The sequence below is a fragment of the Gallinula chloropus genome (assembly GCF_964237585.1).
Source record: "Gallinula chloropus genome assembly, chromosome: 1".
Classification (NCBI taxonomy): domain Eukaryota; kingdom Metazoa; phylum Chordata; class Aves; order Gruiformes; family Rallidae; genus Gallinula; species Gallinula chloropus.
The window spans coordinates 118,197,717-118,269,805 of NC_140085.1; the positions used below are offsets into that span (position 1 = coordinate 118,197,717).

At 43.6% G+C, this 72,089-nt stretch overlaps 2 protein-coding genes across 2 annotated transcripts; one reads left to right on the forward strand and one right to left on the reverse strand.

Annotated features, from left to right (window-relative positions):
* Positions 1 to 661: 661 nt before the first annotated feature.
* Positions 662 to 19,316, forward strand: LOC311205029 (interferon-induced GTP-binding protein Mx-like; the record flags this gene model as incomplete). Its single annotated transcript, XM_084279318.1, has 13 exons — positions 662 to 949; positions 2,482 to 2,677; positions 3,508 to 3,645; positions 4,799 to 4,953; positions 7,011 to 7,149; positions 7,651 to 7,849; positions 8,609 to 8,687; positions 9,679 to 9,801; positions 10,599 to 10,740; positions 12,936 to 13,094; positions 14,338 to 14,414; positions 15,951 to 16,193; positions 18,868 to 19,316. 13 exons carry the CDS (start codon positions 662 to 664, stop codon positions 19,099 to 19,101), a joined length of 2,172 nt encoding a protein of 723 aa, XP_084135444.1. The 3' UTR covers positions 19,102 to 19,316.
* A 1,271-nt stretch (positions 19,317 to 20,587) lies between these two features.
* On the reverse strand, positions 20,588 to 34,257 carry TMPRSS2 (transmembrane serine protease 2; the record flags this gene model as incomplete). The annotated part of the gene is made up of 13 exons (XM_084279329.1): positions 20,588 to 20,680; positions 22,271 to 22,438; positions 23,021 to 23,163; positions 23,984 to 24,079; positions 25,904 to 26,079; positions 27,713 to 27,887; positions 28,589 to 28,632; positions 29,483 to 29,593; positions 30,424 to 30,553; positions 31,431 to 31,550; positions 32,922 to 33,005; positions 33,309 to 33,501; positions 34,243 to 34,257. 13 exons carry the CDS (start codon positions 34,255 to 34,257, stop codon positions 20,588 to 20,590), a joined length of 1,548 nt encoding a protein of 515 aa, XP_084135455.1.
* Positions 34,258 to 72,089: the final 37,832 nt, after the last annotated feature.

The following is a 72,089-nucleotide window of genomic DNA, read 5'->3' on the forward strand; positions in this document are numbered from 1 at the left end:
TACGACAGTTGTGCAATCTGTACTTATTTCTACCACATGGGTCAAGTGCATTAGACTTCATTTGGATCTGTGGAGAACTGTGTGTTGCCCACACAGCTAACTCCCTCAGGTACTGGATACCTCTGTCCAGGTGATCCACTTCCTTGGATGACATACATCATCTTCACTGGAGTGATACCTTTCCTTGATGCTTGACAGAAGTAAACTTCAGAGGCTGAGGGCTCATGTCTTTTTCCCAATCACCTTGTCAATGTCCCTTCCCTAGACATGGATCCCACCTGCTTAGCTTCCCAACCCTTTAATCCCAGGCTACTGGCACCATTCTCCCAGCACTGGAGCAGTCAGGTAACAATGTTCTCACGTGGATGGTGACTGAGATCTTTTCAAATGTCTTGCAGCTCACTCAGGGACAGGGATCAGGTGATTATCTCCAGTTCTTCTTTTGTCTCCTGTTCTTGTGATGGTCCTGGTTCATTGTCATCTCTTACTAAGAAAACTGAGGTTTTCATGTGTTCTTCTGTATAGGAGCAACTGATAGCATCAGTAAATAAAAGTGGTATTTGAATTTATTTTCTATGATCACTGTGGCGAGAGGGAGTCACTCATTGTTCCGCGTTTGATTTCAGGAGCTGTACTATAAAGCGGTTGGAGCAGAGAGGAAATGTTATTTAGTGAAGCATTTACAGACAATCTACACAGCAAGCCAAAAAATCATCAGGCCACGGATAATGAGGGGGCAACATTCAAACAACCTTCTGAACGAAACAACATTCCCATCAAGAAAACTATTTCACCATCACCTTCCCCACAACCATCTTTAACACCTTTCGCAGTACCTCTCCCACCAGACCAAGGTGATGAAGATGTGATGTCAGAAAATGTCAGAAATGAGAGAAAACCTAAACTTGAGCAAAAGCTGAATAGAAAGTATTACAAAAAACAGGACAAGGTAAGGCTGACACCAGAAGAGATCCTCCCCACTCCCACTCTTACTTCATATTACCAAAATTAATTCCCTTGCCTCTTTGAGCACTCTGCACATGCTAGGTCTAAGCAGGGAAGTACTGGTGGGATCGGGGCCAGCCAATCACTTGTGTAACTAAGAAGATAGGTACTTATAATTAATCTGTAGGCATAAAAAAAAAATGCAGGTGTAAAAAATGGGATGGTAGCAGCCTTGCAGTGAATTTCATGCACAACATGTATCTGTTTCATTGGTGACAGCAAATGTTGAACAGAAATCCCAAAATCTGAGAGTTTTTTTACTTGAGGCTCTGCTACCTTCAATAGAAATGTTTAAAAAAAGGTTAGTAATAGCTCATGTTGAATATTTGACATTGTTTTTAAGTCTGTATCATAGTTAATGATGTTCCTTGACAATGGTTAGGATTTACTAGCTAGTAAACTTTGTAATGACGATGGGGGGAGAGGTGCCAATAAGGTTTTAAAATACCTGCCTGTAGACAGTGTGTGCTGTCTCTCTCATCTTGAAAGAAAAATCTGCTGCTTGATTACATCTGATTGATAAAAAATATTTCAGGGGTGTCTTTCTTAGATAAAGCTGATGGTGGGAAACTTCAACTTTCCTTTTCAAAAAATGAGGTATGACTGCACCTGACCTGGTAGGGTCTGTAATATATTGGTGGTCTCAGAATTGCATTTCTAAATGTAGCAGTCAGGCTGGAACCTGGAGAGACAATCTGAGACAAAGGGCCAAGCTGATCTTTATACACTTCAGCTGTGTATATTTAACAGCAGGTGGGCCAGTTTTCTAAGGAGCTGCAAATTGTTCAGTTTGTTTGCATGAAAATGAAAAACCGGTGGTTTTCATCTAGCACATGTATTAAAACAACAATAACAAGCAATAATCAGTCTTTTAAAACAAATCACTCACATTCTTCCCTTACTCTAGCCTAAAATGAGGCAAAGGAAGAAGAGCCATGATGATCTAAAAATATTTTAGCCCCCTGTTAAGGACACTATGGCAGAACACTTTTGGTGCCTACACACAAACTAGAAATTCAAACTTCAAAACAAAAATGCAATAAGCTATTCTGTACTGAATTCTCTTATTACTGGGACTAGTCCGTGTTTGCATACACAGACTTCATTACATCTGTACATGAGTGAAATAAAATGGCAGTTATTAAAAAAAAATCTAGAAAGAACACTTAGTAATGAAGTCTCCTTTTATTCTTTACCTTCTCAGGATAGCTGACAAAGTTTAGTATTTTAGTATTTTTGGTCTTTGGGCCAACCTCAATTGATTCTGTCGTGTTCACAGACACCTGTGTGTAACAAGGAGGTGCAAGAATACACAGTGACATGAAATACAACTGGATGCCAGTGTATAAGGTTTACTAGGGAATGATGAACTGGAAAAGATGCCTACAAAATTTTGTTGGGTTTGGGGATTTTTTTTTTTTTGTGAGAACAACTTGTTTTAAAAATATGGAAGATTAATTCTAAGTTTAATTCTAGCAGGAAGCAGAACATAGCTTGTACAAACAGTTTGAGAAAAAGATCCGACCCTGCATTGATCTTGTCGACAGCCTGAGAAGTCTTGGAGTAGAAAAACATGTGGCTTTGCCTGCTATCACAGTGATTGGAGACCAGAGCTCTGGGAAAAGCTCCGTCCTAGAAGCCCTGTCTGGTGTTTCTCTTCCTAGGGGCAGTGGTAAGAAATCACCTTCTCAAGTTTTCAGTTGTATTTTTTGTTGTTTTTTTTTTTTCCTGGTTTTGGTCTTGGAGTGGTTAACTCCATGACTGACACTATGTCAAAGTTGTGAGACTCCAGAGGCCTTCTCAGCTCTGGTTTCCAGTAGAAGAAATGGATGTGCAGGTGGGGCACTGCAGGGTAACCTCAACAAGGCACATGGTCAGGGTGGTGGAGAGACCAGGAGTAAGAATACCATGTAGCATACTTGGCTCAAAACTGTGGACAGACTGCAAGGTCTCACTCTGTGCTTTTGGGGTGGTTTGGTTTTGTGGGTTTTTTTAGCAAGGTTTTCTTACAGGTATCTTTTTCTTCCTTTTTTTTTTTTTTTTTTGGCAAAAAATGGGCAAAGATCTTTACTTACAAACATATTCATTGCATGTTGGAAGACTAGCTCAAGAGGATTTACTTTCCAGCTCTGTGTGTCTGTGTGTGAATAAGTTCTATGTGAGCTGACAATACCATCTAGCCTTTCAGGCTGGACTTGAGGAAAAGGTTTTCACAGGATGAAGGTGCAGCACTGGACCAGTTCACCCCAGAGGGGTGTGAGTCTCCATCCTTGGAGGTCTGCAAGACAAGATGTGGCTGGACAAGCCATGGCTGACCTCACCTGGTACTGGAGACATTCCTACTCTGAGTGGAAAGTCAGACAAAAGCTCTTTGGCAACGTCTCCTGGAACATTTCTGTGTCTCTGTGTGAAGTATTAGGCATTCCAGTGTATGCTACTCAGTCACTGTATCATGCTTAACAAGTGCTAAAAGAGTTACCTCTGTCTTTGAAACTGCTGCAGGTATAGTTACACGATGCCCCTTGGAACTGAAAATGAAGAGAACACCTGCCACCCAGGCATGGAAAGGGAAAATTTGTTACCGCAACACCAAGAGAGAGCTCCAGAATGCCTCTGAGGTGGAGAAAGCAATAAGAGAAGGTGAGCTGGAACTTATTCCCATCCAGCTTGGCTTGACTTGTGGTAGGGTAGCATAAAATAGCCCTCTCAGTACAGTACTACTCACTACTGCAGCAGTGAGGATGGTCTGTGATGTCCAGTAAAAGCTAACCGTCTGCCTCGTTTCGAGAGGCTGGCAAGTTGTAAACTTGCAAAGCCCTAATTGGTTCCTCTCATCAGTTGAAAAGCACAGATGTGTCTCTGGCTGGAAATCTTACTGTTTTGGAGGAAACTTCAAGAAGGAAGCATGATCTGAAAGGTGTTTTCCAATGTTAATGCTTCTGTGATTCTATGGAGGGTATATAGAGCTTCTGCCAGCTAGTGTAACCACAGCCTCAAGCGTTAGCCTTCCCATGTTACAGCTTTACTTTTAGGATATTTCTTGCAGTGCAAGAAAACATTTTTTCTCACCCAAAAGGTAATAAACACTTGCCATAAATGTGAAAGTTGGATTGTCCTTATTTCCTTGACTAGCGTAGATCTACAACATTTTTATTCATCCTATTGATTTTTTCATTAGATTTTCAATATATTATTTGGATATTTTCAATATATCCTTCCAAAAGTGGCAAGGCAAGCAGCGTAAATGGATTAAGCTAATTGCACAGCTGAAAATCTCTCATGAGAATGACTGTGGGGTTTCCTTGCTCCTTTGTGCTGCTCACAGCCTTAACATTATTGCCTTGTAAGATTTGGGATGAATTGCTTGGTCTCTCAACCTCACTATCAAAGTGGGAAGAATATAGAGTAACACCTATTTATCTTTCAATGCAGCAAATTAATACCTAAAAGATATCTTGGTATTGAGGAAGAATTTCTGCAACTGACCAGTATCTTATCAGATCAATTCCACTGTGGTATATTTACATGTATTTTGCCTGCATATATGAGAATTCATAAGAATATGCTCTATATAATAGTCCCACTCATTCCAAAAGAATGTATCCACATACTGCATAATAATTTCCTTAGATTTCTGCAAATAAATAGATTTAGGTGCATGTCTGGATGTGTAAAAAAACAAGCATAAAAAAACCTTAGGTGGTAATAGATACTTTTCAGTCATTGTGTTCAGCTCCTCTTGGATGCATTGTTTGAAGCTTATATGCATTGCCTTGCTCTTTTCTCCTTGCAGCCCAGGATCTCGTGGCTGGTACTAGAGGTGCTGTTAGTGGAGAACTAATTTCTCTAGAAATTCAGTCCCCAGATGTCCCAGATCTGACACTAATTGATCTTCCTGGAATTGTGAGAGTGGCTGTGGGGGATCAGCCAGAAGACATTGGGGAACAGGTAAAACTCAGTCTCACATGCTAACCTGTGCGCCAGGTCACTTCTGTAGGCTACCTCACATGTGAGCCTTTGCTGTAGGATGCTGGAGTTATTACGTGGGGGTTCTGAGCCAGAAATAAAGCTGCACTAACAAACAGGCCTATTTTTCAGGCAACTAATTGAAGATAGAAACAGTGAGGTCCAGGATCTCCTGTATGCCCAGTCCCTCTGTGCAGGAGGGAGCTGCCCATGCTCGGCATGCAGGAGCCACCTCATGCCTTGCGACAACCTACCCATGGCAGCATGGAATAACCACACCGTATAGACCCTGAACACAATGCTGCCCCGTGTCCCTTGGCTAGACTGCAGTCTGGAAGATATATCACACAATTAGTTTTGTTTTAGTTTTATCATAGATAGATAGATAGATAGATAGATAGATAGATAGATAGATAGATGGATGTGGGTTCTTGTATGCTCTTCCAGAGCAAGGTAGCAAATCGGCCCTCTTGCAAGTTCATTGCTCTCTCATCCCTTACATCTTAATCAGACTCATCTTGGTCTTTCTCATCCCTTAAGGGGTCCCATCAGACCCCTTATGAAGTAAACAGTGTATGCATTAAAGTGCGGGAGATCCCTGTTCTTACTCTGGCTGTTTTCAGAATAAATGCTGGAGAATGCAAATAAAATTGGACAAGGACAGCTGTGAAGGTGATGTGCAGGAGCTGGGTGTATTGTTTCTCCTAAAATACCATTAAATAGGAACTTGGAAAAAGAGTAGCACACAAACTAAACTAGACATATCAACAAAAATGACACAAGATTGGATTGACTAGCTTTTGGTCTCTGGGAGAAGAGTAAATTCACTTCACAATTTGATAGTAATCTTTCTATAGTATTCAGAAGCAAGCAACAGGTGTGACATGACCCACAATTTTCCATCATGCCCAGCTGGCTGCATGCTTCACAGATGGAGGCTGTAGGATCATAGCATGTCAGAAATCAGAATGGATGAGAAATAGAAAAGAGGCATCTTTGCCAAAACTCAGGGGAAAAAAAGTTAACTTACTTTGGTATAAGCACTGCAGAGCTGTGTGAACTTTTTGCAACACATCAAAAACTGAGAACCTCTTTCAGTTTGGCATTGAAACACAGACCAACTAGAGGTCATGCAAGATTTCTTTTTTTTACAAATCCTCTACTGAAATATAAGCCAAATACCTTTGTGCTCCTTTCAGAGATCCAAAAATGGGATTTATCAGCATAATCTAGCTTGCTTGCTTTCTCTAAGTATGTACCTAGATGTCCTGGTTTCAGCTGGGATAGAGTTAATTTAGTTAATTTGCTACCTGTCAGTGGGCATAGCGCTGTGTTTGGGATTTAGGATGAGAGTCATGTTGGTAACACACTGATGTTTTAGTCGTTGCCAAGCTGTCAAGGACTCTTCAGCTTCTTATACTGTCCTACCAATGAGAAGGTGGGGGGCACCCAACAAGCCAGGATGGGACACAGCCAGGACAGGTGACCCAAACTGGCCAAAGGGATATTCCGTACTGTATGATGTCATGCTCAGTATATAACTGGAGGAGTTGGCCAGAAGATAGGTGCTCAGGAACTAGCCAAGCTTCAGCTCTGGGAAGTGAGAAGTTGTGCTGCATCACTTATTTTGTAATATCATAACTCTAAAACACAGCACTATACTAGCTGCTGGGAAGAGAATTAACTCTATCCCTGCAGAAACCAGGACCTGGCATCAGAACTTGTTTTTCTTACATGTGATTATTTATGAAAAATCTTTGATATTACCATAATGACACATTTATGAGAGGTTAAATTTTACATACCATTCAGGACAGGCATGTCAACAGTCTGGTCTCATTCGCTGTAGATGTTTCTATTAATCTTGACATAGAAGAAGAGGTTGCATTTTTCTGCTGAACCATATCCAACCAACCCATTAGCATGTAACACTGTGCTCAGTATATGTCATCAGACAATGGCTTGTTTTGCTAGAAATGGTCACATTTTACATGTAAACATCTGATTTCACTGAACTTCTTTGCTGTATTGCACTGCAGATCAAAATGCTGCTTAGGAAGATTATTGGCTGCAAAGAGACAATCAATTTAGTGGTGGTGCCATGTAATGGGGATATTGCAACAACGGAAGCACTGAAAATGGCTCAAGAGGTGGATCCCAGTGGAGAAAGGACACTAGGTGAGGCATTTTTTAAGCTACAAGTTGTAAAGAAGTACAACTCTTCTTATCCCTGAAGGCCTGATAGTCTGTGTATTACACACCAGATCTGTGATGGAAAAAAAAGAAAAAAGAAAAAACCTAAACCAGCTGAAATAAACTATTGACAAAGCCTGAGATGATCCAGTAGCTCAGAGTCCCTTAATTTTGAGTCATGCTGGCATTCATGTTATGAATGATTGGAAACTGAATTTGTCAGAGTTAATGGCAGAAAAGCTTTGCTGCTGCCTGTTAAAAAAAGTTTGCAAAGCAAAAAAGCATGATGGGAGGCCAGCTGTGGAGCAGATGTTACAGTGCAAAGCCCTGGACATTAGAGTTTTCTAGAAGAGAGAAAACAAGACAGAGGGAAGTTGCTTTACAAAACATGGTACTCCTCGTTCCTGCTCTGGTGGTGGTGTGTCGCACCTCTCCTACCTTAAACTGCTGCACTTGAGTAACTTTTTTCTTTGGGTAACTCCACAGGCATCCTCACAAAACCCGACCTGGTGGACAGAGGAACTGAAGAGTATATCCTTAACATAACACGAAACCGGGTCTTCCACCTGAAAAAAGGTTACATGGTTGTAAAGTGTCGTGGGCAGGAAGACATCAGCAACAAATTGCCCTTGGCCGCTGCAATCCAGCAGGAGAGAAATTTCTTTGAGACTCACAAACATTTCAGGTACTTCTTGCAGAAAGGACCTAATAAAAATCATACTAAAGTCACTTCAAAACTTCCTTTTGACTTGCTGTGATTTAAATTAGGGTTACAAACAGGTACTGTACTTGCTGTTTCTCATTGCCCATGTAGTGTTGCATTCCAGTAAGTCAGAAGAACTTTATAGGCTAAATAAACTTTTAAAATGCATTTTGGATGTTTGTTATATATTCTCCTTAACCCTGGGAGAAATACTGCGAACTACAGAAGTTCATAGTCCTGCAGAATTCAAGTTAAGCATCTGAGCACTTAAAGCCAAGCACTGAAGTATTTCTGTTCACTGGCAAACAGGATGAAACTCAGCATGAGAGCAGGTACTGCCTGTGCTGAGAGCAGAGATTTCCCCGAAAGATGACTCAGCAGAGAATTGGTCATAATATAGATAATGGCAGGTGAAAAGGGTTTTAAATCAGTGTATTTCACACATGCAGAAATACTACAGCAGCACATTAGTCTGCTGCTAGAAATTGCTGTTTCCAGATACTTCTGTTTCCCTTTGCTTAGCCAGTAGCAGTAGCTGTCGAACAATTCTTGCATAAAAGCCATGGTGCCTGGAGAGGAGAGTTCTGCTCTGCTGTCACGTCTGTACTAGCACTCCCCAGAGGGACTTTTCTTTCCTCAATTCGTGTTGTAGAACTAGTGACAATGCAGGAGAGCATCAGGGCTTCCTCCTCACCCTGCACATGCGGTCTAGCCAAAACCACCTCTTCTTCTTCTTTGCAGCATTCTTCTGGAAGAAGGAAAGGCTACTATCCCTGTCCTCGCAGAGAAGCTCACCAGTGAACTTGTGACACATATTATTGTAAGTAACAGAGATGCCATACTAAGCTGTTTGTATCAGTTACTGTCTTAAGAATGAGTTCAGCCCTTCAACCTTGGATTGCAATGGACTGCAATTGGTTGCAACTGGATTGCATCTTGATGTGCATAGATAGTATTTAATTATCCTTCAGTATGGCAATCTGAGAAGAACTTAAACTGAGACTTAGAGGTAAAGAAACTCATGCTCTGTCCTCAGATTTGTCTTTAAACTGAAGATTGACAATAGACAAATCAGTTAACCTACCTGTGACTCCTAACTCCTGCCTTTCCAATGGCAGCCGTTGTATTTCTTTTGTTTGTTGGCTGGGTGATAAGTTACTGCTATGTTGTGTTACTGAAACACAAAATTTTCTATTTAACTGAAAATGTCTTCAAAATCTCAAGTAAGATCTAATTGTTTTGTTATATTACTGTACCTATATGATTAGATAGTAGTTTTAATTTTATATACATGCATCCTTGAGTAATAGATCCTGATCCATTACAGGAAAATGCTGAAGTACAGGGAACCTCTACATTCAGTCCTGAAGGAGAAATAAATAAATATTTAGGTAACCTTATATAAATGGGCAAATAAACAGCCATGTTTAATCAAGTATTTATCAGGAATGGAGAAGTCAGTACCTTCCCCACATCACTACCTCCACGGCGCAGCCTGTGAGGATAGTTTTTGAGTCTCTGTAGGTGAAATGTTGCCCTAGACTGCAGATGTTCGACCTGCCTTGCTGTGGGGCTCAGCATGATTTCTCAGGGAGATCTTAGCCCCCTGCCTTCTCTCACTGAAGGCTGTATTTGCACTTCCATGCTATCCCGCTGTCACATATGGGATACAGGAACAGCAGGCTCTTGGACTCCAAAGAGCAGCAAAGATCATGTGCTGCTTAGGAGTAGGTCACTCAGAGGGATTTTGTTTTCCTTCCAAAACCAGACATATTCAACCTAAATGTCCTTCTTTGCTGTTTACACCCCAGAAAACTTTGCCAACGCTAGAGAGCCAAATACGTGAGATGCTCCAAAAAACATTACAGGATCTACGAAGGTGTAGCAAAGGCAAACCTGAGACAGAGTCTGAGAAGCTGGCTTTCCTCACAGATGTAAGTATCAATATCCCTTTGGTCACAGAGCAGAGCAAGGAGGCAAATGTGGGAGAAAAAGAAAACACCCAAAGTCAGCAAACTGCCAGCATGGACCACCAAGAAGCTTGTGGTACCTGCAACTGAAGGGTTTTGAGAGTAACATAGAAAAACCTCTGGCAGGAATACATCATATCTGCAAAAACAATGCACCACCGGACCTCACGGCCGCTTCTAGCAGTTCTTTTGTGATTATGTGACGTGAGAAATGAACAACTTAGCTGACTGGTCAAAATCAAGTATCTTAGAGAGAGAAAACTTAGACTTCCCTGTGACCAACATTTTGAAGGGTTTCTATTGTTTACAGCACTCCTAAGATCAAATGCATTCTTGGTATCAAAATACGGATGGCAGGGCCATCCAAGTGTCTCATCTTGGGGAGCTAATCCCTCACAGTAAGCTTTTGGCAGACCAGCAGAGGTGCCCATCAGCTTTCGAAGACTTCATGCAAGTCTAGCCAATTAGAACTTGGTAAGTGATTCCAAGAGCCCACAGGAAAACAAAATACCAAGGCAAAACAAAACAAAGAATATGAAGCTTGTTCTCCTCTAGCTGTTCTGGTTTTAAAAGAAAACAAGACAAACCAAACCAAAAGAGCCAGGAGCTTAGAGCATAAAAGATATAAGGAAGGATGTTTTCATTGAAGCATGTCTCTGCTAACATCAAATGACTGCAGATTCACTTAACATATGCAAGTTAATTGAAATGAAAAAATACAACTTTACTACATTGCTTGGTTGTTCTTTAATTCATTGTAGTTGATCAAACGCTTTAATCAAAACATCACTCAGACGATCTATGGGGATGAACTGTTGCTTGGAAAGGAGATAAGACTGTTTTCAGAAATCCGGAGAGAATTCCAAATCTGGGGAGCGACTCTCCTGGAGTGCACTGAAAGGGGTAAGCATCACAAAACATCACTTGCAGCTGATCTGGGAGTCCATTCCCTTGCTTTTTAATCAAGACACAGCATCATCAACACATTATTTTCATGAAAGTGAAAGCTAAGAAACTAGGAGCATTTATCTGTTCTAGTGTTAGGGAAGTTATGCTTTAGTCTTTGGGGACAAAGACCCAGCTTATGTTAAATGCTGTCACTATGGAGAGATCAGTGGATGACTCTCTTCTACCAACAAAGCAATAAAATCAAGACTCTGGACCCTGGCATAGAATTGTTTGCTGATTCTCTGAACCGTTATTCTAAATAACAGCAACAAAACCAACACCAACACTAAATAGCAATAACATCACTTGTTATAATGTTATTACTACTGTTTATATTATGAATGATTATTCTTAATATTTCAGCATTTGGGTCCTTTTTGTTCTACTGTAGTTCTGGTGTGGAGAAAGCAGTTCTGAGTTTGCAATAACCACAAGCTCATAAGAGTACCCCTTTCTGTGCATCACCCACCTTGCTAATTGCTAACTGAACTCAGTTCTAAACTGAGGCGTCAGGTGATACACACAGACTGAACTCTGCTGTACACACAACATCTTTTGCAGCATCTTTTTCACATCTTCCAGAGACCCCATCATTTGCTCTTAGAGACGAAATAGCATCAGCCCCTAGTCAAGCAGCAGCTCTTGAAAGTAGTTCTTTTAGTCTTTGAGGCACATCTATGTCAACATCGCTAGTGACTCTAAAATGATAGGTACAAATAGGCTGCAAAGGTGCTGTCAGCCAGAAACAAATCCACTATATGTAGCCATATATGTGAGGAGAGACAGACATCAGTGTCTCGTATGTCCCATCCATGAAGTACCAAGCCAATAAACAGGATTTTATGGAGAGGAATAAAAGAGTAAAACAATGAAGACATGAAGAAATAGATGTAAAAACAACAGAAAGCACTAACAGAAGGATGCAGCTTCTTCAGAGGACAAGGAGCAACTGAGCTGCAGATGATGCACAAGGCATCACGTGGCAGCTGAAGCACGGTAGGGAATCCTCTAGGTGCTTTCAGATTGTCCTCGTTGATTTAAACTAATATGTTCAACTTCACAATAAGATCAGAGTAGCAGCACACAGCAGCTCTTATGACAGCACAGCACCTGATGACATGCTGCCCCAAAATCATATGTATGTGAAATATTTACATGTGCAGCAGAGTAAGGTCACTTACATAGCTTGAAATCTAGGGGTGGCTCTAGCAAGCTCGTCCTCAATGAAGAGCATTGTGATCAGCCACCGCTAGAATTTCTGCAGATACATCATCATATGTCAGATGATTCTGTTTAACTTCAGCTTTCTTATGATAAATGAAAGTATTAAAAAACAGAGGATGCTTTGGATACTTGAAGCCTTGAAGTTTCTCTTGAAAATATGTTCTTGTGGCCATATTACAGCTCTGTGCCACCTTAACTATACAGGTCTGTTTTCAGGCTCTGGACCAGATACTCCATGCTGTCTTCTTTTGTTTTGTTATTATCCAGCCATGGACTCATATATCTCAATGTTAGAACTGAATCATTCATGGCTTGACTTCTGCTTCTACATGTGCTCTTTATCCACAATTCACAAACTTGACCCCAGAACATGACAGTATCAAAACCTTTCAAAATGCTTAGAAACACATCTTTGCCTGAGCATGTAAACCACTTCAAAGGGATATACCTCATTTCAGATGGCAAATTCATATGATGTCAACAAAGAAATATTTACTGTGATGACTTGCTGTTTTTTCCTTTAAGAACTGTTCAGTGATTTGGCAGCAGGAGTGGGGGGCGGGTGTTTGGTTCTGTTTTTTTTAAAACTCAGAAGTGACTGGTAATGGCCACTTCTGTGGGGGTAGCAATTCCAAGAAAAACCAACGTTTTTGTTCCCCATCATACTATTTGGATTCCTTTCTTCCAGTCAGATGCTTGATCCAATGTGTGACACAGCTCAGTCACTGAGCAACAACGTGTGCTGGCGCAGTTCTGCAGCAGGAGTATTGCTCAGTAGCTGTTCCTATAAAGAGCATTTCAAAGAGGAGAAATAGGCTTCCTTCTTAAACCTGAAATTTATAAATTCATTATTTAGTAGTAAATCAATGTTTAGTGGTAGTAAATGTTTAGTTTAGTAGTAAAGCAATGTTATTTTAATATTGCAGTTAAAAAAAATATACCCAGTAATGCGCTGGAATATGAAAGGCAGTATCGTGGACGGGAGTTCCCAGGCTTTACCAATTACAGGATGTTTGAAGACATTATAAAGGAGCAAATCTTGGAACTGGAGGAGCCGGCTGTCGCGATAATGAACAACGTGATTGGTATGTCTCACAGGCCACATGAGGCTGTCACATGGGAGATGCTGGTGTGCCTGACCATTTTTTTTCTAGGATAAGCCCATGTAAGCAAAAGCTCCAGCCAGGATACGTCACGGTGGGAAAATTACTCTGATTCAACCTGGGAACTTGCTTCTAGAGAAGAGAAGACAGAGGAAAGACCTTATCAACACTTATAAATACTTGAGGGGTGGGTGTCAGGAGGATGAAGTCAGTCTTTTTTCAGTAGTGCCCAGTGACAGGATAAGAGGCAGTGGGCACAAACTTGAATATAAGAAGTTCCACCTAAACATGAGAAGGAACTTCTTCACTGTGAGGGTGGCAGAGCACTGGCACAGGCTGCCCAGAGAGGCTGTGGAGACTCCTTCTCTGGACACATTCAGAACCCACCTGGATGCATTCCTGTGCAGCCTGCTCTAGGTGATTGTGCTCTAACAGAGGGATTGGACTAGCTGATCTCCAGAGGTCCCTTCCAACTCCTGCCACCCTTTTTTGTTTCTTCTCTAGAACCTCCAGTCTCTGCAGATGGTCTCCTGCATTTGTTAATACTTTTCCCAGTGGCTGGTGAAAGGGAGTTAGAAAATCACTATAATAAATAACAGATTAAAGAAATAGTATAGTAGAAAAGTACCTGGTGCCAGCCAAGCAGATCGGTATTCCCGTGCCCAGGGAGTGGCATTCACAAATGTGAACTGGGAACCCAGCTGCTCTGCCAATTCTCTGCATCACACTGTGTGTTTTACACAGTGACCGCTGGGGCTGGGGGAAAGGGTTTGTCTGGTAAAAAGTATGCCATGACCCTCTCTCTCCTGTGTCTGCCTTAGAAGGTAGCTACAGTGTTTGTGCCAGGCTGTGCTGCATGCACCAACTCCTCTTCCTGGGGAGGCCACTCAGTGGGTGAGACCCAGATGTGCTTACATGGCCAAGTGATGGCACATCTGTTCAGACACAGCTGTAAGCACAGAAATACCTTATCAAAATAATCTCAGTGATATTTGATCTCTCATGTGTGAAGTGGCTGCAGGAGGTCTTTAGGGCTCACAGTCTTCAACCTAGAAATCTAAATTCACGCTTGTTTGCATTGGTCTTAAAGGCAGAGTGCATCAGTACAGCTGCTCAGTTATTTCTGGATGAATACAGAAAAAGAGGACTTTTTTTCCTATTAACAATATCTTTAAAACCTCACATGCTTGCCTGGCTATATTTTATCTGTCTGTTCTTTCCTTAGGACTGGTTGAAGAGAAATTCATGAAACTCACTGAAAGACTCTTCGCTGATTTTCACAATCTAAGCAGAGCTGTTAAGGTGAGAGACTACCTACAACCTGATCTGGGAAGGGAAAGACAGAATGCCATTTGTAAATGCAGCTGTCCTTCAGTATCTACCCCATTGCATTACCTTTACACAAGTGTGAAATTTCTTGTCTCTGCGTTTTGTAAAATAAGGAAGAGCTCAAAAATGATAGCATGTTTATAATGGCACTCATGAAAGTGCATTTTGCCTTTTGGTACAACTTTAACAAGATCTAAAACATGGGTTCCTGGCTCATTCTGGTAACCTGGTATAGATGCCTTGAAGAGCTTGTAATTCATTTCAAATGCAGGTCCTGCAGTGATCTGCGAGTGTTTGGGTGGCCTCAGAGTGCTAAACAGTACTTTTCCCTCTTTGAAAGGCAAGCTGGGGGTGCTGCAGCAGACAGGCCAAAAATCATTCAACTATAAGACACTTAAGACTGTTAGCAATTTGGGGGGAGTGCGTGTTTTGCCATGTTAAATGACAGGGACACCACTGAAGGCCTCTTCTCAGAAAGAGCTTTGAGGAAGTAATGAGAAGTGATGCTGGACAGCCAGGAGGCAGAGTTCCCTGACAGAGCACTGCTTAAAATAAAACTCAAAGGCAGATGTGTGTGGAATAGCTGGTTTGCTATTTGACTTGCATGGCCATCCTTGTTGAGTTCCCAGGCCAACCAGACAGCAAGAAAATAAGCTACCTCAACCAAACACAGAGGTGTTTAGGGAAGCAAAACACAGTGAGAGAAGTGAAGAGGTAAGAAGCTCTGGGAGACAGTGAAGATGAGAAAAAGAATCATAGAATCATATAATGCATTAGGTTAGAAGGGCCCTTTAAATATCATCTAGTCTACACACACCCCACACACCCCCACACCCCCGCAGTAAGCAGGAGCACCTTTAACTAGATCATAAAAAAAGATGGGATGCTTTCTTAGGGATGCTAGGAAAGCATTTGAAGGGAAGTTGAGGATGACTGAGGGAACTTTGCTGCCCCGCAGACTTTCAGGTGGAAGTATCAAAAAAACCAGAAAGCCTCAGATTACTACAACAAAAGTAGCAGACAGTGAGGGGTTAGATGGGGTTGGTTTGCTGACAGCAGGTAGGCGGCTGCAGGTTTTGAGAAGGGCGGGAGGGGCAGTGGAGTTCACAGCAGTGCCTGCTGTTACTGCCCACTGCCAGAGGGACGTGCAAGCGAAACGCATGTGAAAACCAACTGCAGGCTGCAGGCTGAACTCATGCCTGGGCATTGCTGCTTATTGTCATCAACCTTGTATTTTCCTTCCGAGTCCAAGCACTGGGGTTTGACTGATTCTACTTGTGTTCAAGGAAGGGACAAAACCCACGTTTTTCCCGCCTTTTCACAGCAGAGTTACCAGATTCCAAAGCATTACTCCCATGGTCCCAAGAACCAGTCTGGGATTAGACAGTGCTGCAACAGGGACTATTGAACACTGTGTCCACTTAGACATCCCCTGGGGACACTGCTAAGCACCAGCACCTTTCCAAAGGAAGCAAATGCGTGAGAACTACTTGTTCTTTTCTTTCCCAGGCCAGAATTGAAGACATTAGAGAGCAGCAAGGAGCGGATGCTGAAAGACACATCCGGACCCAGTTTAAAATGGAAAAAATCATATACTGCCAGGACGACCTTTACATTAACAACCTGAAGTCTGTACATGAAGATAAGCCCACCAAAGCTGGCAGTGCGAATGAGTCGCAGTTTCGCTCGCCTGCGAAGCAAGAGCCCTCCTTTGTCCAAGAGATTGTGATTCACACCAAGGCCTACATGAACGTGAGTTTACAGGCTGCGATACAGCAGTTCTCCTGCGCCCTGAATGCTGTAGCGTATATGCCCCTCGTGCAGGTCTCGCTGTAGTCAACAACTGAGCCTTTCATGCAGTGCAGCTACCAGGCAAGGGTCTAAGTGTCTTGTCCAGGTACACACACAGCATCGGGCCAGTGGTGACAGTGGCAGGAGAGAGCTGTCTGACGGGCTGCGTCAGCGCTGCCGTGGGGAGAAGCAGTTCCACGCTGCGGGATCTGGTGATTAGGAAAGCCTGCAGCCTGCAAACGTGGCAGCTGGCCCCTAAACCACTAGCTACTCCCAGCCTGGCATGGCTCCCTGCTGCGGCTGCCCCTCACTCAGGGAACACACCAGTAGCAAGTGAGTCCTCATTCTTCTCCAGCTGTCAGGGAGAAAAGGGTGACACCCTGCTGCCTCTGCAGCCCCACGCCAGTACAATGCTCTCTTGCTGGATTTCCTGTAGGGACGAGTGACAGGGGGAGGAAAGGACTGTCACTGGAGCATGCACAGCACAAGCTGGAGCTCCACAGCATGGTGGAGAGGATAGGATGGTGACGAGCTCTTGGCCCTGTAGTTGAAAGTTACTGATTACTCAGTCAATGGGAAGTCCCACTCTCCAGCAAAGGCAGCAGCAGTCCCTAGGACTGCTTTCCCCACAGCAAGTTCGTCTCATGGTTTTCAAATAACACTCGTTTGCACAAGCTTAACAGCGTTACATGCATTTGGCACAGCATGTGCAGAGCTTCTGCATTTGGCACAGCATCTGAGAGCTCGGGTCAGCCTCAAGCCCCTCTGCAATATTCCTGCTGGCAGCAGAAAGTGGTGTCAGTACCTTGCAGTCAGATCTTAAACTAATGCTGCAGGAGGAGCAATAAATAAAATGTCAAGTTACAATGGATTCGGCTGGCTGTAGAGATCAGAGTGCATACGCTGTACTGCAGGTAGCTCCGTAGAAGTTAGTTAAGTCTCTGAAGACGAAGGGGATGTTTTAACAAAGGATCCCGTTAAAGACAGACAGCAAAGAGAACACACAGTGTCAGGCTCTGCCTTTGATCTTTGTTTCGTAAAACTCCCCCAGCAAGCAGCAAATTCAATATTAATAATGCAGCAAGGCAGGGCACAGCTCACCTGGAATTTCAATAGGGAGGTTTTGACAGATTCCGGCACTTAAATGTTCAGGCAGCTCAGGCTGACGGGAGAGGAATCAGACCGCAGGAGACAAAGGCAGAGCTGCACAAGCTCGTCCCTCCCGCCTCGCTCTATTGTCTGCTCTAACACAGATGTCTTAGATGCCAGTTCTACATTGCTTTGCAAATGCTCTAAGCTCCATGTTCGGCAATAAGGGGTGCATGGGCATCATATCTCTGTGGGACTGGTGCAAGGGCAAATACACTTTGAGTGAGATGGAAGCTCTGAAGTGCCCCATGGCCTTTGAAAAGGGCATGCATGAATCCGTGCTGCCAGTGGTAGAACTGTCAACATTATGGGTAGAGTTTGGCTCCAGAAACCCCCCCATACTTAAGGCACCTAAGCTCTCTTTCTGCCATGGTCAGTAGTGCCTAGAGAAGAAGTAGGTTTAGGTAGTGCTTTAGCTGACTCAGCTGGATTGCTTGCTGTTGACTAGATCTCTGCAAACCAGAAAGAAAAACTACAGATACTTTTCAACTTGAGCTCAGCCCCATCCTCATACATGAAATATTTGCAGCCACTAAGCTCCAGAGATACTAAAGCCACAAACACCTTAAGCATCTCTGGAAATGGGCTGCCTAAACCCTATATGACCCGCAAATCAAATGTGCCTCTAGCTCATCTTCCCACTGCCATTTTCAAGTCAGGTGCCACAAAAAGAAAGGAAGACGGCACCTCTCAACTGCAGCCAGTCCCTCAGGTGTAAGTGTTCACCTGACACTAGGAGGGCTGGAAGCAGCTGCCTGCCAGCATTGGAGAGGTTTTGAACCTCCTGTCATCCAAGAACCTGTTAGGCCCCCAAACCTTGCAGATGTCTCCAGGGAAAGGGCCCCACAAGCTCTTGAAGGTCAATCTGTTTCAGTCTGCACAGATAACTAAGACAGGACAGTTTGTTACATCAGGGAGAAAAATCATCTCCTTGAGATATCAATAGAAGTAGAGTGAGCACAGTCCAGTCTCACTGTTGCTGAAGAAATTTTGCCTTAATCTTACTCCAAAGCTGTGTTACACTTAAAATCACAACCACGTTGTTAGAATACCATCTAAATACAGGAATTTACCACCTTTGGGAAAAATTAGCCGTTGGCTTTCCCACACTGTAGCAGATCGATAGTGTTCAGAGAAGACAAGTTTTATGCCAGAAATGGCTTACAAGTACTATTCGTCAGGTTTGTCCTCACATAACCCTTACCAGGGACAGATAGCTGGCAGAGCTAAGCAGAGAACAGCCTGCCTTGGGTTTATTTCGCTGGTGGGAAAAAGCAATAGCTGGCATTTCCATAACTCTTCATTTTTAGGTCTTTAGAAACAAAAGAGACTATTGGCAAATGACTTTTGGTTCCTAGAAACACTCACCTCTTGAACAATAACTCAATACATTTTAAGAATGTTCTGTAACCAGATTACCTCTAGTGCCTTCCTTTTTTAGTTCCTTGGGAAACAAATCTTCTGCCCTTTTTTCCCCTTCTCACAGGGAACAAGCAAACGCCTCTCCAACCAGATACCTCTGATCATCCTGTCTTATGCTCTTCATGACTTTGGGAATAACTTGCAGACAGCAATGTTGAATCTTTTGCAAGAAAAGGACAAGTTAGACCACCTTCTTCAGGAGGACAGTGAAGCTGCTAGACGTAGGAGCAGCCTCAGTCAGCGAGTTAATTGTCTCACCAAAGCCTGCCAACACCTGAGAGATTTCAGCTCATTGTAGATTTTGTCATTTTTTCCTGTTCTTGCTTTCTTGCATCATCAAAGAAATTTATAAAAGTCCCCTAAAACTGTTGTGGCAGCATAGACCTCTAATACTCATCTCTAGTGTTCTGTTCTGCTTTGTTTTCCATAGCCAGCTGTACACAAATGTATGCCCTGTTGTAAGGTTGTGATTGTCACTGGTGTAGTTGTGATTAAACAAATGTTATCCCATTTTTAAACATTTACTTTATGGAATCTGTACAAACACTGAAAGAATTATTAAAAATCTGGAGCACTGTGGGTTGTGTGGTTCATAGGTGGTTTTTTTTTTTTTTAATGATGGAGGCTTTCAGCTGTATAACCCACAAACTACAGAAAATCAAATCATCTGACTTTCCTAGATGAAGCTTCCAGCACAACCACAGCAGTCCCCCACTTCCCATTGGGGTTTTGACTTTTCCTGTCATCTCTCCAGCTGTTGCCTCAAAGGTGACTGAGCGAGGTGTTGCTGCTCTTCATTCCCATCCCCGTAGAGTGGGTGCACACACTGGGTATGAAACAGCTCCAGGCTAGAGAATGTTAACTTCAGCTGATCAGTACATCCATCCAAGTACATCCATCCACAGGATGCTGTTGGGTCTTTTTCTCCTTATTCAGTTCTCAGAGTTGTAGAGAAAGCCTAAAAGGCTCTTTCTTTTGGATTCCTGGAGCTTCCTGAAATTCAGAGGCTGACAGGCCACTCAGTAGGATGGCAGGATTTGAATGTCCAAAAGGGATTAAATCACCCAGGATGTTAAACATTAGAAGGGCACCTCAGCAGCTGGCTTGCTGCCTTTCTCCTTCCTGTCCCGAGGGCAAGGAGAACCTTTCCAAAAGCTCTTTCATATCACGGAAGCCAGTGTAAAATATAATACCGCCCGCTGTATTCCTGACACCTTTCATGTGGAGGATTTATTTCAACAGGCAAGGCTGTGCTTTGTGCAGCAAGAGTAATGTCTCCATTCAACTTTTAAAAAAAAAGTGCCTGTACCAGTGTGACATGCAATAATTTCCACGATCCTTAGAAAAGAAGCCTTCTCTTCAGGCTGGAAGTGATAAAAGGTGTTAGAGCCCTGACATGCAACTGCAGCACTACATATCTGATGTCTGTGGCACAGCGCTGGCCCCAGTGGAGCTTACAAGCTTGCTTAATGCTGCTTAGCACTACAGCCAGTTTTCCACATTTCACTATACTGTTTAGCTGCTAGGAACTTACAGTGCTGCAGGTCAGAAGGCATAAAAAAGCATGATACCATAACAACTTTGCTTATTTAATTCCTATTTTGAAAGTCCTTTAAGCTTGTTGACTACTCCAGGGTATCCCCCAAGGCGCACTGGATGCTCATGTGCTATTGAAAACATGTTGTCTCACACCTAGAGAAGAGAGTCAGGTACACACTGCTTCAGGCAGCGCAGAGATGTAATAACAAAACAGGGTGTGACTCCCTCCACCCACTGCCTGTAAGCTAAATTTCCTTACTTATTTCAATTTCACAAGTCAGAGTAATTTCTTCAAACCCAACCATTTGAGGCATCAAACAGTCCTGGACATCCAGGACCTGAAATACCAGAATTAAAACAATTGCTCAGGTCACCCTCTTGCGTAGATTTTCTTTCTTTTTAAATCAGATTCTCAAAGTACTCTGGACACCGTCTCCAGCAACTGATTCCAAAAAATTCCAAGCAAGTAGATACAAACAACTACTAAGGAAAACTGTTCATTAAAAAAAGAAAAAAATATTTATTTGGTGCAGTGTTGACATGCAAGATATTTGCATTTCAGTACCAAAAGAGAAAACGAGTCCAGTAGGGTCAATCTTTTATTCAAAAGATTTATCCTTCTTAACAAAAGTGACTTGGTATGGCTTTTTGATCCTCTGTTCTATGATTATAAATTATTTTCAAAATCCTAGTTGAGGTGGCACTCTGATATGAATTACATTTTGCTACAAACATACATCCAGATACATAAAGAAGAGCTCTAAGAAACTAAAAGCCAAATTTAATGAATGAGGTAGTTCATCTGCTCACGCAGAAACACAGGTTTGCGTTCCTTTGTATAAAAACATCCAGCCTCCTTATGTCTGTCTGTCTGTCTGCCTGCAATCAGGGGTCTGTCGCTTGCAACACAACCTTGCTGCAAAACTTTGCCCTTTGCCTCCCAGAGTAGGAGAGTTCAAGAGTCAAACCCGATGCGCCCAGCCAGGGACCTCGCCATCGGGACACTTAACTCATCGCTTCCTGCTACAGCTCCGGAGCATCCCTCTCCACAGGCTAAATCCAGAAGGACAGCAGGTCTTGCCCTTTTTAGGGTTCAGAGCAGCTTAAGGCAGAACAGCACTTTTAATTATTGAGATTTGTCAGGTTGGTGTCACTTCAAACAACCTGACTTGGCTGACTGCTGTGTCGCGATCCTGAGGATTTTTTAACTACCTGAATGTACAGTAAATTTCTTTTCCGTGCCTCTACCACAGTGCATGAAAACTTGCCTTCATATATACCAAAAAATCATTAATTTCTTTTTAAATTGCCAACCAGCAGCTCAGAGATTCAACGTTCACATTACTTACAATTGAATTTAAAACACTACCAAACTGTCTCAGCATCCTGCTACAAAAATCTTAAATCAAATCGTGATTAAAATTGTCATTATAAGCCTGTACCTGATCATTAAGTTAAAGTTACTCAACTAAGGAGAGACATTTCAGCAAGCAGTTGACAGAATGACTTTCCGCCAGACACCCCAAGAAGAAAGGTGCTCATGGCAATAATCCTTCACTGATTAAGATCAGTCACTGTAGCCAGCACAGAGCCGAGTGTGCAATCCTTCATGCTATTTTTAAAAATAAAATTCAAGAAGGAAAATTTAAAAAAAAAAAAAAAATCTTTTGCAAAGTGAATAAATATCCCAGGCACCCATGGCTTCGTTTATTCTTGCTCTCAGAAACATGGATCGGCAGTTCCAGTGTTGTCATCTGTTTGCCTGTTTAAAAAACAAAACAGAAGCCAAAGGTTCACGTTCTGCTGATGGACCCTCCCAACTGCTTGGATGCTTCTTGACAGAACAGCTTTGTCATCACAGAAGTCACATTTACTTATTTATGTAAATAAAATCAAGTTTGGGGACATTTAAAATTATTAAAAAGCACCCCCAAATATTTTACCTGCATATTTTTATAAATCCAGTCTGTAAACACAGTCATGTTCCCATACACTCCAGGTCTGTTGGGACTAGCACAGCCAGTTCCCCAGCTGGTATCTCCAACCAGCCACCACACAGAGCTGTTGTTAGTAACTAGAGGACCTCCGCTGTCACCCTGCACAAAAGGCAAGCACGTTGTTAGTGACCTGACCACTGGGAAAGACACAACCCATTTCACTTCAGGAATACAGGCTGGGTTTCAAAAAAGCCAGCCATGGTTCCATGGCAGTCACTAAAACAACAGGCGACGGCAATTACAGTATTAAATGATGTCTGCTTGTGATAGGGATGAAAATTGATTGCCCAAAGCGCTGAATGAGACAGACATTATTGAGTTCTGTGTGCACAAGCATAATGCCAGGGTATCCCCGTGATTATGAAGAGCACTCGTTCACTTTCAAGTACCAGATAACAAAACATCCTCCAACCATTAAGAACTGCCTCGCCCTCTTTGGGTATGTGGCCAGAGCTCCAAACTGGCAGTCTTTCAGAAGATTAAATAAAAGCTCTGCCTTTTAAAGTGAAGCACCACAGAAGGAAATAGAAGCCCGACTAAAATGTTACTCATTTAATTTTTATATGGTTCTTTTTTGGTGCACAGGACCTGTTTGTAGTTAATAGATGATTAGAAAAACACCTACTACTAAGGCCACAAAAATAATCAGATTGTCATTAGGTGTTAATTAGGAATAATTACCTGACAGGAATCAATTCCTCCTGCTAGATATCCGGCACAGATCATTGTAGGCAAAATCATGCCACTGTAGACATGGAAAGAATTGCACCTAGAACGGTCTATTAAGGGCACCATAGCAAAATTCAAGCTATTTGATGTTTTACCTAAAGTGGAAACATACACAAAACCACACTTACAAAGACAAAATTAGAACCAGCATTATTAAATTGCTAGCACAAATCCCATCAGCTAGCATTGCTAAAGGTGAAGTAAACTCACTGGAATCACAGGAACGGACATTTAAGTTGTGTGCATCATCACAGAGACACCTGTGACATTAAAATCCCCTTCCAAGAGGTCAGTGAGTTACCCTGCATTGCTGTAAGTGGACTGTAAAGGAAGAGAACATGGTACCTGCCTGCCCACTCCAACCCAAAGCCAACTGTGCAATCTGCAGGGCTATTAAAAGCACATTAAATCTGCAAGAGGTGAAGAGGACCTCCCAACAGTTTCATGGCCCAGCACAAGCAGTCAACAGCTCCCAGACTCAGGGTCTAGCTTCCCCATCACCTCCACCACCACCACCCCCTTCATACTCAGTACCTTCTCATACTGAAAGAAACCCTCCCTCCTTTCCTTCTCACTTTTTAGAAATTTTCTTGCCTCGTGACCCTTTAGCTTGAGGGACAGGCTCTGGCCCTTTCCCACGTCCTCAAAGGTCTTGCTTGACATACAGCTACCCTTAGTCAGGAGAGGCTATACAGGTCTGTGAATTAGAGGCTACTTTGCAGTCTGCTGAATTCAACACATTACAGCTTTGAGCCAGAACGCCTTCTGTAAATATTAAGGGCTGTAAAATGGGTGAAAAAATAGCACACGGGCAGATCTGGATCAAACTGCCCAATCAGCCCATGCAATGGTTATCTGAAAACTGAAGAGGACTGGTTTTTTAGAAGACATAACTATTTCAGAGCCACTCTTTACCTCCTTGGAACTCTGCTCCCCATCCAGATATCCAGCACTGCTGATTGGGCTGGAACATCATCCCTGGATTGGGCAGACAAACTGGCCGCACAGTGTCTACAAAACAAACACAGCAACATCTGTAATCCCAGATGTCCAAACATAATGCAAAATACATGCCTATGCAATACCTCACTATGAGCACCACTTAAATACAAACATGCCAGGTGTTTTCACCATACTATGTCTTCCTTGCAGACAAGCAACACCTTGCAATGCAGGCAGCAGCAGAACACTGAGCATCTGCCCTTTTCCCACATGGCAAATCTTGACCACAAAGAGAGGAACAAGCACAGATAATGGTTCTGGCTCTATCTGTTGAGCTAACTAGAACAATTAACTCTGGCTTTTCTGACCAGTAACGGAGGACAAAGAAGAAAAACTCCCAACTGCCTCTCTTTGTTGTGGGGTGTTGTTTGGGGTTTTTTTGCAAAACGTTGAAAATATTCACAAGCAAGCAGGATTCGATGCCTGTGTTGAAGAAGTGTGAAACTCAAAACCAGACAAGCTCCATGCTCTCGGCAGCAGCAGAGCCCCTCCAGGTTACTGCTAGTACCTTTAACCTGGTGCATTAATGACCTGGACAAGGGGATTGAGCACACCCTCAGTAAGTTTGCAGACAACACCAAATTGTGTGGTTGTGTCAATCTGCAGGAAGGCTCTGCAGAGGGACCTGGACAGGCTGGATCGATGGGTAAGAGGCCAACTTTATGGGGTTCAACAAGGCCAAGTGCCAGGTCCTGCACTTTGGTCACAATAACCCCAGGAAATGCTACAGGCTTGGGGCAGGGTGGCTGGAGAGCTCCCCGCAGGAGAAGGACCTGGGGGTGTTAGTTGACAGCCGGCTGAGCATGAGCCAGCAGTGTGCCCAGATGGCCAAGAAGGTCAACGGCATCTTGGCCTGTATCAGGAAGTGTAACCAGCAGGAGCAGGGAAGTGATTGTCCCATTATGCTCAGCTCTGTCTGGTGAGGCCACACCTGGAGTACTGTGTTCAGTTTTGGGCCCCACTACAAGAAAGACATTGAGATGCTGGAGCATGTCCAGAAAAGGGCAACAAAGCTGGTGAAGGGTCTGGAGCACAAGTCATAAGAGGAAGAGATGAGGAAGCTGGGGCTTTTTAGTCTTAAGAAAAGGAGGCTGAGGGGGAGACCTTATCACTCTCTACCTGCAAGGAGAGTGGAGATAGGTGGGGGTCTGTCTTTCCTCTCAAGTAACAAGTGATAGGATGAGAGGAAATGTTTTCAAACTGTACCAGGGGAGATTTAGGTCAGGAAGAATTTCTTTACTTAAAGGGCAGTCAAGTACTGGAACAGGCTGCCCAGGAAGTGGTGGAGTCACCATCCCTGGAGGTATTTAAAAGGTGTGTAGATGTTGTGCTTGAGGATATGGTCTAGAGGTGGACAAGGCAGGGTTAAACTGTGGTTGGACTTGAAGGTCTCTTCCCACCCAGACAATTCTATGATTCTATGATTTGGTTTTGGGGTTTTTTGTTAAGGGGGGGGGGGGGGGGGTTATTGCGGTTTTGTCTGACGTTTTTCTTTTCTCTTAACTGTTATCTGACATAGATTGGTTTAGAGTTTAGTCAGTTACTCCACCACCACCACCACATTCGGATTCTGCACATGCAGGAGTGACAGTATGAATGCTTCATACAGCATTCTGGAGTTAATGTACGCTATTGAGATTAGTAGGATTTAAATAAATCCAACTTAGAAAATGAGAGAAAATGAGAGAGGAAACATGCTTTTTGTCTCTACCTTCACTGCCTGTACACACATTTTGTGTTCTTTGCTTAAGTATCTACAAGGTTCTTGGAGAAGTTTTAAAAGATGTGCTGATTGCATTTGGATTTTTGCCTCAGGAAAAGTAGAATACATACCTGTAAAACTCAGCGGTGTGTCTAACTTCATAAGGGCAACATCGTTGTCTTTAGAATCTGAATCATAATCCGGGTGGGAAATTATCTGTTGCACTCTGTACCCGTATCCTAAAAGCATCTCATCCTGGTTCAGAATTCCAGCATAAACCCTCCAGCTGTACGGGTCAGAAAAGCGTCTAGAGAGAAAAGGAGGTTCAGAAGGTTTGCTTCTCTTCTCTAGTAACAAGTCACGGATTGTGACCTTCAAAACCCCGTTCAGAAACAGGAGTCAAATGCACGTGCGTCCAAGAACGCACACACATTTCCATACCAGTTCTGAAGAACAAAGTAAACAAATGGCAAAACATCGAACTTCGAGAAAGCTTGACTCTAATTTCCTAAGTATGTATTTGAAAGTCCTTGAAATGCATTAAGTATCCCCTTAGTCACTCAGCACGGCGAATTGCAGTCTGAGGCTGTGACACTGAAGTCTATTGATTTGCAGGGCTAGGGGATCAAGCGGCTATTTCTGAGGTCTCACATGTCAGTGGTATCATTCTCGTGTACTACCCGAAGCATGCAAGGGCAAAAGCAGGCAGAATTAGTACAAACATGATCCAGTAAAGGAACTTGACTATCTCGAAAATGCTGGGGCGCTTTTTTTGTTTGTTTTTGGTGGGGTTTTTTTTAAGCAATAAGCATGTTCACTAGATGTAACTTCAGTAGATCAGTACAGTAAACGTGCTCCAGCATGTTTACAAATGCTCAATAGAAAACTTCCTAGAAGTGTTAACTCCCTTCACGTGAACTGCCAGGGCAGTGCATGCAATTTGTTCCTCCTCCAAAAAAAATAAAAGAAAATCAAGACTGAAACCAGTTTTGTGTTAGCCACGGCCCGGTTGCCATTCCTAACGCTTTTTGCATACTGCAGAGCTCAAATCAGAAAACAAAGGAGGGGTAAGATCATCACATAAAAATAAACATTTGCATTCTTTTCTCAAGGTTAAGGCCAAAGTTATTTCTCCTTGGCTTAGCCTCGGACTGTGAGCCAGCCAACCAACCGTTAACATGTTTTGCAAAGCGGGATTTCCCTCCAACAGAAGCAGCCACCTTTTAAACATGTTCCGCCACTGATCACAAGGTACCAAAACATCCTCAACTGTCCTCCCTTCCTAGGTTAAAAATGTAGGAAGCACCAGCTATTTTTTCTTGTTGTTGCCTACGTAAAGTGTGCCTTGGATAAGTGTAAACCTACATTTAGCAATGACCTGAGCTTTTATTACCCTGTGGCATGAAGATACAAGGAAATAAATGCTATAGGAATCTTTATCATCAGTCAATTTATCATTTCTACAGTTGCACGATATCTGAGAGTTCAGGATTCATTTTTTCTTGTTTTCCCTCAAAGTGTAGGTCTACATCTTCATGGTTACACTGTGCTGTCTGGCATAAGTTTGGTGCTTTGAGTTTACTTCTGAAGTTGGGTAGATATCTGTGACCAACACCATCGTTCAACTTAATTTCCACTTTTAACAAGTTAAATAAGATTATTTTCCTACAGAAAGCAGGCAGACGACCTGTAGAACCTGTAGACCTTCAGAACAACTTGTCCCTCAATACTTGAAAACCATACTGTTACACAGCCCAGATAACTGCACTTTACTCTTGCACTCAAGAGGGTGCGGGGAACGGCATTTACCTCAGTTTTAAAGCAGAAAGTCGTGAGACTCAAGTACATTTGTGCATTTCAGCCTGAAGCAAGAAAACCCCCCCGTTCGACAGGCGAACGAGTGAGCCAGTCGCTCCGGCGCCCACACAAGCCAGACTTACCCTTCCACGCAGTGTGCCGCCGTCACTATCCACTGGGTGGTGATGATGGAGCCCCCGCAGACGTGGGTGCCCTGCACGTGGAGGCTGACCTGCCACGGCCACTGCCCCAGCGTTGCTCCGTAGCCACCCACGATTCTGTTCATAATGTTCCTGCTTTTAGTGGAAACGCCGCACTCTAAGGAGGCAGTTAGACACACAGGCGTTAGTTAGCGGGTGAGCTGATCTGAAAGATAGCTTCTGCAGCTGAGACTTCCCTATCAGAGGGGTGTACAGACCATGCCTCACCTCCTCACTGCTGCTGTTCAGTATGCCACAGCTCAGGACCCTGCCCTGGACACAGAGATCCCAAGTCTCTCAAAGCCTAGACTTGTGTTACCTTGTGAACATCAAGATGAGTGTTTGGTAGCTGCTGCTCACAAGGCATAAAACAATGGTTCATTACACCTTTGAATGTGGTATTCAAGCCACACAGACACACACCTTCATGTTGTGCAACTCAACCGGCAAGAGCCAGGTTATGTTATGGCTGTTATGGCTTCATAACAGCCATCACCATCAGGGAAGGCACTGCCCCCACAGTGGTCGTGTGTTGGAGAGCGGATGCACCGCAGATGTCCCACCATGGCTGCCGGGTGAGGGCTACAGGGCTCCACCACAGTCATTTAAAGGAAGTGGTGGTAGCAAAGACAAGAGAACCTGTGGACCCAGCATCCTCCTTGTCTCCTCTCCCACACTGCACCCTCTCGAAACGTGGGAGCCACAGTTAAACCATTTGCCCAGCAAAAGATGGCAGTGACTTATGCAGATTCTAAAGGATTTCCCACCCAGACTATTTCAAAGCATGAACAAGCAGAAGCTTGAGAAGCAGTCACCTACCTATGCAGCGCAGAGAAACCACATTTCCTGATGCACAGAAATCACTGCAATAAAAAACAAACAAAAAAAACACCGAACAGGTTTTCAGGCACACAGTGCAGGAAACAGTGCACAAATTTCACCCTCCAGCTGCTGCCCACCCTTCCCCACTATGTGCTCTGCCTTCCCCCTCCTCTTCCTGCTGAATGTTCACTCTTTCCTTCGCTCTCTCCAGCTACCCTGCCAGCACCCATCTGGCCTCCACCATTTCTTGCCTTCACCAAAACTTTCATGCAGAAAACTGCAGTCATCAGCAAAAAAGGCTTGCCATCTTATCGAGGAGAAAAATGAAGAACAGCATGAGAAAAAGTTAGGTTGTTTTACAAAGCAATTGCAGAAGAACCCAAACGAGGGGGGCATGGGAAAATTGCAGGTACAGCAGTCTACCAGTTTAGAAACTAGACAATTCAGAGCTGTTAAATGAGAATAAAAAAGTACACTTTCCATGGGGAAAGATCCATCCTGCATGCTGTGTGTGCATTTGACTGAATAAAAGAGCTGTACTGGCTCCTGTGAATGTGTTTCAGCTGGTAGCTGTTGTCACCGTACAGAAACTCCTGTTGATGGCCAAAGAGCCTTAGAAAAGTATCTTTGACACGGCAACCTTCTAGGTAGCACAGAGGGAACAGGATAGGACATCTTCTCTTATAAGAAAGGAGAGGAAGGATGAAAAAGTGACAGCTGTGCTTTTAAATAGAAGGGAGAGCAGCAATCCGATTAAAACCAAAATCTTTTTCCCTCTAACAATCCCCACTGAAAGATGTGCTTGCATCATGCTAAGGACAGAAACTACACCTCCTGCATCAGATAAAAAGTCCCCTAATAAAAGGAAAAGTTTATATTAAACAAAGATACCTGGTATGCAGCTTTTTGTACAAGTCTATGTTCCCAGCACTTGTGTTCAGCTTCATGTAGCTTTTAAAGCCGACTTCAGTTGCCACTCCTCGACTGTAGTAATACGTGTCTCTGCAAAACAGAAAGTCCATTATGAAACCCAGTAGTTTCAGCTTTCAAACAAGCAAAAGCTGTGCCAAGCTAGAGCTTCTGACATGAACAACACTAAAAAAAACCCATATTTTTTTATGAAATGCCAGTGTTGTAGTACGGTGCCAGAGACTCAAGTTCTTTAAACGTGCATCAAGTTCCATAGTTCCATTTCCCATCAGTTACTAGACTAAAATACCAAATTTTAATATAATATGCATAATATTCCTGTGCAATAGGAATCCTCAGTCTCATGAAACGTCACAACAAAGAGACAGTTCTGCTGGTACATTTGCAGAGCATAGCAGAGATCAGGCTTGATAAGTCACAACAGCCACATTCCTGTGGGAGAACGACAGGGGCAGCAAGCGCTGCTGTTCTGCCAGGCTTTCTAGCTGAGGACTAGCTCTGGGTAGTTGCTTCTGGGATGCCTGGCCAGAGCTGGAACTACTGGGGTCACTGCTGGGTTCAGAGACCATAATTCCAAGTGCCATGATGCGGCGTGGGCACCCACAAGTTCTGCCTATGCAGGCAACAAATTCACTCCATTACTCCACACACAAGGGAAGACAGCGTTTGCCAACTGTATCAGAGACAGGCAGCATCAGGTATTTCAACTGCAGGAGAATTTAGGCTACAGCATTACATGGGAAGAACACAGGTCAGCAGTCCAGGCCATGAATGTTCACAGTGATCTACCACAAGAGCACCAACTGCTTGTTGTTTCAGATGCACATTCTTAAACACATCAAGAGGGAAACTTTAATCTTTCTGTGTATGCCCAAAGTCTGACAAAGGTGAGTTAGACTTACGCAGTGTAGCCCATGTCTTTACACGCAGTCCTCCCGTAAACGTCATTCCAGTCATCTAGACAAACAGGATACCAGGATTTGCTGACTGGTGAATAAACTTGCAGGATAAAGTTTGGTCCGAAAAGTCTAACTGCCAGAAAAGGAAGAAGGAAAAACAACAACAAAAAAGGAATCAAGAACACCACATGCTATAGCACTGCTAGCACTCTACTTAAAGGTATTGTTACACACAGTGTTTTCTTGTATGTGTAAACTGCCATTAACTTAATTCTGAGTAGATGTCAAGTAGACAGAAATACTGCAATGCTTTAATTCTTTTCTGTATGGCAGTTTAAAAGATGTACTATTTTAAAATGCAAGATAGTGTTGATCTTTTCATTTCAGGTTTTATGTTCAAAATTCTCTTCCATTTTCCACTGCTGAGGAAGACTGCAAGAACAAATCTTTTCTTATCTTTGGAATGGATAAGTCAATGGTGGCATGGATACATCACCTTACACCTTCAGCTCTGCACTAAATCTTCCCTTGGCAACTTCTGTTAGAAGCACTGATCAGATGAGGCTTTCTTGCACAAAGAAGTTATGAAATAGTTGAGAACAAGTACTGGGATAACAAGGAATGTGAAATATGTGGGGAAAGACAAACCTTATTAAAAAGCCCACAAGATCTGTGTTATCACATGAAGTTCTACTCAGAAGTCAATGGCAACTGTTCGTTCCAGAAGCAACATTACATTCAGTTTTGCACAAACCCCATTTGAACTAAAAAGTACCATTTTACAAAATGATTCTAAGTTAAGCCAGCTCAAACCCCTTAGTCGGTCCTATTTTTTTCAGCCTTTCAATCAGACTAGAAAACAGACTGGATACCTAGATACAGGCTTCAAAGCACTCAAACATCCCAAACTCTTTTAGAGATGTAACTTAGGCAAGCTTGGGACAAGGCAACCTGCTCAAAAACTCCTGCGGTTGGCAGGAGGTCCCCCCTCCTTGACCATCAGCACTCACCACAGCGGGTTTCATCCTCCCCGTTGGGGCACTGGCTCACTCCATCGCACCACTGCGAGGGCGATATGCACACTCCTGAAGATCCACACTCTATTAAGGAGCCAAGACAACGATTCTCTACTGCGGGAGGAGAGCAACACAGCCACATCAGCTTAGCCTCGGACCTCCAACTTCAGAGGCATTCCACTTTGACAGAGCAAAACATCAGGAAGAGCTCTTAGAGGGGGGAGGAGATCTAGCCCCACACAACAGAAGATGCTTGCTGTGTCCTTTACATCTTGTGAGATTAAGTCACTGATGTCTGCTGCTTCCCCTGAATAAGCAGACACCATTAAGTTGTCTAAACAGAGCCAGCTTTACACTGACAAGGCATAACACTCATAAATAGAAGAGGAGGAAGAAAGTGATTACTCCAATTACATCCTTTTGCTTTCTCTGCCATTTAAACCAAGATTGCATTCACTCTGTGTAAATCAACACAAGTTAAAAAAAAAAACCAAACCCCAAAGAACACAAAGTGTCATCGTAATAGTTTTAAATGAATTCCTTTCTCTCTTCCTTCCCTGCACAGGACATAAAGGAGAGGGTCCTAAAAACATAGGAGATTGGTTTTTAATTTTCTTGGGAAGTGGCTTTCGTTGAAAGTGAAATTAAATTAGCACAAGACAAACTCCACCGAAGCCAGACAGGACTGCTCTAGCCCAGCTGCAGAGCTCAATCACCTCAGTCAGGGATGATTTCCAAGGCAAACGTGTATCATCTGTGTTAGGGCCAAGAGTGATGAGACAGGCTGGGCTCATGCCACCTTAACACACTTTCAGAGCAAAAGCCTCACAGAAACAAATAAGTAAACATGAATTACTTCTGCTCCAAGAAAGATCCCGTTTTGCCAAAATAAAACGCATCCCGACCGTTGCCACTCTGGCAGTTCAGGCGTACAAATCTCCTGCAGCCGCCTTCCTTCACTTCAGGCCAGATGAAGTTCAAATTTGGAACAGTGCTCTGTTTCAGAGGGGACACACGGCACTGACTTCCCACACGAAGCACACCACAGAACGTGTTTGCTCAGGCACAGGCACACATCAGCGATCCCCCAACACAAAAACCCTCGCAAGAGGTCAGACTACGCCTCGCCAGCGGCTGCAGCACCGCGCCGTTGCGCTGCGCCAGCTTTTGACAGATAGGTTGGTGCTCTCCAGAGGAACCACCCGAATATCCTGCTCCAGAAGAGTCAAAAAGCTGATGGCTTCACTTAACATCAAAAACAGTTACATGCTGAAAGGAAAGTCAGAGCAGCACTGTTCACTAAAGAGAAAGAAACACACACACAAAACTGAGCCTTTAGGAAGCAATACCAGTTCATCTCTCAGGAGATGAGTTAACAAAAGACTTTCCTGTCCTTAGTAGGTAAGGAGATAAGAATGTATATTCCTAACCTTAAAAGTTTAATAAATCTTTTCTTTCTGAATAACAACTAAAAAAAAATCTTACCAAAATACCAGACGAAGAAAGCAGCAATTGCACAACAAATGACAATTAAAATGGATAATACAATGATTATGATTTTCTTTACACCTGAAATGAAAGCAAGGACAAAAAAAAGAGAAATTACTTTCCAAATAAGGTGATTTCCAGCCCCAGCATTATCTATTTCAGTAATGTTAAAACCAGACTCTTTTTGCCAGACAGATTTTTCTCCATTTTTACCCCCTTTCTTCCACATCACCCAGGTTCCTGTACAGTTGAATCAGCACCAAGCCAGATATTACTTCTTCTTTATCCATGGGGACATGGCTCCTTCAATGCAGGAGTCAGAGGGGAAGATTCCTTTTGTTATCTTATAAGTCTAAAATTGGAAGAAACCCTGACAACACTTACTTGGTGTACATGTTTTCCCAGAGGAACGTGCTACTGGCCTTGTTGACTGATGCGTAGCAACCCTTGGGGTATAGCTTGGCACCGATGGAGCATTTGTTGAGAAGTACGGCGGATACGGGTTAGCACCTGGCTGCCTGGCAGCATGGACGTTCTCTGGCTGAAAGCCATGGTTCTCGTAGTATGGCGGTGGGCTCTAAACGACAGGAGCACAATGAAAGATGTGAGGCAAGAATGAAATTGGGACAAAAGACGCTTTCAGATGCCATATTCAGAACCCAACTGAGCAAAATTCGCTGTGCAGGCGTACACACAGTAGTGAGTCCTGTTTACACGTGGAGTGCATGATAGGTAACCAAAAGAGTGCAGGGCTGTTGTAGTGCAGATAGTGGGGTGTATGAAGAGACCCACTTTCTGGTCTGAAGTAACTCAACTTAAAAAAGGATTCTTCAGCCCAGCCCTCCAGCTGGCTGCACAAACCATCTCGCTGGAGCATCAGACATGGTAGAAATAAGCAGCAAGAAAGAAACACTGACAAGTAAGAGCCTTTGTATACTCAGCTGTCCAGGTCTAGGATAAATGCACTGGCCTACAACAGGTTGTGGAATAGTTTTTTCTGGAAAAGCTTTCAGAGCCAGTGAGAAGCCATTCCAATCTATCCCTCCAAAATAAGCTTTAAAAGCATAAATTTCTCACAGGAATATCTGAGCACTTGCAATGCTGGTTAACTCAAGCCTCTCCCACCTGCCTCACGGTACCTCTTTCTTTTGTCAGAAAAGAAAACACAGAAAACATAGGCATCCACATTTTATAATATTTGCTAACCAGTACATAACTCAGTGAGCTGCTACTTATAAAGAAATAAACCCTCATTTAAACGGAAAAAAAACCCCAAATAAAATCAGAGGGGAATATTTTTACTATTTTGTTTACTTACTACAGTAGAGGTCATCTTTCCCTTGTCAGCAGTACCAAATTAATTCAAGTCTTTGGAAGAAAAGCGTGAACCTATATATAAAAAAAGCCAACAGATAACAATCACAACCAGAAGCTTTGTCCACCTCTCCTGTCGGTTTTTCCTTTGGAAAAATGCCAAATCTGGAGGGGGAAAAAAAAAGAAAATACGGAAGTATTTCAAGAGAGAGGGTACAAATTAAGGTGCAGCATGAAATCAGATCTCAATCGCCTCTCAATACAACCTTGAGGATTATACAGTGGCAACTATTCATTAACACGAGCGCCACACAAACCGAGAAGATTAAGTTAGTGCTCACTCTCGCTGACAGAATATCCTGGCAACAACCCACTCGGTGTCAGTACCAAGTTCAGGTCCTCGGGCCTCTCTCAACACTTACTCATGTATCGCTCTGAGGTTTATGACACAGAAACCAGAACATGAACAAAGCATCAAGAAATGCAAATTCAGCTGACTCATTCGGTAACGCCGTGGCTAGCAGCCACACAAGCCACATCTTTTTCACTCTTCTGCGTGGCAAATAGCTGTCTCCTGGGTAGTGTATTGCAGCCACCACATCAAAAACGGGGAGAGAAGCACAGCAGGGAAACAATATGCCGGACCATTATGAAGGTTTTTTTCAAATAGAGTAAGAGAGAGGAGCTACATCCAGTGTTTCAAGCCTACAGCAGTTTATTTTAAAGTTAAACATTAACATTAAGTAAAACCACAGATTAGCAAAGGCAGAAGAAACACAAATTGTTTGCTGATGCAGTTCTAACATAGGCAGTTGTAGACCTCCAAGAACAATCATTTTAATAAATAATTTAATTCATCGAGCCCTCTCATAACGTTACTCTACATGAAAAAACAAAAGCCAGGGAAGTGCCTCAGTCACGCACTGAGAAATCATGTTCTCTGGCTTCCAGAGTAGTACTCTGCACGCAGGCACATTGGCATGATCACTGCTGAAAGCCACGACCATAAAGAGCCGTTGCATTGAGAAACAGTATAATTCAGCCTGAGGTTTAAGGTTTATCTTTTGGAACCTGTAACTAGGTGCCACCTCACCGAAAACTGAACTGCAAATGTCTTTGAAGCAGATTTCAACAGCAGCTTAGAACCTCGAGCGTGCCAATACTTGATGACACTTTAGGAAGACTGATTCTAGTGTTTGCCTATTAGCCCTAGGCAAGGAAAAAAAAATAATATATATATACACACACACACACACACGATAATGCACTGCTGAACTCTTATCTGCATCATAAACAAGGAAAAAAACAAGTCTTTCTCCTACTTACAGTAAATCCATCAGATTGGTGACTAAGGCTTTAGGACTTCGGCTTTATGTCGCATCCATTCTTACTCAGGCTCTTCATAGCAGAGCTGGGATGTGCAGTTCTGCCCTGGCTGAGAGGACAAGTGAAGAGCCGCAGGAAGGTAATTTTGTTGCTTGTTCCCTGAAAAGGAGGGGGGGGGAAGTATTAGGAAGTTTAGCTATAGCAAAGGGAGGAAAACACCAGGTGGTTCTGAGGTAAGCCAACAGGTATGGCAATCAAACAAAAACACAAATTTTTTTTACATTACAATTTGAAAGGCTTTGCAAATTGGAGTACAACAGTCTTCCTCCTTCATTTGTTTGTCTGTTTGTTTGAAACTAACTGAGGGGAAAAAAGACCTCTGTTGCTTAACTGGCTTTCAATCACCACTCCCAATATTTTTTTTTAATCTATTTTCCTTCAAGCTTCTGATTAACAACAGTTTTTCTATTTTCACACCACAAAACACAGGGAAGTTGTAGGTATATACAGATTTCCATGGTATTACAGATCTACACATTTGCCAGTGTGTTCAAAACAGAGTATACTAAAACTGCAAGGCTCCCATTAGTTTACAGGTATTTAAGGCAAAAAAATCGATGGGTAGCATCCAACAGTGATATAATGTAGTTTACTTAAAGACGCCTCACTGACACACTTTGAAATGCTTTACAAATACACCAAGGGTACTGCAGCAACTTCAGAGATAAGGAAGGTGGGTCATGGAGAAACAAACTGACCTGTCAAACACTCCCCATCCTAACAACCACAGAGCTAGAGGAGTCTGGTCATCTTATCTCAGTCCGACACTTTGGCCTCTAACTCACCTGACACATCAGACACATTTACATAGATCCCTCACAGAAGTATCATAAACCCACACTGGTGCAAAGGGGTTTACTGGGCGTGTACAACTATCCTTCCCCCACATTCCCCTCATTTCTCTTGACACCTGCCAAGCTACAATGGCACTTTACTGGGTACATCTGAAGAAACAAACCTCAAGAGACTTCTAAAGCAAGCTGGTGGAATTAAAATGTACAGGGATCCCCATGCAAGGAAACATGGATGGAGCCCACTACCCACAGTAGGCTTGAGGAAACAGAGACAGAGCCTATGGAGCTGGAGACTTTCAGATCGGTTTGCTAACACCCTCTGGCTTGGGGAAAAGTATACCCAAGCAAACAAAAGGACCCATCGATCATATCCAGTCAAGCCCCTGAATTTCAACAATTTCAGGTCACTCCAGTGTGGAGCAGAACCAGCATTTGGACTTCCAGCAACGGAGAAGGTCCAAAATTGAGTGTGCTTTTCTTTCACAACTCTGAAAGCAAAGAAATAATGCTACTGTTTCTAACGATGGGCAGTAACACAAGTATCGAACATATAGCCATCGCTGACACAATATACTGATGAATCCAGTGAAATGTACTGCCTCACAGCTCACAGGTATTTCTTAAAATATCTTAGCTTCTCCTCACATATGCCTTAGGAGTGCTATAATTACAGTTCTATCATGGGTTACTTTTTTTTTTCCCCAATGAAAGTGGTCAGAAGTAAAACAATTAAAAATTTGAAATACTCCATGCACCCAAACCAAATTTAATCCAACAGCTTTTTTAGTTTTTCTATGGATTTCTGCAAATCAATTCTTTATACTTAAAAAAAAGTTGCAATACAGTTGGTTTCTGCTTCATTTGATAACATATTACTTAATTGAATATGGACTTCCTAGACTATCAGTCCTTCAAAGGCTTGTCCTCCTCCCTGCCTCAGTGACAGCCACTCTTTCTCTCTCCAACAGGAAAAGCACTAAGCACAGAGACATGCTGCTCAATGGTCCTCACCGCCACATCTTCCTAAACCTCTCACCTAGCTACTGCTGGGTGAAGGTGCACCTCCACTTTTACCTCCTCACAGCAACTCCTTTATATTGCATGTGCCCTTTGCTAGCCAAGGAGCCAACACCCCCAAAAGACAACAGAAAGAACATAAGACAAAGACACCCTAAAGTTTTAACAACAATTTTGTTAATGAAACCAGAGTCGCTGGCTTTACCCTAGATCTTTATGCAAGAAATAACAATGGCAGTTCCTAATCACACGCACACCATGATGCAATTATTAATTAAAAGCAGTACCATGCCTTGGAGGCATGGAGTTCCACAAGTACCACCAGCTATACTAGCTTTCACAAGCGTTTATTTAGTGATAACTGTATGTTGTTTCCATGCCTAGAAGCCTAATAGGCTGGAAGAGTTACCTCCAGATATCCCAATATGACATCATGAATTCAACTTGGCCAGTGAAGCCAGAGTTATATCAACAACAGTATGTTTCAATGTTACATCTCCCCTCAATACATATTTTGTGTTATTTCCTGAAATAGAAACATCATCAGCTGTTTGCTAAACTCTATGATAGGTATCAACAATTGAAAAAGCAACCAGTGAAAAAAGCAGGCTGTGTTCTTCAGTTAGACCTACGTAAAAGCCACCACATGCAAACAAGGAAGAAGGGAGAGGTTAGAACAGCTAAAAGCCAAATACATAAAGTCGAGTTCAGCTTCTAAAAGGAGGAAGCATGAAAGCATCCAAACACTCTACATGAGCACTGCCCAATGCTAACACAGTGTTGCATCCGACAAATCAGCAGTTCCCTTTATCCAGACTAAGAAATAGAACACATTAAGACAGCAGAGGAGTAATTTCAGTGAAAAGCTCAACCGTAGACATGAGCAAGTCAGCAAATGATAGCTTTTGTTAATGTCACTAGAAAGGAAGCATGCCTTCACATCTTTTTTTTTTCCCCAACCATTTTATGACAACCTAAAGGTTTGGGTAGTGTAACCTTAAACACAATGTAACCATGATATGAAGGTGGGGGGGAAAGGGAGGAGGAGAAATTAAAAGAAGAGAGAAAGACCAGGCAAAGCAAAGAGGTCGTTCCAGATTCACTTGCATGATCTTTTAACACACTGGATTATTCTTCCCTCTGCTACCTGGACAAGAGAAAAGCAGCATGGTCAAGATTCCTGTTTACCAAGCAGCACTAATAATTACCATGACTTACAAATGAAGTATGTGTATATATATATATATATATATATATATATATATATCTCAAATTACACATGAAAGGGGAAAGTAATTGGGTAAGAACTTTCCTCTAATCTCACTACCAAGATTTACTTGATACCTCTTCATGAAATGTTACTGAATCTCTTTACTGCAATGATTTAAAAAAATGACTGTATCTAACTCCACAAAATAAAATTAACCCTCTCTAAGGGGTCCAAAAATCATCAAAATTGGGTTCTTCCAATGTCCTGACCTTTCCGTTAACCCCTTTGAATAGGGTAAGCTCTACTCCATGCACCTATGCAGTAACAATACTTATCTTAACAGACAACTGTTCATATAAATATTTATATGAAAGGTTACCACCAACAGAGCATCAGAATTCTTAGCTCTCCTAAGAAATAGCTTTGAAGTCATTCTAGAATAACTCCTAAATTATCATTAAACTGTAGATCTACTTATGAACAGGTGTCCAAAAAAATGCACCTTCCTAAGCACCACCAGCAACTCTAATAAAGTCCATAGGAGTATTCACAAGATCAACAAACCAAGATGAATATTACTTCCATGTGCAAGAAAAGGGCATTAAAAAGCTGAGTGTAGCAGTCTCATTTTAAACAGTTGTAGGAAGTTGCAGTCATACTGTGACTATTCATCTATTTGTCTTCTTTGAAAACAAATGTTATAATGAAATTCAGTCTACCACAAGTACATCACCTGCCTTTCTTAGGAATGGAGGGGTGGGAAAAGAAGCTGGAAAGCTGTTGCCTGGTGAAGTGGAAGATGAAGGGCAGAAGACACTACAAAAAAAAAAAAAAAAACCCAAACAAAAAAAAACCAACCCCAAAGCAGCAGCCATTTCTGAAACAGAAGGGTCCAAAAGCCCAGAACCACCACATTTGCTGCTGCGGTAGGCAACAGAACTGTTAGTCAGGCAACAGCTGGGAAGACAACTATTACCCACAGCACCCACCACCCCATGACCCCATGGTACATATCACAGTGTTGCCAGAGGATGCAGCAACAGCCAGCCTGGCATCTGGGTGCTCTCCTCTCCCCCTACACTGCATTGCTGCTTCTGCCTCTGTCCTTCTCCTTCCATAGCAGGAGCAAATAACCTCACCTTCTGGCAGGAAATTTCAGGTCTCCGCCTACAGCACTAAGGGTCTCTGCCTGGTTCTGGTTCCATGGCAGGGTACTCTCAAGAGTACTTGTCTACCATATTCCAGTTGCAGATGAGTATTGTGGGAATATGGTACTGGTAAGTACCCACTCTGCCAAATAAAGAAACCCAGCAATGTGAAAAAATCAGACCTATTTAGATATTTGTCCAGGTCTGCAAACTACAGATCACTCAGAGCTGTAAGCCACTTCCCAGGGACCTGTGGCAGGCAAGAAAGAAAAGCAAGGCTGCTGGCAAGAGGCTTGAATTCACTCCACAGGGAGACCTGCATTGGCAGAGGCAGGTTTAGGGATCAGAGACATGGGAGAAGTACTGATATAGTAGCTTGGACACAGCTGAGCTGCTGTCGTGATACTGGAACTACTCAGCACGAACCGACCTTTGATTGTCACAGACTGTACATACAGGGGGAAGAGCCCATTTCTCCGGGAGCAGCAACTCCAGGACAAATATTTTGCTGAGCATCTTAGAATACCGTTTCGATTTGTTTTTCCATTGACGCCCCAGATCAGTTTCAACGTATTTCCATTTCCAGGCTGGGCTACCATGATAGATTTGCTCTGGACTGACTTTCCTATGTACCAGGGTAAATTTTTTAAAGTTTAAGAATGAAAGTAAAATGGAAAAGGATGTAGCCAGTCCTACTTTTGACATCAACTGCTAACTTAGTCCACCTGTCTTTTGGCTTTACATTTACATTAATACCCATAGGTAATAAACACAACAGCAATCATTTCCCAGTTTCATTGATGTACACACAGGACATCCACCCTTTCTGCCCCAGCACTGCCAGAGCGAAGCAAATCATCTTTCAGAGGTGAAGCTGCTGCTTCCTATGGCTCTTCCTGCACGGGAGGCGTTAGTGTCACTTTATGAAGAGCAAACAGTGATACTTAGGGCAAAGGCAGGATGGGAGAACGGGGTCTTACATTCACTGACACCCCCCCAGAAGCCTAAGGGGAAGTTAAGAGCTCTGATCATCGATAAAGCCACCTGAGGGAAGGTGAGGAACGGGGCCAATTTCAGCATTCGGAGCTTTGGGCCGCAAGTTTCAATCATTCAGCTCCTGGGAAAAAGCACCTACCAACAAAGCTACTCTTCCAAAACTACTTGGCAAGTTACAGACAGATATGGGGACCCCTGCAAGAAGACAGAGCAGCGGTGACACTGGTACACAACGAGGACACCTCAGGACAGAATGCCGTTCGACTTGATTCTCTCTGTGAGCTACTAACTCGCTCCGCGGTCTTGAAAAAGCCGCCTGACCTCACGGCGCCCACATCTCCCTCCATCACAACGGCGAGAGATGGGCAAACACCCACCCAAACCCCCGCGGTGGGACGGGCACTGGGGTGCGCAGGGCGCTCCGCACCTCGTCGGGTCGGGCTGTTGGCTTCGCAACACCCACCCGCCTGCCCCGCGCTGCTCTAGCTCCCGGCTCGCTGCCCCTCCGTGCCGCGGGGGCACCTCAGGTGTTTCGTGATCCACCTACCAGCAGAGAGATCGGCCGCGGGAAGGGGCGATCTTACGCGCCCCCTGGATTTAATCAGCCGGCGCCTCCTCTCCTCGCTCGCGGGAAGCGCCGACGCGGCCCCGCTGCCCCCGGCCCCCGCTGTTCCCGGTACCGCCCCGACCCCCCGCCCCGGCGGGGCCCTGACCCCCCCTTACCCCCGCGGAACGGGGAGTTTCAGATGCTTCCCGAGTCCGTCCGCCCACCCCTGTACCTCCGTCCCCAAAGCAAAGCCGAAGTTCCTTAATTAACTGCCGACAAGCCGCAGGGGCAACTCGGAGAGACCGGGACGGGGCCTCCCGGGGCAGCGACGCTCCCGGTCCCGCGGGGCCGCCCGGCCCCGGGGGTGGCTCCTTCCGCCTCAGCCAAGAGCCCGTGCGGGGCGAGGGGGCGGCGAGCAGCGCTCTGCTTACCTGGGTCTGCCCCCGTCGGAGCGGAGCCGAGATGGGATGGGACGCGTCGGAGCGAGCAGGGAGCAGCCGCTGCGGCTGGGGAGGAGTTAGGCAGCGGGAGGGAAGCAGCGGGGAAGGGGCAGGTGCCGCCAGGTGGATGCGTTGCCCGGCCCCTTCCTCCAGCCGCCGCCGGGGAGGAGGGCGCTGCCCGCAACCCGCCCCGCTCACCCCGCCGCCCCGGGAGACGCCGCTGGTCTGGGACGGGGACGGCGCCCACCAGCCCTCCCCGGGGCGGCTGCTGTGCTGTACTGCTGCGGGCGAGAGGTACGGGCAGCCCTTCCTGCTCGGTGGGGGGTGGCAAGCCGCCCCCAACCAGACCACCCTGCTGCTTCCCTCCCCCAGCCCTCTCCCTCCTCCTCCCACGGACGTTTGCAAGACAAAGAGGCCGGAGGGAGTCTGAGCGAGCCCCGGGAAGGGTCCGCAGCCCCCCGCGCCGCGACAGCCCGAGGGGCGCGGCGGTGCCGCCTCCCGGTGTAAGGCTTCCCCGGGGGCCGGGATGTCGCGACCCCCCTCCGGGCGGACCTGTCCCAGGTTGTGCTTGTGGTTCCCGAGCCTAAGTGCGCCCTGGTGAGGGGCCCTGGCCTTTTTTTTTTTCAAACTTAAACATCAGTCGTTATTAGTCCGAGTTGGAGGGTTTCGTATGTGCCGAGAAGCCACCACGCTTGCCTGGGCTGGGCAGGGCAGGGCAGGAGCTGATAAAGATTGCTCATAAAATACCCAGCCCGAGGAAATTACTTCCTCTTTCTTTGGCTTTTTTAGAGTCATTTAGTAAAAGGGTGCTCTGGAAAACCACCGCGGTCTCGATTGTCATGTTACATAACGCTCTGGTGATTTGGGGTAACCCTCCTGTAAAGCAGATCTACAAAGAGGTGAGGTTTTTCTCTGCCAAAGCTGACCTCTGCTGAAGGGGGGAAAAAAAATATCCACTTACATCCCAAAACTTCAAAGTACAGCTGGAAAAGTGCAGAGAAGTTTGAGGAAGTTCAACTCCCTTTTAATAATAGCTCCCAAGTAGCTGCAGTATTGCTGTAATGCTGCGCTTAACATCTCTGAACCAAGACTACAGATAAGGCAAAGTACACAAGTTTGGCATAAGTGTTTGGGGATTGGTTACGCTTTCAAATGCCTATCAAGGAATTGCATCGAGTGCCTCAAGCAGCCAAGACCATACCTTCAGTTCCCTCAGTATTCTTCCAGCTGTATGCGTTTATTCAAAGAGAACCGGGTATCTTTAGACCCATTAGTACAAAAGCATATGGAGCAGTGGCTGAAACATCTTGAAACTTTACCTTTGGCTTTCCAGCTGAACCTTTTCGTTGGGCTATTGCTCTCCCAAAAAGAACCAGTGAGATTCAGTCATTTTCTAGCACGGAGTCAGTTGCAGGAATTGGATCTCAAATTTCACCTGATGTAAAATGTAAGATCGTTCTGAGTCACAAGCAAAACACACTGCATTGTCACCCAGGGGTCTCCAGAAGTGTCCACCTGTGTGGCATGTCCCTCTATTTAATATAGACCAACTCTGTCAGCGGCCTTCAGAGTTTAGAGATATTTTAGGTATGAAGCAGAACATCTGGTTGTAATGTTCCCCTGTTAAGTCTTCTTGTCAAGGTGTGGAAAAATGGCCCTGCAAATTGTCACTTGGCTTCATGACCAGAAGGAGAGATGTCCACATGACAATCAAGGAGAGATCCCTCAGGAACTATTCTGGTCTGCAGAAGATTCTAATAATTTCTTTACTTTGGAAATCAATTCACTTATTTTATTTTTTTTTCTTTGAAAGACATTTGGAGGGGATGTACTCCTGCACTGGTGATGTTTAGTTCCCCTCTCAAGACAGAGCTCACTTAGATATTAGGATACCTAGTTTGTGTTTCTAAAGGCTCAAGAATATCCCAGGTCTCACTTCGGATTTGTCCAAACATCTTGCACAATGGCTACAGATGAGGAGAAAGGGAGATGTAAAATACACAGGCTGTTTTGTTTTGTAAGTTGATGTTTTCTGTATGTAGTGATTTATAAGGTATTACATCAGTTCAGGTGTAATAAACAAAACTGGGCAGAACGACAGGGAACACGTGAGCAAAAAGCTGTGCTGAGGAGCAGTGAGCTCTTCTCCCTGAGAAGCTTCAAACTCTTGAGGAGTTGCTTTTTGCCCTGCGAAACAATTCCAGACCTGCCGCGGGGGAAATCAGTGCAGCTCCATGAAAACGAATGGCTCTCTGCTTACTTACGGATCTGAAGACCTGGGTAGAAGCCAGCAGCTCGTTGATTACTCCTGTTAACACCTTTTCTTCTCAGAGGAGGCCGAGAAGAAATGTGCATTCCCTCTCTCTTTCCCCCCCCAGTTCTTCCCTCCCCTGCTTCAGGCTGGTATGTGGCTCACTAAAGGGTTGGCCTTTCAGACCTGGAACCTGACAAAAGCTTTTTGGTGGGCTGTGGGCTTTTTGGTTCGGGTTTTTTTTTCGGGGGGGGGGGGGGGGGGGTGTATGGGGGGGTTGGGGGAGGTTGTTGGTTTTGGTGGGGTTTTTTTTGTTTTGGTTGGGTTTTTTTCCCTCCTTTTAAACTGGGTTAATATTCCCCAAGGTTAACTCAGCTTACTAAGAAAGGTCAAAGGAGAGGGAGAGCTGGAGCAGCAGAGGTGGGGAGCGGGACACTGCCTCCTCTTGGCAGCAGAAGCTGTCGGGTCTGTTCAGTTAGTCGGGGACAAGCTCACAGCCCTGTAATCTCTTCCAAAATCGATACATACGTGTCGTTCCGCTTTAATTATGCACCCTGGCTCTTGCAGAGCAGAAGGCTGAGTAGTCATTTTACTAACAGCTTATAAACCACCTTTCAAAGAGAGATGGGGCCAGGGCTTGCTTTTTCCGGAGTGGCTGCACGCTGCTCCTCTGCCAGAGAGGGATTTTTCTCTTGCTGAGGAGCCCGGAGTTCGCAGCCCGGACATTGAAGCTGTCTGTGAGCTTCAACACAACCCGGCCTGACGGGGCTCAACTCCCCTCACTCCCATCACCTTTCTCTAACCCGAACACTAATAGCTTATGTGTTCTGTGAACCATTTCCTCCTCCACAGTTATGCGTGTGCAGGGCAGGGGGAGGATGTTTGGATGTTCTCTTGTGTTTTTCCAGGCACACAAGCAAACGTTTCCATAGGCCAGTGCTAAGCATCTGAACTTCTCCGTGTAAGATAAACTGTACCTGGCATCACCTGTGTCATGTCCTACCACACAATGCCTTTGGCTTCCTATGACACCTCCTGTACCCTGCTCTTTAAAGCACTTCTGCCCACCCACAAATCGTAACTCACCTTGTTTCCCCCTCACATTATCATCACTATTTATTTCCTACTCTGTCAATACCCAACGAGCCATTTGCCCCATTGTCTTCCCAAGCTTTGACAGTGTTTCCAGTGTCTCACGAAACCCCAGGGGAGTGGGAGATAAGGTCTCTCTAAAGCCAGTCTGCAGAAGACTTGTTCAGAGCACCATGTCAGGATGAGTTTGTGCTTGCCACTTTGGGACTACAGCACAAGACTAACTTTTATCTCAGCAATAGAATTTGCTAAAGCCCAAAATTTGGGGGATGGGGGAGAAGGGGGGGAAATGGGATGACGACACGACACACAGACATATACACCAAACCAACCCCCCCAAAACAACAATCAAACCCATCCCCCTCCCCCCCTTCCCGCAAACAACAAAACACACACACCCCAACCAACCCCCCCAGGCAGATGAGGAAGTGGCTCGCCCAACTCAAGGCCACCTTTAAGCACCAGGTATCTCGTTACGCCCTGCTCTGGTGGAGCCTTCTCTGCATCTTTTTATCAACACCGTAAAAGAGAGGGAGAGAGCTCCGTGACTGACGCTTTTACGATGCTACGCACTCACCCTTAAAAACCTACATCAAACCTGGGAACTTAATTAGTGATTTAATAACTGAGCTTCCACCAAATGTATGTTGACTTTGGAAGTACATTTGCATCTGCTGCTGTTACCAAGAATACACAGGCATTAATGTATCTGCTGCAGGTATATCTGAAAATCGAAATAAATGGGGAGATGTCTCAAAAAAATCATCTTTTTCTTTCCTCCTCCTCTCCCCTCCCCCCTTCCCCAAACCTGTGAAACAGCGGGTAGCCCTTTGTTGGGCTATTAACTAAATATGCTGAAAAAACACAACTCCTTAAACCAATTATCCAGTTATCTGGGAACTGGGAGAGGGTCTCAGGGGCCCGCAGATTAGAAAGGTGTGTGACTGTGAACATTCTCACTTATTTCTCAGCCTTTCGGCAACTTTTTTTTTTAGGAGTACCAAGCCCTACACAGAGGGAAGACAAAAGAACTGCTCTGACTCCTCTTGGTTCTCAGTTGGGTTTGTGTGGATCTTTTTTTTCCTTTTCCCTCCCAGTTTAGCTTTCTGGTGTAGAGACAAATAAAGAGTTATGAAATTCTTTGCTCTATCCGGAATTATAAGTGACATTAATTTACCTTTAGGTGTTGTTTCGCCTAATTGAAATGTTGTTTCAGTGGGTTTCTTGTCTGTTATTGTAAAACATGAGAGAATAAAAGTTCAGATGTTGCTTTTTGTTGGATTTCTCTGTGTGTACCGTGTAAATACAGCTGCATTTTCCTACATCAGAATAGAATTTGACCTACAAATTCGACCTGCTTTCTACATTAAAATAATGCTAGTCTTGTGCCACAGAAATTGAATGACAATTTAAATTTATTGTACCTTTTTTTCCTAATACTTGGGACTTTTTTTGTTTTCTTCCCACAGATCTAGTTGTTAGCTTTGTCCTGCACTTTTACACAAAGCAGCCAGAAATCCAAACTACTCAGGTAATTAAACCAGATTCATAGTTACCCTTGTGCCAGCAAACAGGCTTGGAGCAACTACGATGGGTCAGTGACAATGGGTTCCGATGCAGACTGAGCTCACTCTTCCTATAAAAAGAAATTACACAAATACATTTTGAATTAGATTTTAAAATATTTTATGTTATATGCCTTTGCAAAAATGGAGATTACTCAATTCTTAAGCAGTTGGTTGTAAACAATTAGCGGCAGAGCTGCATTTCAGTAGAAATTAGAATAAAATATATTTACTTTTGCTGATACATACAGAAAAATAATGATTGGGAAAAAGAAAAGAAACAAACCACAATAAATCTTAAATCAAGATGATTTTTTTTTTCCCAATTAGAAACCAAAAGTGATGCTTTAGATCCAAATGTAATCTTGGACAAAATTAACATTGGTTTAGCAGAGCCAGATCTTCTCACCTGATCATTTAATTATATTGTTATATAATGTTTTTTAAACATTCAGCGCTACTCGTGACATCTTAGACCAAGAAATAATGTATTTGTTATAAATCCGGGAAGACAACGGATTTTTATTTATTTGGAAATAATTTCATGCAGCAGAAGTAAAAAAAAAAAGTTTTTTAAAAAAAAGACCTTTTGAGCAGCTGAATTTTCTGAATACCTGCATGAGATAACCAGAGATAAATTGTATCTGAAAAGAATTGCCTTTTTGTTTGTCTGAATGATGAAGAGTTAGGGGTTTTTTTTCCTCTCAATCCTAGTTCAGCTCCAGATTTGCTGTGTACCTTTGGGGAACTATTTTCTATCTGCCTCCATTTCCTGCTCTGTAAAAGGGAATTAATAGTATGCATTATCAGGTGGACTATCGCTATTTTCCCATTTATCCAAATATTTGTTAAAGGACTTGTTGATTAACCTGTTATAAAGGGTATAGAAAGGGTAACAACAAAATGGTCCTCTTTATATTTACCTGCAGCTAGGTGAGCTTTTATGGTCTGTTCCTGCAGCGGGTAAAAGTACTTGATTTTATCAACAATTGGGCATTGTTTTAATGCCCTGATAAACTCTGCAGAAAACTGTGAATCGCTGATTGGCCACGAACAGAATACTGATCCTGTTCCCTGGGTCGGACATGCTACAAGCAAGTGAAAATTGCAGAGCAGTTTCACCTGGTTGTATTCTTCAGCAAGCCAGCAAACAACTTAGGGGAAAAAATACTAATTTCAGTTACGAGAAAGTGCTGATGATGTATGCAAATGCGAGATTTCAATTTCTGTTACTGTGCTTCTGAACAAACACTGCTGGTGAGGGGACTCCTGTGGTCCCTCCACATTCAGGAAATTGTGCTTTCCACGAGAGCAGACGGATGCTTTTTCAACAGCTTCTCACAGGACAGCTTTCTGGTTGTGAGTAAAGCAAGGTTGTACAGTTTCACTCCTAATTTATTTATTCATTTATTTATGTATTTATTAAAAATTATTTCAGCTCAAGTGGCTGAATGAAGCCTCATTTGCAATATGAATATATTTTGGAGTGGATAAAAAAATGGTGATTTCTGAAATTATTACTGCATCACAATTAGCACGATTCCATATATCTCAATATAAAAATTATTAACCTGTACAGAGCATGACAGACTCGGTACTCTTAGTGCTTGTCATATTTTCCTCTTTGATGACTAAGGTGTGTTTACATTTTTTCACCTTACTTCACTGTTCCTAATTTAGGTCAGGCTCTCTTCATTGGCTTATTTTGGTTCAGCGGCTATATTAACTCCTTAAGAACGAGCTTTGTTTGCATGCCTGATGCCTGTGCAAAGAAGTCTTGTGTTTGAAGGTGCAAACAAAGCCAAGTCAACATACTTCCTATCCTTAGAGAAGGCGGCAGGAGAAAACAGATCCTTCCTCTCAGGTGAATAAGGAGAACTGAGGCATTACTATTTCCATCTAAGAGGTGAGAGACCGCTGCTTTAATTCCACTTTTACTTAATTGCCAACACTTGGTCATTAAGCAAGGGGATTTTTGAACAGGAAATCCTTAAGCCAGTTTACCTGCTTGTTTACCAAACTTTTTCATACTAGTTCCATATCACCTTTAGGATCAAATCCCAGCCACACTGAAACATGTCAGAGCTCCCTTCGTATGAAGCTAAACGAAAGTAGCTGGCAGTCTTTGTTTTCTCTGGGATTGATTTGACATAGGTCATCAAACTCTTGCACAACCACCTGGTAAGTAATTTTCAGAAGGTAATTTGAACCCATCCTGAGGAAGGAGTACAAGCTGGTTAATACAAGTTTTTGCTGGTGATGGACCTCTTTTCATGAAGACCTCAGTGGTAACAACAGCAACTGTTCTCATAAAATGAATACCAGCTAGGGCTGGCAGCCTTCAATGATGTTTTGCTTAAAGCTGTCCAAAGTTTTAACTGCACAATGAAAAACACTTACTTGGGCAACGTTGCACATACGCTATAGAACACGGCCCTGGGAAGTGAGTGTTTCCCTAAGTATCCAAAGATGACAAAGTCTATCCTTGTGGTCTTAACACTGCACCACTATTCCTAATTACGACATTTGCCGAGTGGGGCTTAGAGATTTGCTTTGCAGACATTATCTTGCTGTTTGTCTGCACAGGTTTTGAAGGAAAAAAAAAAAAACCCAAACACAATAGCTAGCATAGATGTAAATCAGGTAACAGAATCTGAGCCAGAGTTAACTTTATTAGCTGGGTTGTAATTGCTTTGGGGGAGTTGTATTTCCATTTCCTGTTTTATTAGTTACAGTCTATTTCTACAAGTTCATCCTCCCTTATTCAGATTTTGTGGGAGGCACGTTGTAAATATCTAATGATCTTTTTTTTTTTTGTCATTTTATTTTGCCTCTTTATTAACAGCTCTGGTTTTGTTTTATTTTGACCTGTATCTATATACATGTTGCAACTGTTCATATTACCTATACAAATGAAAAGATTACCCTCACTTCTCTCTTTCTGTTGTTGCATCTTCCAGACAAACAGTCCTCTGCCCCATTTCCAGTGAACTTAGTTCTGCTGAGCTGCTTCAGCCTGATAAAGAGGATTGTCACACCTTTGAACACGGAGGGAATGCTGCAAGGGGCCTATTGTATGAAAACAAGGAGCTAACCTTTTATTAAACTGCCTGTGCTGAAGTGGGGGAGAGAGAGAGAGAGTTATAACTTCAGATTGCTGCTCAGGAGTGAGCGAGTTCTTCAGAAGTGATGCAAGAGCCCTGTGCTTTTGTGTCCTGCTGTTTTGTGAGCTCTCCAGTCTTGTTCCTCCAGTGACTGGTTTATGAGAGAGTGCAAAAGCAGAAGCAGAGAGGGTCAACTGGTGAACACATGAAGGTTCAGACCTTAGAAACTCATTCAAAGGGTGATGGGCTAGACAGCCTGATAATGTTTCAAGAAGCAGCAGGAACAGACAATGTGGACACCTAACCACGTCATAGATGTTGGCAACACTTGGGTGGGCTTTATCTAGGGTTTTTTTTTTTTCCTATGGTTTATAAATACAAAAGAATCATCTTCATATTATAAAGTTATTCGGGTCTTGTTCATGTGTCTTGATACCAGTCAGATTTGGTAGAAAAGCTTCGTCAATGCACATCTTTTGACATTGGACTGTACTTAAAACAAGAACTGTGGGGTTCCACCCAGAAAACATGATATTCCTGGTATCCTTGCGGAGATTAGAGTTGAGACCCAGAGAGGAATTTACCCTGTAAGTGTTGGGAGCTGTTGGATTACCTTAAGGCAAAGAATCCACAAAATACTCAGACCTTTAGCAGCCCATTGTATGCCTGAGAACCTCAGAATGGCAGGTCTGGAGGTAGGGATTCAGCAGAGTCCCCTTCCTTCAGCAGCAAGACACTACTCTGCAGTCAATCTGAGAAGACTTGGATGTTTTATCTTGAATATGATAAAGGTAACAAAGTAGCCCAGATGTCCATTAGTCATTTTATTCATCACAAACTGATTGACAAACATTCAGAATAAATCACTTATAAATGGACTTCAAGGAAGCCATGGGGTCTTCTGCATCTTGTGCACCCAGAATAGCTCAGTCCTCTGTATTTTGAATGCAACCCATCTGTACTAGTCCAAAAATAGTAGCACTGTGTGAGGGGGCTGCAAAAGCTACAAAAATGCAGTAAGAGCAGATAACAGTATAAAGAAACATCTGTCCAGGGAGAGAGGGACAGCCCTGTCCTCAGAATCTCAAGAGCAACAGGGCTCTGCTGAAAGATTGAGCCTTTCTTAATGGCAGGAGCTGCAGACACACATTTGGCCACAGATTGGTTTAAAACCTGCCAGGAGGTAGCCCCTTTGGCAGGGCTTTCAGGAAGAGGTTGTTGTGATGCACACAAAGACCCAAACACTGTCACAGCAAACTCAGTAACACAGCATGGAACAGCTTTTGCAGCTGTGCTCTGTCAGGCCCCAGGGCAGCAGAGGCACTGTGCAGGTTACTAGTCCCTAGGGCCAGAAAGGAAAGCTGAGGCACCTTGCTTTCTCCCTGATGCTTCTTTTTGGTTCTCTCTCCTTTTTTGTTTCTGGTCAAGTGTCCCCTGGAACAATGGAGCTTTTTTAGGTTACTGGCTCCCAGACTGCCCAACTCAGGAGCTACCTCCTAAATGTGGGTATTCACAAAAGCAACTGGCTTGAAATGTGCCTTTGGCTATGTGTAAGGCTGTGGCCCTCTCAGACTCTCACAAGCAGCACCCACTGTTCTCAGGCCAGTATTTCTGACCTTCAGGAGCAGAACGGTTGGAAATTACGTTCTGTGAAGGCTGTGGTCTAGTGGGGTTGTGGATCAGAAACTTATTTTCCCTCCTGGCTTTTGCAAAAAGCACACTAAAGGCTGCTGACTGAGCCACCCAGGGTGACTAGCTACCACCCACAAGTTCTGGAGCAGTTGGATGTTTTGACTGAACTATAAAATAGATGCTGGAAGAAGTTAGAGGGGGCACAGTGTATAGCAATGCTACTAACTGCTGGTAGTCATCCTAGTAAATGTCACAAACTTCAAAGAGGCTTCCCTACTCTGTCTCCCAGAAACTTTTGTCCATAAGAAAAGTAGACTTATGAAAGAGGTTTCTTTTTAGCATACCAAAGTGTATTCAGATTTAGGTCTGTCTTAAGTTAAGAGGCTGGTGGGTAGGTACAGCAGATCTGTAACAAGTCTAGTTTTGCCAATGGAAGTGTTATGGGAGAGCTTAGAGTCAGCCAGACTTTAAGCCTGAAATCAAGAACTTTCCCCTGCCCTCCCTCACCTCTCGTGGTCCATGGAGGCTTATGTCAGCTCATATGTGAGCGTAAAAAAACCTGCCAAGTATCTTATGTGACCTACTGAAACCTTGCCTGAAAAAACAAAGCAGACAAGCTATCCAGGAGTATAAATCCATGCCAAATCAAGAAGGAGCTGATTCTTCTTCCTGATGCAGACAGAGCACTCATTGTACTTGTGTGAAACCTTTGCCAATAATGTCATTGCTGCACCCAGAAAACCTCTGAGCTAAGATGAAATGTAGACTCCAAAGCCCCTGAGGCTTTTTGAGAAGTATTTCCAGAAATTAAGAGCTATGTTCAGTCTGAGAACAAGTGTGAAACTGGCATCCCCATTCATTTGTGGGCTTGCTTCTCCATCTTCTTCAGGAATGTCAGTGCTATGTGCCAGCTTGACATCTACTGAGGCTTAAGTTAAGGAGTCTTAAGAAGTTACTAAAATGCCTGGCAAAGGTCAGGTATATTATGACCCTCATCTTAATGACATCTTCTGAAATTCTCCTTACAGGTGCTATTCGGTGTGCAGAGGTCCACAGCTGAGATGGATGTATCTCATCCTGACACTTTGTTCTTAATATTCCTCCACTCATTGAAGTGATGTGGTCACCTACAGCACTGTGAGTCCTACTTGTATCACTTCATGGGTGTTTTGTGGTTGCTGCAAAACAAAGGATTCAGCCTGCTCAAGTGTGCCACTAGCCAATGTCCAAATTCTCCTGAAGGCCAAGTGTAACCTGGCACTTGTCAAAGCAGCTGTCTTGTTTCAAAGCTCAGTTCTGCAGGATAAAGAGGCAGATCTGTTCCTCTTTTTCTGCACAGGCATTTGCAGATGGTCCATCTCATCTTGTGTTGCCTTCCATGGCTGCAGTGACAAACTCAGTGAAGAACACCACTACCAAAAAAAAAAAAAAAAAAAAAAATAAGGCTTTCAGGATCTTGGAGGAAAAAAAAAATCTGTGCCGCTTTAGTAAAGAATAATCGTGATATGTGATAAAAATGAGTGTTTTGGAAGGGAGAATCTGTAGTGGGGAAGACCGTCCAAAATGGACCTCAGATCCATGATGAGGGCTGAATATAGCAACAAAGTGGTAGGAGTCAGACATATACACAGATGTTTAAGCATACACAGCTGCAATTAAAGGTGTCATGACAAGGGTGGGAAGTTTCTAAGGCAGTAACCCTTTCTGCTTTTGCTGACCTGAGCAGGTAAAGGTCCCTCAAGACACACTGGCTCTTAGCTAGTGGAAGGCTGTTTGTGTCTGTGACAAGAGCCGTCAACTCACTCCACCACATCCCGCACTGCAGCAGAGCATCAGCAGCTTTCTATATGGGGTCTGAGTGGGGTTAGAGCAAATCCCCACACTTCAGAGTTTGGAGGCTGTTCATATATTCTTGCAGGGTTTTTTAACTGCTCCATTAGGACCTGCTCAGGGAAATGGCTTTGTCCTGAGCTGCTGAATAAAAAGCACTTCTTTTTCCCTCCCCAGGGAAGAGACCTACTGACTCTGCTGCATCAAATGTGTCCTCTGTTTCACTTTGTCCTTTCCTCAAAGCAACATACAAGGGTGAAATTAGGGTATAGGGCTCCTGCAGGATGGTTTGAGAGCTGGAAGATAAAGAGTTCACTACAAAAAAAGCCTTCCACATTCTCCAGAGACAGACTGATGGACAGAGATCGTCTCAGGCAGGCAGCTCGGATCTATGAGCCTCAAAGGGGCAGACAGTTGCAACAGGCTTTTCACACAAGGAGCGCGTGGACTCCAGGAACAAAAAAGGTGGGGGTGGGGGGTAGAAACAACCCTCATCTGACAAACATGCAATGGAGTATTGCATAAACCAGTCTGCCACAAGATGACTTGAAAGACTTGTTTCAGTAAAGCTGTGTGGGAAACAAACAGAAAGGCAGCTATTTTATGTCACACGATGGATTTTTTTTCTGGGTGTTTTTTTATGTGGGTTTTTTTTTAATGTGGGTTAGTGAGTCTAAAGCTAGCATGTGCTCTTCCTTGCTTCAGAAACTAATGCATGTCTTACCTGCACTGCCAAACGTAAGAGAAGGTTGCAAGACACACTTTTGTGTAGTTTTTCCTCAGACACCTGTGTCTGAGGTGTGAGATAGCAGGACAGCAGGTAGCACTGGTACCTGCACACATTTTTGTTCTTTGGGGGTTTTAGTGCCACACATCCCTTAGGAGGAACAACTCAGATCTAATGTAGCATCTCAAACACTGCAGGAGACCAAATCCTGTCCATGCCCCACCACCAGCTGCCTCTGTTTTCAAGTTGAAATAATACATGTACAGATATTTATCCCTAAGATACACCACTCTGTAAGCAGTATTCCTAAGTAAAATTACATGAGACATTCCCAGTCTTTCTTGTGGAAGCCCATGGCAGGGGAGCAGACTGCATTGTTGCCTGTTCATTTTCTAAAGTCTAAGGCAGAAGAGAAAAAGATTTCAACAATTTGTAGGCCTCCAGGCTTGACCAGTAGGTATCAGTGGGGCCACAGGTTGCTCTGTGACTAGCACTACAGCTAACCTGACCATCAAGCCCCACAGTCAGCAGTTTTTCCAAGCCACTGAGAAACACTGGCCTGATGAGCTATATAGAGCTTGTGGATTGAGGCATTCAGTAATAAAAGGGTTAAAAAAGTGGACTACAAAGGGTTTTTTTTTAAGATAAGGAAGGAATTTCTACATGCTTTGGCACCTTCAGGGCCATGCAAGTGGGTGAACTGGAAAGGGGATTGCATATAACTTAAGATGTTACAGCCTTGGGAAAAATACTGATATATAGTAACAGTGGCTGCAAGTTACAGCTCTTCATTCACACAAGGATCTGACTTGGTTTGCTGTTTGTCCTGGTTTCAGCAAGGATAGAGTTAGTTTTCTTCCAATCAGCTGGTGGAGTGCCGTGGTTTGGATTTAGGATGAGAATCATGTTGGTAACACACTGATGTTTTGGTTGTTGCCAAGCAGTCAAGGACTTTTCAGCTTCTCATAGTGCCCTGCCAATGAGAAGGGGTGGCATCCAAGAAGCTGGGAGGGGACACAGCCAGGACACCTGACCCAAACTGGCCAAAGGGGTATTCCATACCATATCACATCATACCCTGTATATAACTTGGAGGGGTGGGCTGGAAAGCAGATGCCTCAAGAACTGGCTGAGTATCAACTTTGTGAGCAATTGTGCTGTGCATCACTTGGTTCGCATATTCTATTTGAATTTTTATTTTTGTTGTCATCATTTTAATTATCATCTTCCTTTTCTGTCCTATTTAACTGTCTTTATCTCAACCCACAAGTTATAACTTCTTTCTTTTTACTTTTCAACTCTCTCCCCCATCCCACTGGGAGGGGGGCAGTGAGTGAACGGCTGTGTGGTCGTTTTAGCTGCCGCTGGGTTAAACTGCGATGGGTTTGGAGACTGCCTTCCCGCCCTTGCCCTCACCTTCCCTTCTTTTCTCTGCCCACCCTTGTTGTTTTTGGTTTTTTTTTTTTTTTAAAAAGCCTCTATTCATGCTGTCAGTTTCTTACCTGCTGCTTTCCTTGCTCCCTTGCCAGAATCTACCATAAGAACCGAGGCTTTGACAACTTGCTATTTTATTCTTTTATTTCCCTTTTCTATAAGGGTGAGAACTAGTTTGCCTTCAAAGGAGTTGAGGTGTTTGCTGAGGTAGATGCTGTCAAGGTGCATGAACAGAAGCATCGCAGCTCACCAAAATGTTAATGCCTATAAATAAAAAAATAAAATTTAAAAAAACCCTGTAATTAAAAAAAAAATAAAATCCTTAAATCGATTCTGAAACTGTTTCTGTGAAAGCTACAATAAACCCAGGAGTTCAGCCCTAATGCATCAAGTGACACAGCTCTGTGTGATTTGCAGGTCACAAAAGATGCTGCAGCTGGAAGAGCTCCATCCATTCTGTTCACCTCCATGGATGTAAAATACAATTCATTTCTTCCCCTCCAGGTTGTTCTTCCCACCCTGCACGGTGACTGTGGAGGACCTGCTTTTTAACCTCACTCGTGTGAGATGGAGCTTGCTGGACAGAGCATCACTGTTGCATGGACCCAAGCAGCAACTGAGTGTACTGGCATCTCTTGGCAGCTCTCTCTTCCATCCCATATCGTTGAAGGAGCAGTTCAGGAGCTGTTTTTCATGTATTAATCGAGGCTGAAATGTCCTGCCAGGCGCTGCCTAGATGTGGACATAAACCACTTGCTGACCTGAAGATCTGCCTGACTTTCACATGTGCCTCACTGCATGATCCACATCTGCCTTTTGCTTTTACAGCAAAACCAACATAGATGACCTGTCCAATGTCCCTGTCTCTTGCCCCAACTCTTTCCCTTGCTATCATGTTTTCATAATCTTAAATTTGCAAGACCATCACATCACAACATTCGGGCCCTTCTAAAATGTACTTCCACAACAAAACCCCACCAATTAGCACAAGAGAAAGCAGAAACTTTCTCTCTGAGTATGTTGTCAATAAGAGAGAAAGGTTTCAGAACCCTCTGCGCCTGCATTTGGTTGTGAACTTCTTCCAAGTCTACTTCTATCACTACATTAAAACATTTTAACATTAAATCTTAAGAGATTATTCACATGATCATCTTTATAACTACAACAGGCTCTCAGCTTCTCACAGACTGAGCTGAAATAACAAAAATTAATGTATTGAAAGTACATACCAAAATGCTGTCTCCTTCAAAACCCAGTTTGTTTCTTCATTGTATCCTAAGCAAGGTACCCCATTTTTAAAGGAATACAGTGTGCCTTTATCCTTATCAACAAAGGCTGACCTTACCCAGCTCAGCGTGGACAACTGTGCATAGTTTATAACTGTTTCCTCTTGCCGTTAATCTGGTGGAACATCTTGCTTAAAAGCACAAGTTTAAGATTGCAAAGGCGCATTTTTGCCCTTGCTTGCAACACAGGTGAAGTACAGTTAATACCTGCAACGTGGCTCCGGCTGTTGGTTTTAAGAACTGAAGTTTGTAAGAGCAAACAGAGGCTCTGAGCTGAGGGCCCCTTGCTGGGGGTGCTGCCCTCCAGGCACGCTCCACTCGGACAGCCCTGGGAGCAGTGAGAGCGGCTCCTGGGGTGGGTGCAGAATGCAGAGGGCAATAAAGTGAGCCTGGAGAGACCTCTGCTTTCTAACCTCAGGCATTTTTTCCACAGTGTAGATAAGGTCCCAGACATTCCTCTGACTGGAGCTGGTAGACCTTCCAGGCATGGTGGGATCATACAGACACTGCGCTGCTCCAGGTTACCTTAAGCTGTGGGGAAGTGGTGTTCAGAAGATGGGTGGCCTTTGGTTTTCATACCTTGACCATATACAAAAATCCACAGATGCTCAAACCAAAATCACTGTTGAAGACACAATGAATGACTGTTAAAAGGCTTGGCTCAGGTGTTAAAGGCTATGTAGGATGAAGCTTTGCACAGCCTGGTCTAGAGGAGGGTGTCCTCCACTGCCCATGTCAGGGGGGTTGGAACTAGCTGATATTTAAGCTCCCTTCCAACCCAAACCATTCTGTGGTTCTGTGATTGATTCAAAGTGGAGTTGGACATTTAAGGGGTCAGATGAACATAATTTGCAAAATTAAGAACTTCCATTTCATTTATCTTTCCACAGGTACCCTTTGTTTTCTGGCCAAAATCCTTAAGATTGATTCAGCTCTCAGAAACGGGACTTCCAGAATGTCAAATCTTCCACCTTTAATCCAAAACCCAGTCAGGTAATTGGGAAATGCAATATTTTAATAGAATTTAGATAATTCCTAAATACTGAAATAAACACCATGGGATTTCTCCATTATTTTCTCCCCAAAATTATTCCTTGGTTGGTTGACTTACCAGTACCAAGATTTACCTAAGGTGAAAAACGTTTTTAAAAATTACTCAAAGGGAGTAGAAACTGAAAAGCTGTTAAAAAAAAAAGTTCAGTCAATTGTTTTTGCTGAATATGCAAAAGTGCTGTAGAGAGGACAAAAGACTTGGATGTTTGACTCCAAGATAGATAGACAGATAGATAAACAAATAGATCCATGTGTCTAAATAAAAAAAAAAAAAGCATGGGGATTTAAAGCAGAAAATATTGGTATTCTACTACTTAGTGAAAGAATTTTCCTGCATAAAGGTGAAAAATTTCTACAGTATCCCTTGTATTCTATAGCTTGTTAAAGTCAATATTCGCTAAAGAAAATTGAAAGGATGAAAATATATGAGTTTTCCTCCATATAACTCCTGACAGTAAACAGAAATTATGATCAAAATGACAGCAAAAGGTGTGAATTTTCTTATTCATTATTCAGTTTTACTTTCATATACACTATCGTTATTTGAAAATGTAACTGCATGCATAGACAACAGTGCATATTATGGTTCCTATTGTTGGAAGTCCTTTGGTGATAAGTCCTCAAATTACCAATTTTTTAAAGATTAATACATTTCAATGCATGTGCATGCTATTGCAAGAGTAAACTGAATTAATCACAAGCATCAGAATAATAACAATTGCAGGCAATATTGTTAGGGAGAGTTTGTTTTGGTTTATGGGTGTGTAAGTGAAATGGGATTTTGGGAGGATGTTTAACTTGCACTTCCTGCTTCCCCAAAGCCTGAACTTAGTAATGTGATCAGAAACTTGCTAGGCCTATAAGGCCAAAATTGCAAAGCTTGATATACACTGAGTAATCCTTTGATGGTCTTTTCTGCACCAGGCATTGTTCTCATGCTCATGTGATGACAGCCTGAGCTCACTGGCCAAAGTTCTTCTCTTCCAAAAGGCACAGAAAGTATAAAGGCCTACTGAGTATCAGTGGAGATGGAGATGGCTTGGCTCACCTGAAAAACAGATTCTGAAGTAGGCACCCATGGGGGTTTTATTCCTGGGAAAGTTAGCTAAATCTGTTAATCACCTCATTAACTCCAAGGAAGGGAGAATAAATGGGATTTTTGGCTTGTCGGGCAGAATGAGGGAAAAATCTCATTTGCTAGCCTGATGCATTCTAGACTTTGAAATACACACCTGTGTGCCTCATCCCAAGAGCCTTTACTATACTGTGAAATGCAGCTGGTAAATACTTGCCAGATCAGATGGCGTCACAAGCTTCTAAAAGATATATATTTATTAATACTGATATATTCAGTTAAATGTTGTAAATTCATGTTGTTGGAAACCAGACGAAACAAACCCCGTGTGTAACAAATTAAAGGCAATGCAATTATTCAAGGGTTTAGTCGGAGCATCATATACACACATTTTTCTAGTCCTCTGCAACTACACCAGTTCAACGTTGATTCAAGGGAATTGCTAGATGTTACTTTAAGAAAATTTCAATTCATTTTAAATCTGAGGGCAGTGTCAGCGGAAATCAAGGAGAGGTGATATTAGGAGACTTAGAGGAAATTAAGACATGAACTAAAAATAATAGAATGAAATTAAGGTGGGAGGTAAGCAGAAATGGAATGGGAAAAAATCGCAAACGCTGCATCTAAAGGAACTTAGGATGAAAAGGGTCCCTGGACTGTACGAATTTGCAGAGGAATGCATGTGTAAAACAGTCTAAAGCTCCAAATACTACAATAGCAATCCAAGTTCAGGAAGATGAGGGAAACGAAAAAGGAGTATGCGGAAGGAGAAAGCAAGGACAGGCTACTTGGGAGGTATATAGAGTCATTGCCTGAGCACATGGAGATGGGGTTAGGAAAACCAAAGCTCAGCTGGAGATGAATCTAGTGAAGGATGTGAAGGACAACAAGAGTTTTGGTAAGTAGCAAAATGAAGGTGAAGAAAAATGTAAGCTGCTGTTCAGTGGGTCTGGGGACTTCATGCCTAAATGAAAAAAAAGGTTGAGGTGCTCAGTGCCATTTTTGTCTTGTTTATCACTGGTCAGGTTTTCCCTCTGAGGTCTCTGAGACTCCTAGGACATGTAAGTTGATGCAGGAAGCAGGATTTATCACCCCAGGTGTCTGAGGTTGTGACACCATACTCAGAATAGAAGACAGACTTAGTGTTCAGACTAATTAGCCATAGGCAAGTCCCTGGGAAGGTGACAAAGCAAATACTCTTACAAGCAGTTTCCAAACACAGGAAGGACAAGAAGTTGACTGGAAACAGCCAACACGGATTTGCCAAGGGCAAATCATGCCCTTCAAGACCAAATGCTTTCTATGATGATAGGACTGGCTCTGTGAATGAAAGGAGAGAAGTGGACGTTGTATTCCTAGACTCCAGCAAGTCTGTTTTCTTCAATATCTTTACTGCCAAACTAGTGAGATATGGACTGGATAAGTGGGTGATAAGGAAAATTGGCTGGACTGCTGGGCTCACAGGGCTGTTTGTAATCTGTCCGTGGTACAAAGTCCAACTAGAAACCAGTTACTAGCAGTGTGCCTCAGGGATCAATACGAGGACCAGTAGTGCTATGCCTTTATTAATGACCTGGGCAATGTGTGACAGAGGGCACTGCAAATTTCCGCTGTGGGAACAGTTGATACACTGGAGAGCAGAGCTGCTATTCAGAGGGACCTTGGCAAGGGTGTAGCTACCTACTCCAGGGAAACAATCCTGATCCTTCTCCTCTACTCAGCTGTGTCCAGTTTGGGGCTCCCGGTACAAGGAAGGCATGGATTTACAGGAGCAAGTCCAGCACAGGGCCACCAAAATGGTCAGGGAGCTGAGGCACAGGACATAAACGAAGAAGCAGAGAGACCTGGGACTATTTAGCCTGGAGAAGACAGCTCAAAGGGAATTTATCACTGTCTGGACCTACCTATTGGGAGGTTGTGGAGAGAACGGAGGCTCTTCTCAGAAGTGCTGGGTACCAGGGCAAGAGACATGGGCACAGATTGAAACATGGAAAACTCTGATTAGATACTAAGAAAAAAAAATATCACCGTGAGGCCCGTCAGAACCGGAGCCCAGAGACGTGGAATCCCCGTCCTTGGAGACAATGACAACTCAGTTGCACAAGCCCCGAGCAGCCTGGCCTCCCTAAGAGCAGTGGGTAGTACTCAATGACCTCCCTTCCAAACTCAATTATTCTGTGATCTGAATGATTCCTTCTGTATTCTGGGATGCCCAAATATTGTTTCACTTTTGTTACTAACATAGCCAGGTAAGGACAAATTTGAAACAATTCTAGGACAAAAGAAGATCAAAGGCCTGGACAGGAATTATTTGCATAGCTTGGTGCAAGGACATATTTGTGGAGTGTAATAACATGAGGAAAACCTGAGTTTCAGGGAGAATAGTAGGTCTATTTCTTCATGTATTCCTTTTTTTTTTCATTTATTTTAGGATCCAAGTAAATACTGTGTTAGCATACGGTCTCTCCAGCGCTTTTCATTCAGTTTTCTGTCCAAATTAATTTAATGAATAAGGCAATACACCTAGCAGCCTGGTTTTGGCACAAAGTTCAATAACAGCCTAATTATAGAATACATGCAATACAGTTGTTTTATTTGAAGTTTGATGCTAGAACATGTAATTTCACAACCAGTCGGAAGGAAGGGAATAGACTTTTCACATCTGCCTGGTTGCCTGAGGAATTACCAAAAGATATACAGGATATTAACAGTTAAACATGAAGCAGAGTTGAAGGTGCCCTTTGGTGCCTCATAATATGACTAAGTCAAAACCCTTAATAGTAACATTTCTGTTGTGCTGTTTTGCTACTAGAGTGCTATTATTTTGTAATCTCATAATTAATAGTTACACAACTCTGTTCCTTTCTGGCATGTAGCCAGCCAGTAGACTCTGCCTATCACGTGCTGGGTTTGGAGACTCTGAGGAGTTCAAGTTACACGGAACAAATTTAATGTACAATAAGCAATTGAAACGAAGGCCTCGTGGAAATAGTTTTTAGGAGATAATGTGTTCAAATGGACTGTACAAATGTAAGTGGAAAATGTGGGATTGTATATTTGGAGGCATCCCTAGGAGGTGATGTGTGTGCCATGGTACACCTTCATAGAGGTGGAAAGTAGGGCCTGATCTTTGTCTGCTCCTTACTACTTCTCTTCATTTTAATGGGAAACCAGGAAGAATGGAAGGTACACCTGCAGTCTTCTGGTCTGCAAGAGTCTAAAGGAAAGAAACACTGGGCATGAGGGCAAAGAAGTCCCTAAGGGAGGTTACTGATATGAAGACAGACACTCTTCAAACCCATGAAGTAATCACCATCCTGGCATAGGGAAGAGAGGTGTTTTCAAGTTATGGCCACAAATCAGATGGGAGGTGGACTGAAGTCTTCTTCCCTGTCCATGTCTCACCTAGCATTTTCCAAACTCTGGTGTATCCCACTGCTTTCTGGATATGATCATCTGCAAGAGTGCAGTCTGGCCCAGAGGCCACGTACCAGGGTGTGTGGGACCAGCAGGGGACATCCCCTCTGCAGTTTGGCATGATCAAGGGCTTCAGGTCCCACAGCTAAGAGGCATAGAGGGATAAATGGCAGCTGATGGGGACCTGAAGGTGCTTCAGTAGTATTAAAAATTTAGATTTGAGCACTCTGACTTTGCAAGATTTGTCCTCATTTTTTTTTCTTGTCTTCCTTCTCTCAGCTATGAAATGGAAGCAGACAGTAGTTGCCTACCAAGTTTTGTGAGAATAGGTGCAATAAATACAGCATCCAGACACCAAGATGGGGAAGGTAGATCATCTTTTACACTAATAAGGAACACCTAGGTTTTCTAGCAAAAAAAAGGGGGAAAGATAAAGAGTGAAGGATTTTGGCTTCACTTGGTCTAACTATGCATGTTAGACTAAACTGTGCTGTGGTGTTTCATGGCAGCAACACAGCCAATCTGCCAACAGGCAGCTGGTGATCAGCACGACGTACGTTGGCTCCTCTCATCCAGAAATGCTGTACAGGCAGTGCTCTCTCAGGAGGATGGGATAGCCATCAAGTGCTGCTTTTCCTCATATTTGAATCAAAATCAGTGTGGGGGAGAATGAGTAAAACAGCTTAGAGGCATGTTGCTTTAATTTATCACACACATTTACGTGGTTGGTATCACCCATTTTAGATCTGCTCCGTTTTTATGCCTTTTCTTCTGTGTTGCTCAATTTTCTAGTCACAACTGGAAGAACAAGTAGCATGGTTAATAATCTCTGAAGCATAAGAACAAGTAAATATGTTGTCTTGAATGGCAGCTTAGCAATAAAAATAGCTACAAATATTAACTATAAATATGTAATGACAACTTATAAATATTATTTTTAATACAGCTATACATTTTTCAGAATGCCATTCTTTTTCTTGGTGTGTGTAGAGCCATAGCCATGTACTCTGGAGACATAACCATGCCTGGGCCCATGATTTCCCTCTTTCTGTGACTCCAAAGAGCTCCCATAGCCGAGGGACATGTCTGGATTGTCCCCTTAGCTAATGGTTAATGGAATTAAATTCCACCTGGGGTGATAAATCCTGCTTCCTGCATCAACCTACACAACCCTCCCCTTTCTCTCCCTTCCCAGTAGCACTAATTGGACAAAAGGGCTAACTGGGGATTTACATTTCTCTACCTTTTCCTGTGCCTTCAAGCTGCACCTCTTTGCATCTGCATTGGAGATCTGAACAAAAGGAAGGGTCTTCAGCAAGATAATGGGGGTGGTATGTGTATAAATAAAAACAGTTGAGCAGTTGCTGTTTTTTTGCTTTTTTCTGGATCAGTGCTGGCTTAGTTTGCTTGGCATTCTGAGGGAATAGGATTGGATTTTAGGAAATAGAATCCTGTACTTTAGCTCAGCAAATCGCGAATCTTTTGCATGATGAATCAATCTAATTTCTTCCTGTGACTGGAGAACAGGCTCTGTGGAGAGAAGGTAGACAGAGATAGATAGACAGAGAGAATGACAGGGGTAGGACATGATTCCAGGTACAGATACCTAAATTACCTTCCCAGAGTGTAGATGACTTCATGTAAGCTCAGCTTCTCTATTAGGATAAGGTGAATTGCCCTTCATTGAATACTGCTCATTTTGTAGTGAAGACCTAGACAATAATGTGAGTTTAAGACGCCCGGATTTGGGGCTGATTCCCTCCTTTCTGCCTTCTGCCCTAACCTGAGCAAGGCTTCTGAGGTCAGTTTTGAATGCTACGGTTCTCTTATTTTCTTCTTTTTTAAGGGTAATATCCTGTACTAGGGTAATAGGCAGGCATACAGCATCGCTTTGTTGTGACAATTTGATTGCATGTTTGCATTTTTCTTAACCATTTCTTTGATTCCATTTCTGTAGGGAAGTGAAATACTTCGATCTTGATCAGGCTGCTGCAGCAGAGGGGGCGTGCCATGCTCTGAGAGCGGCTTTCAGTGGTGCAGCCTCCAAATGGGGGCAAATTCTGCAGAACAGACTTCTAAGGCTACAGCTGATCCCAGGCTGAGCATCAGTAGGCAATGACATGCTTTTGTGATAAAAACAAACACAGTCTGAAAGTTTAAATGAGAGCATTGCCTGAAAACGGGTGAAGGAATCCTTCCTCCCTGCTTTAGCATTGGCAAGGCTGAACTTGTGGGTTCACCATCTCAGGAACTGATCTAGCACATTTAAAGGAAGCCCAAAGGAGAGCAGTGGGAAAGATCAGTAGTAAAACCTCCCTCCCAGGATATCCAAGGAAATATTGTCATATTCTTTAGCTTAAAGCAGATTAAGTTGAGGCAGAGTGGAAATTCTGCAAGTGCATAGAAGCTGGAGGGCATGTTCCCCACACCGATGGATTTACAGGATACAGCAGAAGACTTAGGACAGACAATTAGGGAAACTGTGTTAGAGTAGAATAGGAGTAGACAGTCCAACCCGAGTTTGCACATTTTGGTTTTTGGAAACTAAAGAACCTCAGCAGGCAAGCAAGAGTGACCTAAGTACAGCTGAACCTGGTTTGGGACAAGAATTTAGATTCTCCGGTACAAAAAGTACCAGAGGCAGTTTTCACTTAATTTATGTGGAGTAACTTCTGGGGAGATTACCAATTCTAGCAACTGCTTCTGAACTCTACTGACATATGTAGCTTCAGCATCACTTTGGGATTTTGCATCCAAACCAGGATCGTTTCTATTTCTTTGATGTACATGCCCTGGAGACAATCTGCAGAACAAATAGTATTCAATCAATAATTGCTCTTCTGAAGGCACACAAGCTGCATAAATGTTTATAAACCCCAAATTATGTCACCGTGCAGGTGAATGACAGCGGAACAATGGCAAGGGCTCCACTCTGGTGAGCTATGGAGCCCTGTTCCCTGGCAACTGCAGAGGCACTGGGCAGCTGGAGCCACCGCCAGTGCAAACCTGACAAAGGACTGAGAAATTATCTCAGTACTGTATTTCACAGAGGAGATAGTGTTAATCCCTTGCCTATTCGTACTTCACTTTGGGTAAACTATTAAGTGAAAATTCCCCTGATTAAAAACCACATTGTTATTTCACTTCATATTTGTGTTAGTATTAATCATATACATTTTATATGTTAAGGTATTTGAATTCCATGGGAATAGCATTCAGTAGCTGTTGCTGTGGAAGAAAAAGCACCCTGAGATGAAGTTTGACATTAAGACTTACAAACTGATTGGACAACTGCTAGAAACTCTGGCACCAATTGCTTCCCTGGCTTGGGACTGACTTCTGAAGCACAGGACTAGGCATGAGGACAAGAGGGAGAAAGGGGAAGAGTAAGGGCTTTGTCTAAGAGGCACAGATATTTATCAAATCGTCTAATCATGACATACAAGCCCAATTAATAATTATTGGACTAACCCACACTGATGCTCAGTGCTCCCAATAGGTGACAGTAAGCTGTGCGCTGCTCTTCCTGTGTGTCTGACCACAACAGATAGCGGATCACCTCATCACAACAGGCTCCCCAGGGAAGGGGTCAGAGCACTGAGCTTGCCTGAGTTCAGAAAGCGTCTGGACAATGCACTCAGTCACATTCTCTGTCTTGCCTGGCCCTGTGAGGAGCCAGGAGTGGGACTTGATGATCCTTATGGGTCCCTTCCAACTCAGGATAATGTATGATTCTATGATCTTCCGCAACACTGCTCCCTGGTCTGCCGCTGAGTCGCACTGTGAGCCTGGGCATGTCTCTACCATTTTGCAAAACAGAGTCAATCAGATTTTCCCATCCTACAGCTAATTACACTGTAAGGGTTTGTGAAGTGCTCTGTGGGCACATCTGGAGGTAGGAGGGCAAAATATCTCCAATGTAGTCCCTTAGTTTCAAAATCCATCTCCATATAGAATTTCCTAAATCATTTGCTTTCCTGAAAATCTGTGACAAGATATTGGACAGGGATTTTGTTCAATTATTGAAACGACCATCATGTCCTCTGTACTCACGTGTATGAAGACTGTGATTAGGAACCCCTCTTCAGGTTCTTGTAAAGCCTTGACCTACAGCCTCAACCTATACACTCCAGATACTTATTCAGCCCCTACGAATCCAATTTATAGTCCATTGTATGAAATACTGGATGAGTTTGAGCAGTCTCCTTATTTTATATTTCAGTTACCCATTGTTTGGGGAGAAAATTCTTGGTATTTTTTAGTTCATTATCTGTAGAATAAGTCACTTGAGAACTAGACTGGCAGAATTAAAGATCTTCAGCCTGAATTAACCTGGGAAAGAAGAATGTTCCCCTTGGAGTTTGCCACAACATTTATATTACCACCATATATTACCATGTCCTGCCAAACTAACCTGATCACCTTCTATGACAAGGTGACCTGTTTAGTGGATGAGGGAAAGGCCCTGGGTGTGTGGGGGGGAATTCCTGCACTTAGGACATAACAACCCTGTGCAGTGCTCCGGGCTTGGGGCAGGGTGGCTGGAAAGCTGCCTGGTGGAGAAGGACCTGGGGGTGTTGGTTGACTTCAGACTGAATGTGAGCCAGCAGTGTGCCCAGGTGGCCAAGAAGGCTAATGGCATCTTGGCTTGTATCAGGAACAGTGTGGCCAGCAAGTCCAGGGAAGTGATTGTGCCCCTGTACTTGGCATCGGTGAGGCTGCACCTGGAATGCTGTGTTCAGTTTTCGGCTCCTCACTACAAGAAAGACATTGAGGTCCTGGAGCGTGTCCAGAGAAGGGCAACCAGGCTGGGGAAGGGGCTGGAGAGCAAACCTTACATGGAGCTGCTGAGGGAACTGGGGTTGTTCAGCCTGGAGAAGAGGAGGCTGAGGAGAGACCTTATCACTGCCTACAACTACCTGAAAGGAGGTTTCTAGAGAGGTGAGTGTTGGTCTCTTCCCCCCAAGTGACAGGCGATAGAACGAGGTGGCATGGCCTCAAGCTGCACCAGGGCAGGTTCAGATTAGACATTAGGGAAAAATTCTTCACCAAAAGGGTTATCAGGCACTGGAACAGGCTGCCCAGGGACAGGGTTGAATCAGGATGTATATGGTTTAGTAGAGGACAGGTACAGTTGGTCTTGATGATCTCAAAGGTCTTTTACAACCTAGTGATTCTGTGATTGGGAATTCCATGGCTGCTTCTCAATGTACCACACTGAAAAAAACCCTCTTGAGTGATAAATTGGCTTTTAAGAAAATAAATTACCCTGAAAATGCACATGACTTCTCCCTTGGCAAAGACTACTTTCAGTTAGATTTGATAAGGGGACTTTCCATTGCCCTATTCCATTTCCTTCCCAGGTTAGCATCTGCCTCTGAGGCAGGAACTGTCATCTTTGTCATCTGTCCATGTAAGGAAAAAAATTACCGTTCTATGGTAGGTCCAAGGATTTCTGGCAACCAATTTGGGAGAAGTAAGGGAAAGGGGCTAGAGAGTAAGATAAAAGAGTGATGTATGCAGAAAGTAACTGTAATGTGCAGCAGGGGCCAAATCAATTCCATTTCTAATTTCAGGATTAGAAAGAAGTGCAGAAATCTTCAGCTGCAGCAACACGTCGCCTTTGGCAGAGAAGTTCTGCTTGAGAGACTTTTCCTGTCCTTAGCTTCTCACTCCCCAGCCACAGCATTTGCTGCTTCCTCTGAAGAAATGTCAGTCTGACCCTGCTTTAAACTGGATGTCTGAAATGATTTGGCATAAATTTCTCATTTTCTTTCTTTATTTTTATTTTTGCCTTATTTCTTTTCAGCCTAGATGATCTCTACATGTAAACCTGAGATGCAAGTACTTGTACTGGGAGGGTGAGCAGTGAAGTGTGGCACTGAGAACCAACATGTTTTGTAACACTGTCCTTATCAGACTAAAATCTAGTCATTTGATGCCTTAAACTGTAGAGTACCCTTCACCTCAGAATTACATAACTCATGCTCCATGTATTTCAGTCCCACAGGTACTGCAGAGAGAGTAGTAGAGGATGGGAGTTGGAGACTGAGGGGCTTGATACAACAGGGATAGTAGAGGGAGCTACAGGGGCAAGCAGCAAGCTCCATCTCTGAGGCCAGGAAAAATGTTCAAGGGGAGCGAAGTTGCGTGCAATGTGATTGTGAGGAGGAGCAGCACATGAGTTGAAAGGGAGATGCTTTAAAGGAGACAGAAACTGGAAAGGGAGGTGTACTTATAACACATGGCTGGGAAGCAATGCAGAGAAGAAAGGCCAGAATGAGAGAATAAAACAGCTCCATCTCGAGTAGGTCTGGAACAGAGGAATTAAGCCATTGCCCACAACAGGGCTGTAACTTCTCAGATGAGGGGGCTGTTGTACCTATCACTACTGAAAGGTTACAGACCAAACACTTCATTTGCATAACTGACCCCAGTCTTTAGCTGGACAAAAAAAACCCCAAAACAAACCAACCAACCCAAAACACCAACACAAAAACCCAAAACAAAACAACAAAACCAAACCAACCTACTGGGACAGGATGCCTGGCTAGTTGCAGTCTGGTATTCTGGGATCATCGCCTCTTACTGTCTTCCTAACTTTGAACAATGTTTCGGCTCACATGGAAGCAATCACACCCCACCTACTTTAAAAACGATTCACTTGTTTGTTCATCAGGGCAGGTTGTGGTGCCACATCACACCAGCCACCTGCCTCAGAAAGTTCCAAGCTGCTGCTTTCTCTTTTTGTGCCCGCTAAACACCATTAATTTCTGTATCAAGAGAGATCATGCACTGGAGGGGACGTAAATGGCAGCTCTGCATGCTCATTTTGTCAACACTGAAAGCAATCTTGACTTGTTCCCCGACTGCATAAGGCCCATCCAGGTCACTGCAGGAAATCAAAACTGCTGTGCAACAATGACCCCCTACTTGAGCTTGCAATTTGCCCTAAAACACAACTGAAAATACTTTATTCTGCAAAGCCAGATAGTCACAGCTTAGTCCTGTGAGAAAGTTCCCTGCAGCTGTGATTTTTAAGGGCTTCCCAGGTGCTTTGCATCTCCTTTTCAACGCTTGCAGAATCTGTGTGAGGTTAGGGGGTTCTTCTTTGTAGGTGGAGCAGTTTTCAGAGAGGTGGGGTGTGGTTTTTTGGTGGGGGGGAGAGAGAGATTGGTGATATTTATTTATTGTGGGTGCAGCTGTTTTACAAATGATGTGTCTTTTGGGCCAAGAGATGGGATTACTGGAATTCTCCTCTGAGAGGATAGGCCTCATCTCCAAGGGCTGGTCCATGGGATGGCAGGTGAGAATGAAAGCAGCTTATGTTATTCCCTTTCTTGCCTGGTCTTGATTTTTTGTGTTTTCACCGTGAACCTGACTGTGAAAGGAAAACAAAAGGTGGGTGTAAGGGTTGAATTTTGCTTTAATAGAACAAAATTTCATTTTCAGCGGTGTGGCCTGTTGGTAGCTGCAGAAAAGGGGATGCTGCAGCTGAAGGACAGCAGGAGGGCTCAGGGTGTTCTGCGAGGGCTCTGCTTCCCTGCTTCGGCACGAAGCATTAGCACATATGATGTGTGAGATGCTAAGTGGAAGAGCTGGTGAACACACTAGCTAAGGTAAATCGAAGTGCTACGCTTTGTGTAGATACACCTGGGCTCCAAACTCTGACCCGCTACTTTGGCGTTACTGGATTTGTAAAGGCAAGGCTCTGGCAGGGAGCCTGATGGGGTTCCTGAAAGCTGGCTCCAGAGTCCCTCGTGTCCCTTGGTACCTCCCTTTTCTGGGAATAACTGCCTCGATAGCGTGGGGCAGCAGAGAACAACCTCCTCGCTACCTTGTAGCGGCTGGCTAACGCCCTCCGCCCGCGTCGAGTTCTAAGAGGGGTGCGGTGGGGGTACCCTCACCCCCGAGCCACCGCCCTGCGAGCTATCCTCCACCTTCTCCGGGGAGACAAGGCCCATAGCTCGGCCCCAGGCGCAGCGCGCCGGGCCGCGGCCCTCGGCTCACCCTGGTGGGCGGCAGAGGGCGCCGCCGGCCCGGCGATGGGTCAGCGGCGGGCGCCGGGGAGCGGAAACAGGGTCCGGGCTTATACCCAGCGCCGCCCGGTTGAAGCCCTGCAGTGCCTGGCGGGGCGGGCAGCCGGGATGCCCGGTACTTCGGCGTGAGACACGGGGAGTCCCGCAGCTTGCTGCTGCCGTCCGTGAGGGAAGGGATAGGGTGCAGTGGAAACTGAAGGGCCCTCCCTATAATAAAAGCATAATTGCCTCTCATTATTCTCTATGTAGGAAATTCCTACCTCCTTTGGGCTTTTATTTTCCCTTTTTTTTTCCACCCTTTCTCCTCCTTGAGTGGTACATGTGACTCTTTAGTGCAGATCCTGAGTGCCAAGAAAAGCACCTTTTGCCCTTGTATGGACATCAGGGCTGTTTATGGCCTCTCCAGATCTCCTCCTGTGGAGAGTGTGTGGGAGGTGATTCATGTAAAAGGCACTGGCCTCCAGGCCCACAAACCTTCCCAGGGGCTCCATGCTGCAGGCTGGGGGAGCCCTGTTTGGGTCCCCAAAGCAAGTAGTGGTGCAGGCTGTGGATGCAAAGCATCTTTCTTTCAGTTTCCCATTTTAAATTGCATAGTTTGGAGAAGACTTTTTTTTTTTAAGTTACAGGGATCATGGGAATGAGGATGTCACATACTTTCCATCTACCTTTGTCATTAAGTGTCTGGCACACATGTATTAGTATGTGACTGATTAACAGGGAAATGGAATATTGAAAGCATCCCATCCCAAATAAATACAACACTGAAGTTGTAATTGTGCCTTATTCAGGAAGCTCTTGGATGAGAATTCCCTTGACTGAATCTCATTTTGAGAGCCTGATTCTGATCTGACCAGCTTTGTGTTTGTTCCTTTGGATATTATAAATTGAAATCGTACATGGCATTGCTACGGAGCTGAAGGGATTCGGGTAGCTTGCAAATGTACCACTTCAGTGGATCTTATTAAATAAGTACATAAATAAATAAAATTCCAAACTCCTTAGTGGTTATTCTGCTATGTCTAGACCAGTGTGTGAACTTATTCTCTCCACCTGGTCCTGTTTGTCCACTTTCTCACCTTGGGATAGTGTTTGCCTAAATTTGAGGCTGTGAACTTCAAGTCCTCTGTGGCAGAGCATGTCTTTGTGCTCCTTGTTTAGATGGTGCCTTGTATACTGATGTCCTCACCTGAAGGCTCATAGTGCTCTTGTAGGGTCGCAATAAATAAACTCTTTGAAAGCATCCGTTAGGTGAGGTAATCTTGAGTGATGCATTTGTGTGAGAGCTTATATGGCTGTAACAGAGCAAAGACACTTGCAAGGAACTGATGATATTTAAGCATTTTGTTAGTGAAGACACTGTCTGTTCCATAGAAACCGAAAAGCTACTGTGGACCTGAATCTGCCTGTTTTCATCTGGTGCTGGTGTTCCATGAAGCATCTTTAATGCTACTGAGCTAAGTGAAAGGTACAGCCTGGGACCAGTGAGAGAACATAATTAGAGAATGCTCAGCTTCCATCCCTCATCTAAAGGTCATATATGCATATTTGAGTTATTTGTCAGCCTCCAGCATTCATAAAGCTTCTGATGTTCTCTTAGTGCTGTGTAAACAATAGCAAAAACAAAGCAGAATTAATTTTCAATTAATCCAAGACATTCATAACAGGGATTAGAACAATAAACAAGTTTTATAATTGTCCTTCTTCCTTGTATATGAGATTATTTGCCCTCTTTAGAATAATTGGATTTTATTTGTCAAATTAACTATAAAATTCAGTATTAGTAATTACAGTCAGTCAAAATTGACTCA